This window comes from Lycium barbarum, chromosome 10, assembly GCF_019175385.1.
Source record: "Lycium barbarum isolate Lr01 chromosome 10, ASM1917538v2, whole genome shotgun sequence".
NCBI lineage: Eukaryota > Viridiplantae > Streptophyta > Magnoliopsida > Solanales > Solanaceae > Lycium > Lycium barbarum.
This window is the reverse complement of record NC_083346.1, coordinates 118,720,534-118,792,622: the sequence shown is the minus strand read 5'-3', so window position 1 is coordinate 118,792,622 and position 72,089 is coordinate 118,720,534. Positions and strand designations below refer to the sequence as shown.

General features: G+C 34.6%; 1 protein-coding gene and 2 long non-coding RNA genes across 3 annotated transcripts; 2 read left to right on the top strand and 1 right to left on the bottom strand.

The window, feature by feature from the left end:
- Positions 1-49: 49 nt before the first annotated feature.
- Positions 50-2,826, bottom strand: LOC132614949 (uncharacterized). Its single transcript, XR_009572514.1, has 2 exons — positions 2,377-2,826; positions 50-312 (listed from the first exon to the last, which is right to left on the bottom strand). It is a non-coding gene; the product is annotated as an uncharacterized LOC132614949 (long non-coding RNA).
- Positions 2,827-26,742: 23,916 nt separating this feature from the next.
- On the top strand, positions 26,743-28,461 carry LOC132615446 (uncharacterized). Its single transcript, XR_009572693.1, has 3 exons — positions 26,743-26,909; positions 27,359-27,414; positions 28,168-28,461. It is a non-coding gene; the product is annotated as an uncharacterized LOC132615446 (long non-coding RNA).
- Positions 28,462-37,007: 8,546 nt separating this feature from the next.
- On the top strand, positions 37,008-37,716 carry LOC132616033 (pEARLI1-like lipid transfer protein 1). Its single transcript, XM_060330644.1, has one exon. It carries the CDS (start codon positions 37,064-37,066, stop codon positions 37,580-37,582), a length of 519 nt encoding a protein of 172 aa, XP_060186627.1. The 5' UTR covers positions 37,008-37,063; the 3' UTR covers positions 37,583-37,716.
- The last annotated feature ends 34,373 nt before the right edge of the window (positions 37,717-72,089 follow it).

Here is a 72,089-nt window from a genome sequence, read left to right as displayed (position 1 = left end):
ATTACTGATAACCAGTTAAATAAGAGAAAAATTAAATAAGAATAAGTTATCAAGTCTTAAATACTTATCATAACTAGAAATTTCACAACAACCCCAAAAATCTGATCAAGGGTACAAGAGCACTAACATAGTACGGAATAGAAGTCTGAAAAATACCCGAAGGCTACATATTGTCTGTCGAACACAAAAACAGAAAGAAATAGAGGAGGTCCTTCAGGGGCCACGGATGACAAGTAGCTCACCCTGAATGACTGAAAGATGTCACCCTCGCGTATCATCCACGGGGTGTAGAACTGGAGCCTGGATCGTACTCTGCACTCAACAAAAGTGCAGCAAGAGTAGTATCAGTACAACACTTGTACCGGTAAGTATCATAGGCCGACAATGATTAGATAACGCATGAAGAAGTTGAAACCAATAAGTAGCATATAGAGCAAACAGGTATGGTCATTTATCATGTACGAGTAAAGTATAAAGGAATCATGAAATCAACCAAGACAGATATATCTCATCAAATGATCAGTCACATATTTGAGTGGATGAATGCAATGCAATGCAATAGTCACCTCTCCCACTTCACTCTCGTACACGCATGCTAAGGGCAGAGCCTCAAAGCCATGACCCATGGGGGACCCGCGAAGTCCATGTACCACTCGCGCTCTCCGGCAGAAATATCGGAAGCTTTCAATCACTCTCAATCTCCGACAAAGACCTCAGAGTCTCTTTGTCACTCTCAATCTCCGGCAAAAACCTCAGAGTCTGTTAATCACTTAACTCACCAACATCACAAGAATAATATGCAAGGCATGTCATGCATGATATCAATATCACTAACATACAAGTCATATTAATGTTACCATTCCTTTTCATATGATGAGGGAGCTAGTATGTGACAGAGATACAAACAGGTGATAATCATAGAAAATAACACATATGGCGACAAGCCCACATAACCGCTGACAGAGCCAATCTAATTGGAATCCACCTCCACTTCATGCCCGAAGGCCTATATTCTTTCCCCGTCACTTTCTACAACTACATACGATTCTCTAATCAGAGTCTAACTAAAGTAGACCGTAACCTACCTCAATGTCGAGCGGGTGCCACGAACAATCAAACTAATGTCTTCCCTTTGCGTAAAGCCTCTAAACGATCAAAATCTATAAAATTGCGGTCTACGTTAGAATACACATCTAAGGACACCCATATTGCTATATTTATATTCGAAACCCAAAAACGCACCCCAAAAAGTGGCCTTGGGCCCACAAGGGCAAGATAGGAATTTTATTTAAAAAATAATTTCGCCCATTATCTAAGGATCATATATTATTAAAATTGGTCAACTTCATCCATAGATAGACTATCCAATCATTAATTCTCATTTCTTAGGACTATGACTCGAAACCTTTAATTACTCCAATATCTTTAACTTCGGACAAAAATCTGACTTTTCACAATTCAAATGTCATGATTCTGAAGGTATTCATATAATTCACTACCAAAATATTCAATTACATATACCTTATGTATTAAAATTAAATTGCAATCATGATAATATAACGAAAGGAAATTCCTATAACTCTAGCCTAAGTTACAAAATTGAGACTTCAATTCCATAGCAAATTTGCAGAAATCATTTAACCATTAGTATTATCATGACAACCTAGTGATAGCCCCACATTAAATTGTCCTTTCTTTGACTAAAATCAAATCATGGCTGCCATCTTTCTACAACAAAAGATGAAATAAAAACAAGAAACTATTCATGGACAATAACTTCTCCCCCAAGTGGATGTCCTTATTTGACTAACAAAATAATTCCTCGCCTTTGTTTTACCTATACAAATACACGAACACAATCTAACTTTTCACAATTTAAATACCCTGGATTTGGAAATACACATATAATCCAATACACTTAATATTAAAAATACATAGACCATATATATAAGAATTGAAATTGAAACACGAAAAAACATAAAAAGAAGTTTTAGATTAGCAAATTACAATTTGTGCAGTGTCCTTGTAAAAGAAAGAAAAACGTATGAATCAATTCCTATGTAAATTTTCACACCTTTCTGCCAACTAGAAAAATATAGGAATTATCCATACACCCATTTATCATAACTTCTCAATGACTATCTCAAATAGAAGTTCAATTAATTAATCATCATTTGCCATAATGATCCACTAGTCTTGTCCCATTTCTCAAAATAGCCAAATGCCACTGTTCGTGCAACAGACCATAGGACTTGATTTCATTCTACCACAATAATATAATATAAATTAATGTGTAGGTATATAACTAACTACCCCATCTACTAAAACTTGAGAAATCAAAATATCCAAATACAGAGCTTTTAATTAAGCTCTTACCTGAAGCCTTCAATTGTTTGTTGTTGACGCCGTCCAGTCACTTTTGCTCTAATTTGTTTTTAATGTTATATTTTGGCATGTCAAACCCTACTTATATATATGGGAATGGGACAATAGGAAAGCATTGAAACAAATGTATACTGCAAGAACACATCCTAATTTGGAATAGAAATCTCACAATTCCTCTCGCCTATATCCTTCTCTTTTCTATCTTTTGCCTTCTTTCCGTGTAAACCAAAAAAAAAAAAACTTCCACTAACTATTTGTCTTTCACTCATTCCTGGCAACATCAACCTTCCACTTAATTCCTTAAATTGATTGAACCACTAACTTTGTATCCTAGTATTATACGGCTAACCACCAACAGAAGTGGAAAATAAATTACTAATTAAATGCATTTCCACCCAATACTAATACCATAATTAATGTTAAGGGACATGTTTCCTAGAAATTAATGAATCCAAAAATTACCTATCAATTATATAACCGTGCCCCTTTCCCTACAAGTTAAGAATACCATTTAAGGCTACGGAAAGGGTATTTTAACGAAAAAGAGTCCAAAGTGTTGAACGACCAAACGAGTCGTTACATCAGATACCAATCAAACAATCGCTCGTCCTCGAGCGACAAGGGAAAGATGGAGAAAAGGGTACCTGATCTGTCTAACAACTGAGGTTATCTACTTCGCATATCTCTCTCGGTCTCCCAAGTGGCCTCCTCAATCGGACGGTGCTTCCGCTGTACCTTGGCCAAAGCAATATCCTTGGACCTTAACTTTCTCACTTGCCTATCTAGGATTGCTATCGGCTCTTCCTCGAAGGATAGATTCTGATCTAATAGTACTGAATCCCACTGAATGATATAAGACCCGTCTGAATGGTACTTCTTTAGCATGGAAACATGAAATACCGGATGAACACCTGCCAAACCTGGTGACAAATCTAACTCATATGCCACCTCTCCAATACGACAAAGTGTCTCAAACGGGCCAATAAACCTGGGGATCAACTTACCCCTCTTCCCGAACCGCATCACACCCTTCATGGATGAAACCTTCAATAGGAACTGCTCACTAACCATGAACTCCATATAACGAACCTTCCGGTCAGCATACTCTTTCTGCCTATTCTGAGTCTCCAGAAGCTTTTCCTGAATAAGCTTGACCTTGTCCAAAGACTCCCTCAGCAAATCTGTACCCGAAGGTCGAGCCTCGAAAGCATCAAACCACCCAATAGGAGAACGACACCTCCTACCATATAAAGCCTCGAATGACGCCACATCAATACTGGAATGGTAGCTATTATTATACGCGAACTCTGCCAAGGGTAAGAATTTGTCCCAATGACCACCAAAATCAATAATACACGCCCTCAACATATCCTCAAGCACCTAAATAGTCCTCTCGGACTGAACATCTGTCTGCAGGTGGAACGCGGTGCTAAGATCTAACTGAGTTACCAATTATTTTTGCAAATTCCTCCAGAAATGGGAAGTAAAATGAATGCCTCTGTCAGAAATGATGGAAATAGGAACCCCGTGCAATCGCACTATCTCTCGGATGTAGATCCTAGCCAACTTCTCCGCGTTATAAGTAGTCTGAACCGGAATAAAGTGCGCGGACTTATTCAACCTATCCACGATAACCCAAATCAAATCAAACATACCCAGAGTCTTCGGAAGACCAACCACGAAATCCATGGCGATCCTTTCCCATTTCCACTCGGGAATGGGCATTCTCCGAAGCACACCACCTGGTCTCTGGTGCTCATACTTAACTTTCTGGCAATTTGAACACTGTGCAACAAACTTCACAATGTCTCTCTTCATTCTACCCAACCAATAGTGTTGCCTCAAGTCACGATACATCTTTGTTGCTCTCGGATGAATGGAGTATCTGGAACTATGAGCCTCCTTCAAGATTAACGGAATCAAATCACCAACTCTAGGAATGCAAATACGCCCCTTAATTATCAAAACACCCTCATCATTAAGAATATCCTCTTTGGATTCTCCACTTATCACTTTATCCCGAATCTTGCACAATTTCACATCCTCAAACTGCTGGGCCCTAATATGCTCTAAAAGAGACGACCTCGCCTCCACACAAGATAAAACCTTACCAGGTTCTGAAATATCGAGCCTCACCATACTATTAGCCAAACTATGCACCTCCATGTCTAAAGGACGCTCTCCCACAATTAAACGCGCCAAGCTGCCCATACTCACTGCCTTTCGTCTCAACGCATTAGCTTTTCCTGGATGATAAAGGATAGTAATATCATAATCCTTGAGAAAATCCATCCATCTACGCTACCGAGAATTTAGGTCCCGCTGATTAAACATATGCTGAAGGCTATGATGATCTGTGAATATCTCACAATGAACTCCATACAAGTAATGCCTCAAAATCTTCAAAGCGAAGACTACTGCGGCCGACTCCAAGTCATGAGTGGGGTAGTTCTTCTTGTGAACCTTCAACTGTATCGAAGCATAAGATATCACTTTACCTTCTTGCATCAACACACATCCCAAGCCAATGCGTGAAGCATCACAATAAACAGTAAAGTTCTTTCCCTTCACTGGTAAGGTCAAAATCGGGGCTGAAGTCAATAAAGCCTTAAGCTTTTGAAAGCTCTCCTCACACTCATTAGTCCACTGAAAAGGCACATTCTTCTGAGTTAACCTATTCAAATGGGAAGCAATAGATGAAAATCGCTTCACGAATCGGCGATAATAACTCGCAAGGCCTACGAACTCCGAATCTCAGTCACCGAAGTAGGTCTGGCCCAATCTCTAACCTCCTCAATATTCTTGGGATCAACTATAATCCCATATTTGGAAACAACATGTCCCAAAAATGCTACGGAACTGAGCTAGAACTCATACTTTGAAAACTTGGCATACAATTTTTTCTCTTTCAACAGGCCAAGCACGATCCTCAGATGCTTTTCATGATCTTCCTTACTCCGAGAGTACACCAGGATGTCATCAATAAACATGGTCATAAATGAATCCAATTAAGGCTTGAAGATCCCATTTATCAACTCCATGAAGGCTGTATGGGCATTAGTAAGCCCAAAAGACATCACCAAGAACTCATAATGACCATAACGGGTTCTGAAAGCGGTCTTCGGAATATCCTCCGCTTTAATATTCAACTGATGATAACCTGACCTTAAATCAATCTTAGAAAAGATCGAAGCACCCTGAAGGTGGTCAAATAAGTCACCAATGTGGGGTATTGGATACTTATTTCTGATTGTAACTTTGTTTAATTGCCGATAATCGATGCACATTCGCATGGTACCATCGTTATTCTTCACGAACAGAACGGGAGCACCCCAAGGGGAAATAATGGGTCTAATAAATCCTTTGCTCAACAAGTCTTGCAACTTATCCTTCAACTCTTTCAACTCTGCCGGAGCCATCCGATAGGGTGGAATAGAAATAGGTTGGGTGCCTGGCTCCAAGTTAATGCAAAAGTCAATATCTCGATCAGGCGGTATACCAGGCAAATTTATAGGGAAAACCTCTGAGAAGTCACGAACAACTGGAACTGACTCTAGGGAAGAAGTATCCACACTAGTATCCCGAATATGAGCCAAATATGCTAAACATCCTTTATCCACTAACTTCTTTGCCCGAAGAAATGATATGATCTTATTAGGTGATGGACTAGGAGTACCCTTCCACTCTAACCGCAGAATACCTGGCATGGCCAACGTGACTGTCTTGGTGTGACAATCTAAAATAGCATGATAGGGAGATAACCAGTCCATGCCCAAAATAATATCAAAGTCCACCATATCCAAAATAACCAAGTCTACCCAAGTATCATACCCTATAAATATGACCACACAAGACCTATAGACCCGATATACTATCACAGAATCTCCGAAAGGAGTAGAGACGCGAATAGGTACATCAAGCATATCACAAAGCATATCTAGAACCGTAGAGAAATAAGTAGAACCCGGATCAAATAAAAACAGAAGCTAGTCGGTGACAAACCGAAATAATACCTGTGATAACCGCATCAGAGGCCTCAGCCTCTGGTCTACTCAAAAAATCATAGAAATGGGCACGTCCACCCTCGGATTGTGTGCCTTCACGACTACTATGGCTTTCCTGAGATCCTCTTCTCACTGACTGAGTGCTGCCCCTACCCGACTGATGACCACCTTTACTAGGTTGATGGCCACCCCTGCCAGACTGTGAACCTCCTCTACCAGAATATCCTCCTCTTCTAGTTGGCGGTGCTCGAGGTCTAAATGTCTGAACTCTAGAACCCTGCCTGGATCTAGGACACTCTCTCTCGTAATGTCCTATACCACCACACTCAAAACATGCTCCTATGGCTATAGGCTGCTGAACTATCATAGAAGAACCAGAATACCCTCCGCGGTCTGAAGGTCGAGAGTAAGAACCTCGGGAAGTCTGCTCAGAACCGTGCCCACTATAACCTGAAGAACTACCTGCTAAAGCCTGTAGTGATGACTGGATGGGGTGGCTGTAGGGATGATGATGAACCTTGTCATGGTGTTCCCCACCTCTAATAGGACCTCTAGAACTGTCAACTCTACGAGGTTTCTTGTCGCCACCCCCACTATGTGCCCGACCCATATCTGACTCAACCCTCTTGAAATGCTCTCCTACTGACTGAAATGAGGCCCCAGAGGCCTCCAACTGTAAGGTAGCCAGCTGAAACGGAAGGTCCAATCCCTTCACAAATCTCCTCACTCTCTCAGCCTCTGTGGGAAGTAATGTCGTCGCATAACTGGACAAAGTGAGAAATCTGGTCTCATACTCCGCAACTGAACTACCCCGCGGTTCCAATGTCGAAAACTCATCCTTTATGTTGTCTCTCAGAGTACGAGGGACATACTTCTACAGGAAGACCTGGTAGAACTGGGTCCAGGTCAAAGGTGGCGATCCAACTGGTCGAAACTCCATGTACGATCTCCACCATTGTTTAGCATTTCTAACTAACTGGAAAGAAACATAATCGACCCTGTGAGACTCCACTACACCCAACTTATGAAGCACCTCATGGCAGTTAACAATAAACTCATACGCATCCTCCTCGGGAGTACCATAGAACCAAGGAGGAGATATTTTGGTAAATCCCTCGAATAATTTTCGCTCCTCACTCGTCAAAATTGGACCATCCATAGGCCTTAGAGTGAAATCAGGTGCTGGAGTAGCATTAATACGGGGGGCCACTGCTGCTGCCGGCAATACCCTCGATGTTTGAAACCTGAGAGCAAGCGTAGCATCGGGAGTATGACCTGCCACTTTAGTCTGCGAGCCATCTGGAGCAACTAGAATAATACCCGCCTAAGCCAAACTGTCAAAGTACCCCAACACTCGAAACACAGCCTCCTGAAAATCAAGAGTAGCAGTAACCCCAGGCTGTGTCTCAGCAGCCCTAATCTCCTCCTCCGGAATGTCGTCGAGCTCCGGAGTCAACTCTGTTACACCTCAGAAAATTTTTCGTTTATACACAGTGAATTGACTGACGAAGGGCATGATTCATACGATGTTTGATAAGTAATAAATAATGTTTAGTGATTCTAAATGATATTTCAAAGACATTTGAGGTAGGAGACGAAAGTTGTTAAGGAAAGCAAGGTATATGTTGTGTGTCGGGCAAGAATTACGAGTATCAAATTAATGATGGCTTATTGACATTTTGGAGAAGATTTATAATGTCCCTTATATTGGTAATGAAGTGCTAATTAAGTTTTGAGAAGGATCCATAAGCCAAATATGGGCATAAGCCATCCCAAAAGGGCGATTTAAGGAAACATTTTCGGATGATCTGATTTGGAGGGGACAAAACGTTATTATAAATTTGGAATTTGGGAAAAACACCACAGGATGAAAGTTGTATATAATTGAAATATCTTTCCAACCATAGGTATTGGGCCCCCAAATTATATCGGGATCAAAGGTTATAGCCATTTTACGACAGACAGTTCGAGGCGAAATATCACATTCTGGCGCACATTGCGGCGCGACATGCGGCTCCGCAGTTCAACCGCAAAGTGTGCCAGTGAGATTTGGTTAGATAGCAAGATTTGCGACCCAAGATGCGTTTCGTATGGCATGATTTGCATTTCGTAAAGCGTGCCACATGTTCTGGACCACTTTAAATATGCCCAACTCGTCCAAAATCATATTTTTTCTTCATTTTTGACATAGAAACCTCTAGAACCCTCTCTAACATTCATCCACAATCAATAACACCAAATCCATGAACTCAAGTGTATGAAACCTAGCCAAAGTTCATCTAATTCAAGATAACCCAAGGGAAGTGCAGTAGGGTTTTTGGTGCTAAAGAAGTAACTCCATTCAAGACTTGTTCATCCATCATCTAAGGTAAGTTTTATGACTTTCTCATGATGATTGAAGTATTTATACATTGAAACACTTGGATTATAGAAGAGTGTAGTAAATGGGTTATAAAATGTGAATAGTGCCATAGTTGAATGATAGTTGGATTGAATCATGAATGTTGATGAGTTGGGAATATAATTATGTTATAAATGACGTGTAGACCATGAAATAGGTGTGATGTATGAGAAAATGTGATGATGAGCTAAAACCCATAAATGTGGAGAGATTGGAGAAAAATGGTGGAATGTGGTAAATGTAAATAAATGACGATTGTTGATACGATGTTATGAGTGTTGTTATGAATGTTTGGTAGTTGAAATGAATCATGGGAAAAGTAGTAGAAACAAAGGAAACATTGCCCAATTTTCCCTAGAAATAGTAGAACGTTCTTCTTGTCGATTGACTAACGATGGTACGAATTATCTCTTGAAGGTAGAGACGTGACATCAAAGAATCAAGCGAACGATAGCATAGTTAATGACAAAGGTATGTTAAGGCTCACTCCTTTCTTCAAAGGCATGATTCCCAGGTTACGACTTCATAAATGCTTCCATAACTTCCTTGTTTTCAAAAGTTAGAAGTTTATGATTCCAAGGCATGATTCCTTTCTTGATAACCCATAAATGTTTCCAAATGCCTGCATCGTTCAAAAACAAAGGTTTACGATTTTGTAAGCTCTTATGACGAAAATGATGGACATATTTTTATCATGATTACAACGATGACAAAGATAAGAATATTTTTATATGATGAGAACGATTTCATGTTTAAATGTTCCAAGTTATGATTTTAATGATGATATAAGAATGTTGAGCTATTTTTTGATTTCTCAATTTTATTCACGGATGATGACTATTTTTAAAGATTCCAAAGTATATGAATTGACGCCTTATGAGATTTATGACTTTATTCTATATTCTCCTAATTCCATCCTTCATTGACAGTCTCACCTTATAATAGTTGTTCTTTCAAGGTTAGGCAAAGTTATGACAATTATTCCATAATATAATCGGAGGTTACCGACCTTACGTCACTCCAATAGAAACATAGCATTCCTTGGTCTCTCATGCATGCTGCGTATATTATATATGTCTATGATATGTATATGTACATAGGGGACATGGGGAAAGGTGAGGCGTTATAGACGCATAGCCACCTGATCAGCTGGTATCTTATGATATCATCACGGACGCGGGATGCCCGGATGCAAGATATATGGGTGATGGATCGGGTCGTACGTTTCTCGGAACTAACATACTATATTATATATGGATCGGGTCGTATGTTCAGCGGAAATATATTAAAATATGATGACATATGGATTGGGTCGTTCGCTCCACGGCAATATATTTATATATGATGATACATGGATCGGGATTCACGTTCCGCAGCAATATATGATATGATGATGGATATGACGTAAGTCAGCATGTGCTATTTCTTCTATACGTGACAGTCATATACATTTGCTCCTTATTGATGTTTCTCATTGACGTATTTTCATGGTTATGCCTTACATACTCAGTACAATATTCGTACTGACATCCATTTTCTTTGGACGTTGTGTTCATGCCCACAGGTAGACAGAGAGACGACGCACACCTATAGGAGATATCAGCAGATTTTCTGGGCACTCCATTATTCCGGAGGTGATAATCGGGTTTATACTTTTGTGTATATATATGTATATGTATTTTGTGCATGACGGGGTCTTGTCCCGTCCTTATGTCTAGCGCTCCAGTAGAGGCTCGTAGATATGCAGTGTGGGTTATGTGGTCTCCCGAGGTTGCCATTATGTAGATATATATATATATATATATATATATATATATATACGTTCATATTATTTTGATATCCTAAAGGCTTATGTTTATAAAAGTATATATGTTTCAAATGAAAGATTATTTCTTTATGAATTGAATATAAATTGATTAAAAGAGCATTAAATTAGTAGGATAAGTCATAGAACGAGCGGTGCTCGGTAGTTAGCCTCGGGTACCCGTCGCGGCCCTTAGCTGGGTCATGATAAACTCTATGTCATGGTCCTGAGCAGGTGTTGGTGCTTGGTTCCTATCTGGATTAGCTACATGGCCTCTGCCCCTGCCACGTCCCCTACATCGCCTACGGATAGCTAGTCGGGCAACGAGTATGGATACGGGTGCAGGTGCAGGTGCAGGCTCCTGGCCTCCAGTAGCGGTCGATCGCGTCCTCACCATCTGTGAGCAAACATAGAAATGAGGTTAAGATACCAATCTGAACAATCTCGCACGAAAAGAATGAACCAGATACCATTCGGATTGAACTAGCATGAAACGAGAAAAAGAAGTAGAGTGTTTTCTAAATGTCCTATAGCCTCTCGAGAATGGGTACGGACGTCTACGTACCAATCCGTAAGACTCTACTAGACATTGCTCTTGTACTCATTAGACGAATTAACCTAGAAGCTCTGATACCAACTTTATCATGACCCGATTCGCGAGTCGTGGTGGCACCTACACTATCCCTCCGAGTAGGCGAACCACATTACTGATAATCAGTTAAATAAGCGAAAAATAAAATAAGAACAAGTTATCAAGTCTTAAATACTTATCATAACTATAAATTTCACGACAACCCCAAAAATCTGGTCAAGGGTACAATAGCACTAACATAGTACGGAATAGAAGTCTGAAAATACCCAAAGGCTACATATTGTCTGTTGAACACAAAAACATAAAGAAATAGAGGAGGTCCTTCAGGGGCCACGGATGACAAGTAGCTCACCCTGAATGACTGAAAGATGTCACCCTCGCGTATCAGCCACGGGGTGTAGAACTGGAGCCTGGATCTTACTCTGCACTTAACAAAAGTGCAGCAAGAGTAGTATCAGTACAACACTTGTACTGGTAAGCATCATAGGACGACAATGAATAGATAACGCATGAAAAAGTTGAAACCAACAAGTAGTATATAGAGCAAACAGGTATGATCATGTATCATATACGAGTAAAGTATAAAGGAATCATGAAATCAACCAAGACAGATATAGCTCACCAAATGATCAGTCACATATTTGAGTGGATGAATGCAATGCAATGCAATAGTCACCTCCCCCACTTTACTCTCGTTCATACATTCTAAAGGTAGAGCGTCAAAGCCATGACCCATATGGGACCCGCGAAGTCCATGTACCACTCGTGCTCTCCAGCAGAAACCTCGGAGGCTTTCAATCACTCTCAATCTCCGGCAAAGACCTCAGAGTCTCTCTGTCACTCTCAATCTCCGGCAAAAACCTCGGAGTCTCTCAATCACTTAACTCACCATCATCACAAGAATAATATGAAAGGCATGTCATGCATGATATCAATATCACTAATATACGATCAATAAATACAGGTCATATTAATGTTACCATTCCTTTTCATATGATGAGTGAGCTAGTATGTGACAGAGATACAAACAGGTGATAATCACAGAAAATAACACATATGGTGACAAGCCCACATAACCACTGACAGAGCCAACCTAATTGGAATCCACCTCCACTTCATGCCCGAAGTCCTATATGCTATCCCCGTCACTTTCTACAACTACATATGATTCTCTAATCAGAGTCTAACTAAAGTAGACCGTAACCTACTTCAATGCCGAGCTGGTGCCACGAACAATCAAACTAATGCCTTCCCTTTGCGTAAAGCCTCTAAACGATCAAAATCTATAAAATATGCGGTCTATGGTAGAATACGCATCTAAGTACACCCATATTGCTATATTTATATTCGAAACCCAAAAATGTACCCCCAAAAAGTGGCCTTGGGCCCACAAGGGCAAGATTGGAATTTTATTTGAAAAATAATTTCGTACATTATCTAAGGATCATATATTATTAAAATTGGTCAACTTCATCCATAGATAGACTATCCAATCATTAATTCTCCTTTCTTAGGACTAGGTCTCGAAACCTTTAATTACTCCAATATCTTTAACTTCGGACAAAAATCTGACTTTTCACAATTCAAATGCCATGATTCTGAAGGTATTCATATTATTCAATACCAAAATATTCAATTACATACACCTTATGTATTAAAATTAAAGTGGAATCATGATAATATGAGGAAAGGAAATTCCTATAACTACAGCCTAAGCTACAAAATTGAGACTTCAATTCCATAGCAAATTTGGAGAGATCATTTAACCATTAGTATTATCATGACAACGTAGTGATAGCCCCATTAATATTACCTAGTGATAGCCCCACATTGAATTGTCCTTTCTTTGACTAAAATCAAATCATGGCTGCCATCTTTCTACAACAAAAGATGAAATAAAAACAAGAAACTATTCATGGACAATAACTTTTCCCCCACGTGGATGTTCTTATTTGACTAAAAAATAATTCCTCACCTTTGTTTTACCTATACAAATACACAAACACAATCTAACTTTCCACAATTTAAATACCCTGGATTTGGAAATACACATATAATCCAATACACTTAATATTAAAAATACATAGACCCTATATATAAGAATTGAAATTGAAACACGAAAACATAAAAAGAAGTTTTAGATTAGCAAATTACAATTTGTGCAGTGTCCTTGTAAAAGAAAGAAAAATGTATGAATCAATTCCTATGCAAATTTTCAAACCTTTATGCCAACTAGAAAAATATAGGAATTAGCCATACACCCATTTATCATAACTGCTCAATGACTAGCTCAAATAGAAGTTCAATTATTTAATCATCATTTGCCATAATGATCCACTAGTCTTGTCACTTTCTCAAAATAACCAAATGCCACTGTTCGTGCAACAGACCATAGGAATTGATTTCATTCTACCACAATAATATAATATAAATTAATGTGTAGGTATATAACCAACTACCCCATCTACTGAAACTTGAGAAATCAAAATATCCAAATACAAAGCTTTTAATTAAGCTCTTACCTGAAACCTTCAATTGTTTGTTGTTGACGCCGTCCATTCACTTTTGCTCTAATTTGTTTTAATGCTATATTTTGGCATGTAGAACCCTACTTATATATATATGGGAATGGGACAATAGGCAAGCACTGAAACAAATGTATACTGCAAGAACACATCCTAATTTGGAATAGAAATCTCACAATTTCTCTCGCTTGTTTCCTTCTCTTTTCTATCTTTTGCCTTCTTTCCGTGTAAACCAAAAAAAAACCTTCCACTAACTATTTGTTTTTCACTCATTCCTAGAAACATCAACCTTCCACTTAATTCCTTAAATTGATTGAACCACTAACTTTGTATCCTAGTATTATACGGCTAACCACCAACAGAAGTGGAAAATAAATTACTAATTAAATGCATTTCCACCCAATACTAATACCATAATTAATGTTAAGGGACATGTTTCCTAGAAATTAATGAATCCAAAAATTACCCATCAATTATATAACCGTGCCCCTTTCCCTTCAAGTTAAGAATACCATTTAAGGCTACAGAAAGGGTATTTTAACGAGAAAGAGTCCAAAGTACTGAACGACCAAACGGGTCGTTACATTTTTGAATTTGAAGTTGGAGATAGAGTTGTGTTTGTAAATGATAACGTGGGGAATGCTATAGTATATGATAACGTCCAAATACACTCCTCAAAGAGAAAGTGTACACGGTCGTATGCAATATATTTACCCAACTATGAGTCGGGGTCGATCCCACAGGGAACAATATGCTAGGCGATTAAGAAAGTAAGGAATTTTCACTTTCACCAACTACGCTAACGCCAAACGATAGATAATATTTTGGTTTTTGTTTAAGAAAATTATAACTAATGCGGAAATGTAAACTAACCTAGAAAGCGAGTAAAATGATCAATGGCCACAAGCATGGATAATAGGAGATTACACTCAAGTAACGATCCAACGTATTTTACGATTTTACAACTAAGAGCAGGTTTGTGTTGATAGATAATGATATCTAAAATCTCATTGAAAGACTTCCAACAAAATCAATGAATTTCACTCTAAGATTTTCCAAGCCTTAGAGTGTGATATTATCAATTCAACCTCAAGTAACTATCCTCTTCCGAGCTCAAGTTATTAGATGAGTTTAATGACCCAAATTCTTGTTAATTAATCTTTCCCAACCTAGATTTCCTCTTCCAAGCTCAATCTAAGTAAATGGGTGAGTCCTAGGGTTAGCTAATCCCTTTGGAAACATTCAAGAACGAGATTAATTAAATCAACAAAGACCCACTTCAATAGCAATAAGAATCATTCAATACATAAGCAAAACAAGAGTTTCAATCCAAACTTTAATCAAGAATATATTCATACACAAGATTCAAGTATAGAAATGAAATACTACACACTAAAATATTCAATACAAAATAAGGAATTGAAGAAAGGTTTAAGAATTATCTCATTAAAGTGCTCCAATCTTCTCCTCCAATGGTGTAGGTGAAAACCCTAGCCTTCAAAACTTGCAAAATGACCAAAGATGATAATGTTTTGCCTCTTATGTTCCTTTTATAGTCCCACAATTTCCCTAATCAAAATTAGAACAAAATAGCCACTGATTTTCGGAATTGCAAATCTGTCCCAATTTTGCAAAACTGTCCACTTTTGACAGTTTTGCAAAACTGTCCCATTTGGCCTCTTTTTGACTTTATTTTCACTTTGTTTCTTTTGATCACTTCTAAATCATATAAAATCAACTTATCTGACTCGCAGGTCACGCTTCTTCTATATTCGTATGTTTTGCTCTATTTTGGTCCATTTTAGTCCATTTTGCTCCGTTATGCTCTCCGGGCATCTTTTCCTACAAAACAACATAAAACACACAAAAAGTAACAACAAAAGTGCTTAAAGAGTCACAAAAAGTTAAGGAATTAGCATCGAATATCGCGTAATTTCACGACTCATCAACACCCCCAACTTAAAGTCTTTGCTTGTCCTCAAGCAAATCAAAACAAAAATCTCAATGAGGAACCACTTTAAGCACAAAAACATGACTTTGGTCGGTACCAACAATTAGGCTACAAGCATATGAAGCTTCAACCAAATAACTGCCTCATTTCAAAATACAATTTCAAGAATGCAATAGAGATTTAAAACTATCAAGCAACAACACTCAAGTCTCAATAAGTGACTCAAAACCACTAGTTTACTAGATATGCTCAATTGACTCAACTTGGAATTTTGAACATCACCACTCTATCGTAATCCATATGCCCTCACAAGAAAGAAAGTCCCAAAATCACTATATTCACAACAATAACGCAAGGGACAAATACACAAAAGTCACTCACACTCAATAAAGAAGTTCTAGTGCTAACAAATATCACACCATAAGCTTACCTTATTTTCATTCATCACTAACTGAAGAACATTCAGTTGGAGATCACATAGGGACTTTTTAAGCTCGTAATGTAGGCTTAGGGAAGGGTAGGATAAGTATGTGGGATACAAGTGACTACGCCCTCCTTGAACACTACACGTACCTTTTGTCCACTTTCCTCTTCATTTCAAAACATCACTCCTTCCTTTGCATCCTAGTTTTCCCAATTATTCAATTTATTATTATTATTTATTTATTTATTTTGCACAAAAAGTTTGCAACCTTTTTGTATTTTTCAAATTTTATTCCTTTCTTTTGACTTTTCCACAACACCAACCTTCACCACTCTCAACCAACACTAACACCCCCAACTTAGGCTTTTGGCCTCAAATTCACAATTTCATGTTCAAGGAGGGAAACGTTCAAAAGAGAGACTTTTCATCAAAAAAGGTAAAAACTTGTAATGTGGCAATCAAAGAAAAGGTCATAAGCTCAAATGGGGTCACTAGTGATATTATTTATGCAATGGTAGGCTAGAGGCTAAAGAGGTTTTTTCAAAAATTACAAAGATAGCCCAAGGTCATCTCTCGAACCAACATAATCAAAATTAGCATTGAACGACTAACCGGACAAGTTCTAGATGATAAATGTAAACACAAGAATTATTCAACAAACACTCACACACATGGCATATGAACTAGTCAAGATGGATCAATTTCACTTCCCAAGCAAGAACAACTAGTAGGTAAAGAGTCACCAAATGAGCCACAAAGTTGTCACAAAGATCATTCTTTCCTATGCACCTTGCTTTTTAACATTCACAAAACAATTTGGAGGATTATTCGCATTTCAATTTCACATGCAAGAGACTAACTCTATTAGTACCAAACAAGCCAAGAGTTTTCATATTTTTCCTCAAAGAAAATAAAATAATAAGAGTGACTAATCCACAACATGTCAAAAGAACAAAATTTTCAAAAACTTTGAGCAAGTTTCAAAATATAATGCGCTACCACGTGTCACCCCCAACTATAAACATTGCAGTGTCCTCGCTGCACATAATCAAAACAAAACATAAAAATAGAAAAGGAAAAAAAATTATTTTTTACTCGCTGTCACCACATGCGACGTGACATGCGATTCGCATGTATGACATGCGAGTCGCATGTGATGTCACCCGTATTATTTTTTTTAACTCTCTGTCACCACATGCGACGCGACATACGATTCACATGTATCACATGCGAATCGCATGTTATGACACCAGAAAATATTTTTTTACAGCTTTTGCTGATTTTGGGGGCTGTCCGGGTATCCAATATGCTTAAAACTACTCCAAAAAATCTGAAACTTTGCAGATTAGTCCAAAACCATAAACTAAACTATTCTAAAAAATAAAATTTCAAAAATGATTTAAAATTTTTAAAACGATGGGTTGCCTCCCACCAAGCGCTTAAGTTAATGTCGCGGCACGACGGTTACCTTTACCAATTTTCCCTCCACTTGGAGGATATGAATTTGCGCCCCAACTTTGAATCAAGATTCCGGTGATGCTCGTGAGGCGGTGGTAGGAAGTCAAAGAGGCCAACTCTCAGGTGTCGCATTTTGCACTTCTTGGCCCGTAAGTTAGGCATGCCATTTTGTCTTCTTGGCATAGCAAACTTCAAAATGAAAACGCTTTGATCTTCATCTCCAAAATTCTCCATAGGCTCGGTTAGTTCAATTTCCATTTCACTAACCAATCATAATGTTGAAAAATAGTTGGAATGCGGTCCAACGCGCTCAAATTTCAAATTTGCATAAATTTTGACTTCCTCACCCAAAAATGAACTAGAGTCTTCAAAAACCATTTTATGAACTTTTTTATGCAACTCTAGTATCATTTCTTCAATCTTGGCATCTTGCATTATTTTTGGATTGGTCGGTTGGCAATTCACCATTAGCTCATCAAAATCAATCTTGACCTCTTCTTCATTGGAAACCAACTCAAAACTACAATCCATGGCCCTTTGATATTGAGCATCACATGCCTCAATCTTTGCATTCAATTCGGCCTCCTATTTTTGTATAGTAACTTCAAGTAGCTCCACTTGTTGACTTTGTTCAACATGTATTTTTAGAAATTCTTCCATCATCTATGAAATGCCTTCACGGTGATTTTCATAGGCTTCAAGTTGTTGAGCTTGATTCATTAGCCAATCTTGGCTCAAAATTTTCATTTTGTCAAGGCTTTCTTCAAGTTGAGGGTCATTCAAAGCTTGTACAAATCCACCCTTGGAGACATTCATGTTTTGGCCCCTTTCTTGTCTACTTTCAACACCCTCAAGTTGTTGAGCATTATGAGTATGAACCAATGATTTCATTTGATCCTCCAAGGTGTGAATAGATTTGTCATTGCAATTAATTTTTTGCCTCAAGTCATCAAGTGGTTGCCTCAAGTCCTTAACCGCTAAGTCCTGTTTTTCAACCTTTTCAAGGATGGTCTCCAACATGAGCATTATCCTCTCATTTTGGGCATTTGAGGCTTCTTCCATTTCCATATCCCTACTATCATCAAAATCAAAACTAGAATAGTCATAGTGGGGGTTCGGGGAAGGGAAGGACAAATAAGCACAATTATCCCAATGACCATTTTGACCACCACACCTATCACAAATACTCCACTCATAGGTTTGGGATTGTGCGCACAATCCGCCCCCGGGAGAATTCAAATAATTTTGCCATGAGTGTGGTCCTCTACAATAAAGACAAGGGTCATCAAATTATGAACAACTACCATCCGACCAATTTTCATTATATGATGCCATTATTTTTTTTTTAATTTATTTTAGCAAAAGCAAAAACTAGGCAGTTTTGCAAAAAAAAAAAAGGACAGTTTTGCAAAAACTGGTCAGTTTTTTTTTTACTGGCATGACATGCGACCCTACATGCGATTCACATGTGATGTCACCCAATTTTCATGGAATGATGCCATATTTTTTTTATATATATAAGAATCAAATAAAACAATGAAACAACAACACAAATATTCACAAGTTTGGACCAAAGCAAGCAAGCTTAAATCCCAAACTAACCTAAATACGCCAAATTGTTCCCCGGAAACGGCGTCATTTTTGATAACGTCCAAATACACTTCTCAAAGAGAAAGTGTACACGGTCGTATGCAATATATTTACCCAACTATGAGTCGGGGTCGATCCCACAGGGAACAATGTGCGAGGCGATTAAGAAAGTAAGGAACTTTCACCAACTACGCTAACGCCAAACGATAGATAATATTTTGGTTTTTGTTTCAGAAAATTATAACTAATGCGGAAATGTAAACTAACCTAGAAATCGAGTAAAATGATCAATGGCCACAAGCATGGATAATAAGAGATTACACTCAAGTAACGATCCAACGTATTTTACGATTTTACAACTAAGAGCAGGTTTGTGTTGATAGATAATGATATCTAAAATCTCATTGAAAGTCTTCCAACCAAATCAATGAATTTCACTCTAAGCTTTTCCAAGCCTTAGAGTGTGATATTAGGCACAATCAATTTAACCTCAAGTAACTATCCTCTTCCGAGCTCAAGTTATTAGATAAGTTTAATGACCCAAATTCTTGTTAATTAATCTTTCCCAACCTAGATTTCCTCTTTCAAGATCAATCTAAGTAAATGGGTGAGTCCTAGGGTTAGCTAATCCCTTTGGAAACATTCAAGAACAAGATTAATTAAATCAACAAAGACCCACTTCAATAGCAATAAGAATCATTCAATACATAAGCAAAACAAAAGTTTCAATCCAAACTTTAATCAAGAATATATTCATACACAAGATTCAAGTATAGAAATGAAATACTACACACTAAAATATTCAATACAAAACAAGGAATTGAAGAAAGGTTTAAGAATTATCTCATTAAAGTGCTCCAATCTTCTTCTCCAATGGTGTAGGTGAAAACCCTAGCCTCCAAAACTTGAAAAATGACCAAAGATGATAATGTTTTGCCTCTTATGTTCCTTTTATAGTCCCACAATTTCCCTAATCAAAATTAGAACAAAATAGCCACTGATTTTCGGAATTGCAAATCTATCCCGTTTTTGCAAAACTGTCCACTTTTGACAGTTTTGCAAAACTGTCCCATTTGGCCTCTTTTTGACTTTATTTTCACTTGGTTTCTTTTGATCACTTCTAAATCATATAAAATCAACTTATCAGACTCGCAGGTCACGCTTCTTCTATATTCGTATGTTTTGCTCTATTTTGGTCCATTTTAGTCCATTTTGCTCTGTTATGCTCTCCGGGCATCTTTTCCTACAAAACAACATAAAACACACAAAAAGTACAACAAAAGTTCTTAAAGAGTCACAAAAACTTAAGAAATTAGTATCGAATATCGCGTAATTTCACGACTCATCAGTATAACCGACAATGGTCTGGTACTTGCGTCCTACCAGCAGAACACTCACAACCTTGTCAGGGATATGACATTTTAGTAATAATAAGCATGTAAGGATCCAAACTGCATAATGAAGGTGTTGCCTCCTTGCTGACAACCCTTATCCTACGGTGGCTACGTAGTTTCAGGCTATTTGAGCATTCTCGGTTAACTAAGAAATTCTCAAAACATGAACATAATATAGTTGGCTAAAAAGCCTATGATTTTCGTGAAATAACTTGTAAATAACTTGTAATCATGATTTCACGAAATAACTTGTAACATGGTTTCATGAAATATCTTGTAATATGATTTCATGAGATAACTTGTCATAGTCTTGTAAACATGTTCTTGATTCATGAGTAATAACAATAGTTCATATATATATATATATATATATATATAATTGACTTGAAAACATGCTTGTAACTTGCTATATAAAATCATAAATTTTCATATAAACATAATGAGAACACATGAAGAAGAATTCATGATACATAGATTAAGCTAGGGCTCCTAATAACCGTAATGGAAGATTAGGAATACAATAACGAATATAGATACAAAATTCATGTACATAAATACATAAATACGGGCTACCAATATGTTAGGTTTAATGCCATAGGGTTTGAACTTCATGGATATCAAGAAACGGAGCATGGGGAAGAATGTAGAGATTCTCACATGTGGATGGAAGTTCTACATACCTTAATTGGTCCAAAACTTGAATTAAAGACTTGAGCTTTGAAGAGGATTTCCAAAATCTTGAATTCTTGAACCTTGAGATGGGTTTTCTTGAAAACCCTAATTTTAGAATGATAATTTCTTATTTAGATTACAAGGATAGGTATTCGAATTGAGTTGAAATAATTAGGGTAGGCTTACCTTGGTGTTCTTGATGATGGAAGAAGGTAGGAAGTCGTTCCAGGGCTTGAAGGAATGAAAAATAATGACTTGAACTGGTATGGATAAATATATATTGTCCTGTGAAACTGCAATTTACGTCCAACACAGTGTTGGCCGTATTTTAGTTTACGGGTCGTAAACTGAAATACGGTCCATATTTTGCAATACGGACTGCACTGCGTCTCTTCAGTAAAATGACCATAAATCTTTTCACATATGTCCGTTTGACCCCCATAATATACCGTTCGAAAGGTATTTCAAAGCTTTACAACTTTTATCAAGGAAGTTTTCTCAAATTCTAAATACATTTTGAAATACATGTCGTAAATCGAAATACGGTCCGTATTTAACCATGTGACGTCAAAATGCCAAATTCCAGAATGTTTAGAAATTTTTGGTTTCAGTTTACGATCACTGTTCATGGGCGTAAACTGAAATACGGTCACTGTTTATGGGCGTAAGCCACCATCTTACAACTGAACAGAGAAATTCTAACTTTCACATTCTTTATCTGATTTTCTAAGTTTAGGATCATGACCAAAGTTCAAGTTAAAAGTACGGGGCGTTACAATTGTGACAAGTGTCAGTGTAGAATAATGCATCATTTTAGCGATTCTTGGGTTATTTTGAGAATTGGTCATTAGAGTTACTTTTTTGATATCTTAGAGTATTTTGTTTTGTTGGGATATAATATAAAGTATAATGTTGTTGCTAATCAATGAAATCTAACAAACAAACAAAAAAAAAAACAGTTATAGTTTTTTTTTTATCTATTATTTACATCAGCTTATTCTCGATATGGTTTTGCTTTGTTGTGTTCCATATTTAATATTGCACTTTGTAATTATTATATTATAGTTGGTAGAGGCGAGATCATGGATTCATTCCTAAAAAAAAAGAAGGAAAAAATGTATTAAGTGAGGCTTGATTCCTAAACCTCTAGCTAAACAATTCAACCTTCAACCAAGTGCATCATTTAACTTTTTTTTTTTTTTGTAGCATGTGTTCTAACAGATAGTATTATATTAATTTTAGGAAATATATACATAAATATCTAGTTTTACGGAGAGACCATGTGTTCATGTGCCCCATTTTTGGCACCTAAAATCGCCCTTGATAGTCGGTATGAAATTATGGGTTGATATTTAGCAATAGGGCCAAAACAAGTTCATCTTAATATGCTTCTAGTTATATCAGAATTGACTCTGATTTTGTTGAAAAAGTGAATAGAGTGTTGTAACCGTTAGAAGAACTTCTAAAAAGGGAAGTCAAAACTTCCGATGTTCTAGGTAAGATATATTTACTGCTCATTTTTTTTATTGACATAGTGAGTTGAATTAAAAACAAAGATAATGTGAGTTCTTTATACTTTGAATTAATTTATAAAAATAAAATAAATAAATAAATAATACTTAAAGATATCATTCCCCATTGAATGTCGTACAAATAGATTGAGTTGAATATATTCATGTAGAAGAAATTAAAGCAAACATGTTCAAGTGCCCTATTACTACTTTAAGTGTAAGTTGCTTCTGTATTCCTCCTTTGCTCATACATGTTTAATTTGTTTACACATATTTAAAAATAGTAAAGGGAATCTTAGATTTCTCTTTATATATGGTAAAGTTTCTCTATGTTTTATTCTTTGATCTTTAACTTTTTCTTACTTGCACCTCGATGCAGATCTATCTATCATCTGCTCCTATTCAAATAGGAATTAAAGCAAGCAAAATCATTCAAAGAGTCACTAAAATTCTATAATTCAAGTTACATATTTTCTACGTCTTCAACTGACTTTGTCCCCTTTAGTTGCATTTAAAAAGTGATAACTAAACTAATATTTTTCGCACATACGATATATGTGTGTTACTATGATTTCACTCCGTTCTTTTTTTCTTTGAAACAATTCGCGCATCGTGCGAGTACGTATACTAGTAATGTGAAAAATTATTATGAAAAAAAAATTAAATGAGTAATTTTTATGACCAAATTAGTTTTAAATTAATAAGTTGGATGTAATCACGTAGTAATTGTTTTTTTGCCAAAACATATTAGGGAGGAAACACCAAATTTTGGTCCCACGTGACATGATTTTTTTAGTTGATTAGTGGGCAACAAAAAATTAATTAATACATCAAAAATCGAAAAACACCGAAAAAGATACTTAGGGCCCGTTGGGCCATGAAATTTTTTCACTTTTTTCCGGAAAATATTTTCACTTTATTTGGAAATCAACATTTGACTATAAAAATTATATTTGAGATTTGAAAACCACCATAACACTTGTTGTCACTTTTAACACATCAAACAACCAAATATTCTTTGAAAAACTATAGCCGAACACAACTCCATCTTCAACTCCAAAATACCAAATAAAGTGAAAAATATTTGATTTTCATTACCAAACACCTATTTATAGAATACTCGCTCCGTCGCATATTACTTAGCTACGTTACTAAAAATATATGTCCCAAATTACTTTTTCATTTACAAAACCAAAATAAATTAATTAAGTCTTTCCCATTTTACCCTTAGTATTAAATGTTCTTGAAAATAGGGGTGTGAAAAAACTGATTTCTCGATAAACTGAACCAATAAAAACGCTATTGGTTTATGATATGAGTTATTGGGTTAATGGTTTTGTAGAATTTTTTATCGGGTTATCGGTTCAGTTTCCAATTTTAAGAATTTAGTTAATGGTTAAACTAATAATCCAATAAATTTATTAAAATTACCTTTTTATCCCTAATTATATATTAGTGGCTTTAAATTTTAATTTTTAAATACAAACCTATTTCTATATTAACCTTATTCTCTCAAAAGTCTCAATTCTCATATGAAGCAAGGGCTTACCCCTGCTTACCACAGACACACTAATCCTCTCAAACTCTCATTCTCATATGAAATTAGGCTTTGCGATGCCTCTTTGTGTCTATTTCTCTCTCTCTCAGTTCTAAAATGAAGAATTTTGATTGGCCTTGTTTATGAACTGTGAACTTTTCTTGTTTTGTTTTTAAAAATAGTGCATTTATAGTTTTTGTCTTATAATTTGTATAGACTTTATGCAAGAAGGAAGTGTATATATTAACATATGAAAACAAGAGAAAATAAAAACAAATATAGCGAGCATTTTCTTATTGGTTACCGCGAAAATCGAATCGTTAAGGACCAAAACCGATAACGAATATGTTGTCGGTTTAGTTTTGATTTAGCATATTTACAAATTGAAAATCAATAAATCGAACCGCTAATTCACAAACCAAACCGACCAATAAGCCCCCTACTTAAAAATAGTCAATATTAATTAAAATATATTTATTTTTAAAAAATAGAGATAAAGTAGTAAAATACATGATTTCTAAGGGCATGGAAATGGAAATGTGACAAGTAATATAGGACGGAGAGATTAACAAATAATTAGCCCGCATGGTTATCGGTTATTACCCATGAAATGGATCTCTCACACCTGGTTGGTGCCAAGTTCTTACCAGGTGTAATACCATCGCCTTCTATGAAGCTTTAATCACATTATTCAACTCTCATATGTTTTATTGAAAAAAAAAACGAATTTTAATTTTCAAGATCTCAACCTTTTTTCAGATTTATTTTTATGTTAGTATTTATATAGCAAACCCAACTAATTTGGGATTGAGGTGTAATTGATTGATTTATCAAACATCTCAGCTTTTGTAGCGCAAGTTGTTCGTTTTTGCTAATTTGGGTTGGTTTCTTTTCTGTTTTTTGTTTGTTGTGGAAGGATGGATGATTTGCTTATTGGATTTTTTTTTTTTTTGATATGTCTGGTCCAGGTGTTATCCTAAAAAATGACATTTGTTTCTAACTTTCAAGAAACCTATATGTTTTATAAAAGCTTATAGCCCGGAGTCTTTAATCTGCTGAAATGTTTTCTATTGTTAATATGGTAAACCCCATCCCCACCAAGCCTCCTTTATGAGGAGCTAGACAACAACTCTTTCTTTTACACACTCGAACACGCAACCTCATTTCACTAAGCTATCACTTTCTTGTCAATGTTCAAAAATCTCTTTTCATATTTGATTGAAGATGGTATTTTTGGCAAAGTAGGGCGTCTCAACTAATGAACCACGCAGCCTGTTCAGTAAAATCCTATAAACAATGCATCAAGCTTGTTAATTTTAGAAATCCACAATTCCTCCATTCTTTCTATGATCAAACAAAAGTAAAAGCTCAGTACACATGAAACACTCATAATCACATATAATTAAATCCAACAATAACTAGGCCCAATCCCAAACAACTTGGGATTTGCTATACCAATCCTAACCGATCACGTAACTCCATTTTAACTACAAATACGAATAAAAATAGAGAAAAATTCATTTAAAAAATTATTAAAGATTTAACACATACCAACTTTTTATTTGTATTGTGCAAATATTTAATATAACAAAGATAAGTAATTTCACAAGTGGGGTCGGAAACCAGACCTTACCCCTATTTTTGTGGGATAGAGAGATTGTTTCTGATAGACCCACCGCTCAAAAGAAATGTACTTTCTCTGTCTCAATTTAAGTGTATTACTTCCCTTTTTGGTATGTCTCAAAAAGAGCGTATATTTCTATATTTTCTATATTTAGTTAGTTTCAATTCCAACACTCTATATGGAAAGTTTAAGAACATGAGATTTGAAAGGATTGCACACATTTATAAATTAAGACCACAAAATTCAAAAATATCTCTATGCCCCTTAAACTTTGTGTTACACCTCGGAAAATCCTCCGTTAGTATGCAAGTGAATGAACTAGTAAGGAGTACGAGTATGCAATATGTTCATGGGTAAACAATGGTATGTGACGATTCTAGATAAGGATTTAAAGATGTTAGAGATGGGGGGAGAGGATTGCCAAGAGAGGGCAAGGTAATTGATAAGTGTCGGAAAGGAAAGACGAGTAACGACTTAATGAGCACTTAACGATGTTTTGGAGAAGTGTTATAACATCCCTTAGATTGGTATTGAAGTGTTGAATAAGTGTTAAGAAGGTCCCATAAAGATTGGAGATCAAACAAATTGACGAAACGAAATTCGGGATCACTGGGGATTATACGGCCAAACATACTGGCCATATAATTTATACGGTCCGTATGTCTGGACCGTATAATTTGTCCAGATTGGCCAACTCTCTGGACCAAACATACGGCCAGGACATACGGTCCGTAGATTTTATACGGACCGTATGTTGGTTCGTATATCTGGTCGGGCAGCTTGTTGCTCAATAAATGTAAGGGACCAAGTTATTTTTCATTTCATTTCCCTTTCACCTCTCTCTCTCTAAAAACATCTCTCCACATTTATGATACAAGTTTTCAAGGATATTAATCCATCAACAACATTAAATAAGTGAATCAAGGGTAAGAACCCATCAAAGATCTCCCAAAGTCAAGAAATCCAAATGGAGGAAAACTAGGGTTTTGATCAAAGTGGAATATCATCAACTAAAGCTCATTACTACAACATCTAAGGTAAGATTCATGATATTTACAAGTTGTTTAAGGTATTTGAGAGTTAAAAATGCTTGGTCATTAGGAGAGAGTAACCAAATGGGTCATGAATGATGAATAATGATGTTTTTGAGGAGTAGTTCAAATTGAATCATGATTATTGTTGTATTGTGATATAAATGTGTTATGAATGATGTTAAGACCATGAAATGTACATTGTATGTGAATGGGCAAAGTTGGATATTATGACCATGAATGTGGATAAATGGAAGTGCATAGGGAATGTGGATAATGTAGATGATTAATGGCCATTGAGGTAATATTATGAATGTATTGTTGACGTTTGGGAGTTGAATTAAGATAGGGACAAATGTTGAATAGACAAAGGAAGTGCTGCCCAATTTTCTTTAGAAATAGCGACGCGTTCTTATAGTCCATTAACGAACGATAATTTGAATTCCCTTATGAAGGTAACGACGCGACATTGAAGAATAGCAAGTGAACGAGATTTAGCTAAGCAACAAAGGTATGTGAGGCTAGTCCCTTTTTTTCTAATGGCATGAATCTTGTGGCACAAATTTCCTATCTTTTTCATGAGTTTCTATAGTCCGAAAAGCTAAGAGTCTCAACCCTTAATGTCTATATAAGATGAGAAATATGATATGATGATGCTAGTAGGATGATGATGTTATTATTGCTTACACTCACCTTATGTACTAGTTCCTTCAAGGTGAGGCAGAATGTCGATAGTTGTTCCATAATGGAATCGGGGAATCACGACCTTACATCGCCCCGATAGAGTAAAGTTGATCTTGAGCCCCGTGCATATACTACGATAAGATAAGTATTTTATGATGATTTTTATGATGAGCATGTCATGAGCATTTCACACCGCGCCTAGTTGGTCGGGCAGTCACCGCCGAGGCGGGCAGCTATACGGATACACCATGACCTTCGGGCATGGGCAGACACCACTAGGGGGCGGCATGAGATGGTACCCCGGATGCGGGAAGGCCTGGACGCGGGCTAATATTATTGATTATCACACCGTTCCAACATGAACGGGCAGCTTGCATATGATGCATATATGTTTTGACGATGAGTATTAGTAAGACAGTATGCATTACTTCTTTTATGATTATCGGTCAGATTCAGATATTTCATGTTGATGCTCTCATTATATCATTGATGTCTTTTCTTCATTATATATGCCTCTCATACTCAATACAACATTCGTACTGACGTCCTCTTTCTTTGGACGCTGTGTTCATGCCCACAGGTAGACAGGTAGGCGAGCTTGGCCCAGATCCTCAGTAGCAGTCAGCTGGTTGAAAGCACTCCATCGTTCGGAGGTGCTTGTGATCATTCTTTTGGTATATACATGTATTTTGGGCATGACGGAGTCTTGTTTCGTCTATGTGTATCGCATGTCAGTAGAGGCTCGTAGATACGCAGTGTGGGTTAGATGGTCTCACAAGATGTCATGTTTATGTATATACTATTTTGATGGCCGAGAGGCGAAGTATAGAAGTACTTATGTTCCTATATAAATGATGTTTTCCAATAATTGTGTATAAAATGGGTAAAGGCGTACTAAATGAGTAGAATGAGCAGTAAAGCGAGCGGTTCTCGGTGGCTAGCTCCGGGTACCCGTCGCGGCCCCTAGTCAGGTGGTGACACTTTGGGCCCATTTGGCTTAGCTTAAAAAAAGCAGCTTAAAAAAAATAAGTTGGGCTACCCCCAATTATTTTTTTGGCCTTATTTTATGCACAAAATGACTTATAAACTGACCAACCAAACACTAAAAAGAACTGAAAACAGCTTCTAACACTCAAAAAAGCTGAAAAGAACTTATAACACTCAAAAAAGCTGAAAACAACTTATAAGCTAAGCCAAACAGACTTGTGTCTTGTGAAGCTAGCACACTTAAATTGGGAGTGAGGGAGTATCCGACAAGAATGCAAATACAATTTAATATTAACATAACAAAAATTACCTCAATGCCATATCTGATAGCTACACCAGGAAGGGTATCAAATTTAGAAACTTGGTGTTCTATATGATTCCCCCCTCCTCCTCCATCGCTGCCACCGCCCGTCGGTGGCAGTGATGATGACGTCATCATTACTAACCAATCAAAATCTCTCCCGCCAAAAACAAATTGAGGAAAAATAAAGAAAAATGAACCCAACCCAATCTACATATTTTGATCAAACTAACAATCTATCAAAAAAAAATTATCTGAATATCAATAAAGATTGTATCTTTAATACCAGCCAGATAAATAAAACCAAAAAAAAAATTAAAAGAACATAACCCAGTTTCAATCTACATAATTTGATCAACTCACAATAAAAAAAAAAAGCAGAATTATCTGTAGATCAAATTATTACCAACCCAAATAAATAAAACACAAAAATAATTAAAAGAACCTAACCGAGTTTCAATCTACATATTTTGATCAACTAACAATCTCCAAAAATTAATATTAACTATAAATATACAATCTTTATTACTAGCCCCGAAAAAAAAATTAATAAAAAAGAACGTAACCCAGTTTCAGTTACACATTTTGATGAATGCACCTCTATAAAAGTAGAAGTACTGTTGTAAAATGCATCCTTTAAGTATCAATAAAGATATTTATTTGAAGCTTGTTAGCTCCTTTTATGTGGGGGAAGAAAAACGTGAGAGACTGAAATGAAAGATGATGGATATGACAATTTGAAGAATCCTTATTTGCGTTAACCACTTTTATATCCTTCTTTTACCTCAAAAAAAAAAAAATCTAATAGTGAAATTGACGTACCAAAAATTGCAATAGACATCTTCTTTTTGTATGTGATGTGAAACTGAAAATGATTGTACTTAATGCAATGTAGGCTCAATTTATCAACGGATTCAATTACTGTTGAAAGAGTTTGATGTGTATGTGTGCTGATTAAATTTAATTCAAGTTTAATTGTATGGTTTGAACTGACTCGATTATTTGGAGGTTTCCAATCTTTCGGTTAGACTGAGTAGTCTTAATTTTTATTTTTTATTTTTCTTCTTTTGTGTGTGTGTCGGTAATGTATCTAATGTGCAGTCGGTAGTTATTTGTTACTTCATTTATAATAAGTTATTAAACACCATAAAGCTATCTAAGATACATCTCCCATAGTGATAAGAATTTGTTATTTAATTATTTACCTAAAAAATAATTTAGATCTTGTTTGAGTTAGCGGATAAAAGTTATTGACAAGCATCAAAGAACAGTTACGTATTTGAATAAAAATATTAAATATTATAATAATCAATTAGGGTGTTTGATAGAATGGTGTTGGTAAGTATATATTTTTTTTTAAATTATTGAAATGTCCTTAAAGATGTTTGTAAAAAACTTATTAACATAAAAATGACTAATAAAATAATTACAATAAAAATATAAATAATATTTTTAGAAAGAGTATTTTGGAGATTTTAAAAGATATTAAAGATAAAATCGTAAAAGGTTTGGTCAAATAAAATTATTTATAAACTGTAAAATCGTAAATTAAGGTTGACTAACTTAACTTTTAAATATTGACTTATAAACACTTGGCTTTTAAGTACATTTATGTTTATCAAGCACGTAAATAACCCAAAAATGTTTATTAGCTAGTATAACTAATTTATAGGTTTAATCAAACACTAAAGTCTAGTTGAGTAAGAAAGAAATAAAATTTCAAATTTACTTTAACAAAAAATGACACTCCTATTAATTATACTCAATTTTCATGCCAATTGTTGCAAGATTTTCCATGAACGGATGTCAAAATAAAATCTAGAAATATGTGAACTCTATACTAGGTTGGTAGGTTATGGTTATCCTAATCCTACTCTTGAAAATGAGGTCTATACACTCGAGGCCGTAGTGAAATGGTCCTTAGACTTTTATCATATGAAATATTTTCCCTTCAAGGTCGAGAAAATTTAACCTCTAAATAGTTTCTCTCATATGCTAATTAATTGGTAGCAAAAATAATCACATAGTTTCATGTATGTGTAATCTGATACAAAGTTCTACATTATTGGATAATAAGGAATTCACCACACCAAAAACTACGATGCAACGGATGGGATTGTTCCTCCGAGATCTTGATTCCAATTCTGGTATAAAAAAATTCTTTGCAGAAAGCATTTCCCGAATGGACCCTATGCGGCGTGAATTCAAAATAATCGGACTCCAAAATAGTTACCGCGCCCCACATGGAAAACAAAAAAATTTAAAAAAGATAACAAGAAATTTTGTATATCGAAAAATATAACAAGCAATTCAAATGATTCTCAGAGCTAATTTAGTTCTTTTTTTTTAATCAAATGCTAGTAGCACCGCTTGTTGACACCCAATTTTGTCCCACCTTTCCTCCGAAATACCTATTTTACGCTTCCAATATTTTGTCAACTTTAAAATAATTATTCATATTTTACTATAATTATTAGCTTGTATTAATACCGGCATTTCATTATTCTGCCATTATCTTTTATTACTGTTATTACTACCATTATTGCTATTATTATTATTATTATTATTATTATTATTATTATTATTATTATTATCATCATCATTTTGTTATTATTATTATTACCAGTATTATAGTAATTTGCGTTACGACATTTTACCACCTTATGCATACGCATCGCATTTATTTCACACAATTAAATGATAGCATTTATTTATTTTCAAAATATTATTGCACGGCTATTACAATGTCATATAATTTTATTACCTGAGCACTAATAATTACATATTTTATATTAGGTAATATTTTATCACACTTAGTAGACAATTAATTAAAATGGGTCCTTTATTTCAAATTTATAAAGCCCCATATTTTAAATCCATCAGCCAAATTGTGGACTCATCCGTTCCAATTAATCCACAAACCTTCTTGGACCAGTCCATTAATGACCAGCCATATTTAAATTCATCAACCCAATTTTCAGATCAGTTCACATTTTAATACCCAACCCAAAATAAAATCGACCCAGTCCATTAAATCATTTGACCCGACCCAATTCCATTTGAACAAAAAGGAACCACTAGGGTTCCTTTCATTTTCTCGTCAGCCGCACACCCCCACGTTCCTCTTCTCTTCTCCCTTCTCCTCTCCTTCGAAAACCCTAGCTGCCTCTCTCTCGCTCTTCTTTCCCCCTAATTCTCGTTGTCCCCCGCTCTTCTCTCTCTCTCGCTCCTCCCTCTTTCTTCAACGCCAAAATAGCAAAAACCCTATAAATAGTGGTTAGTTTAATCGTAAATGGGAGGTTTTTGAAGTCGCAAAAATCCCCCTAAAATTAAAGTTCTGAAAGACAAGTTTTCCAGTGGACAAAATCCCCTAAGCAAGATTAATACATCAGCTTTATTTCCGAATATCGAGTCAAAATCCTAAGTCGTGTTTTTTTTTTGTTTTTGTTTATCTTGGCGTCGCTTCGAATCCGAGCATCGCAAGCTCGGATTTGGTAGTCTTCGAGTGTAGATCGGAGACCCGAACCCCACTTCGCTGCACTTGAAGAAGCAAGTTCATGCAAAACATTATGGGCCGAGGCCCATATAGCAGCAGCAACCCACAGCAATACAAAAAAAAACTTGGCAAAAGCCCAACAACAGTAGATCAGCGGCCCAAATGGGCTGAGTCCCATTTAACTTATTTATTCCTCTATTTTATTCTTTTATGCATCGCATGACTAACATTTTGTCTTGTTAATTTAGATAAACCTTAGTGAAATTGGTAGGCTTAGTTTTAGTAGTGGGTGGTTAGTTTAAGGAAGACTAGCAATTAATTCTATAAGTTTATTTCTCCTTTTTTTCATGTTAAAATTATTCATAATATTCAATATTTTTGTTGGGAATAATTGATTTGCAAAATGACATGACTATATATTTCAAGTAAAGGGAATCATATTTTACTATCATAGACATTTCAAAGCATCATTAACACTCAAATGTGAATTCAAGTATATTTTATAAATAACTCTTTAAGTTTGAATCAATCATATATATGTTTTAGCTAAGCACAGTTAATAGGAAACAATGAAAAGGATAAAGAGAATTATCATTAGCTATTTTTGGTATTTTTGTTTATATTCCTAAACATCAATGAACATCTCACCATTTGAATTATTTTAAGTATTTTGTGAAAAATGTTGCATCAACCCGCATTTTCGTCTACTCATATGCAAATCATCTTTTGCGAGTTTCATTTTAAAAATAGCATTAGCATTTAAAATCATATCAACATTAATAAATTTTATTTTAAATGGTATTTGAAATTTCCTTTATGCAAATTATCACATTTTTCTACAAATTTCATTCTAAATAGCATTTTATTTAAAGCCTTAGCAATATTTTTAAATTTTATACCATTTGAAGTATCCTTTGATACAAATTATTATATTGTTCTATAAGTTTTATTTGCATGTTTATTTAAATCCTTAGCAATATTTATAAACTTTTATTTCAAATAGCATTCTAAAATCTCCTCTTATGCAAATTATTAGTCTTATTTTTTAATAGCATTATATTTGAAGTCCTTTATAAGTCTTATTATAAATAGCATTTAAAATATTCTTTTACACAAATTATTATATTTTTGTTTCTACAAGTCTTATTTTTAAAATAACACTATTATTCTCATTCAAAGTTTTAACACCATTTATAAGTCTCAGCGTTTCCTTTATGAAAATTACTATACTTCTCTACAAGTTAGTTCAAATGACATTATTATATTTTCCTTTGAAACCTTAGTAATATGTACAAGCTATTTTCTTAAAATTCAAACACTATATTCAATCTGGATTAATTAACCTAAGTTTGGCCGGATAACCGTAGTTAACGGATTCTAAAGGATGCCTAACCCCTTCCCTTTATGATAATATATAACCCTTACCTAGAATCACACTGATTAAGCAGGCTATTAACGGAGGTTTAGTTAGCTTTACCTTAGTTAATAATTAGGTGCCCTAATTCACTGTAAAATCAATTAGGTGGCGACTCCTTAAAACAAAGCAATTTAGGAATCACCAATATGTTGTACTCTAATTTAACCCGATTTAAAATGGGGTATAACACCGCTCCATAAATCTAAAATGGATTATAACAAAGATAAAAACATAAAGAACTGTTTGATAGAATATGTAAATATTAATTAGAAGATTTTGTAGTCTACTATTTTAGATTAGCATATTTTGTATATTGTGTAATCTCCTATTTTAGGTTAGAATATTATTCTGCTATTTTGTATATAAACCAATTCAAGTAATGAAAGGATTCAAGGAAAATATTTCTTACATGGTATCAGAATAGGGTTTATTTCTTCTTCCTCCTTCCGCTACACCCTAAATCCCTATTTTTTTGTTTTCCTCCCTAAGCCATCGCCCCCTTCCTTTTCTTTTCCCATGGCCGACGCACCAACCACCCCGGCTAAGCCCACGTTCCACCCGTCCCTCGCGGTCTCCAATATCAAGAATCACATCTCTGTTACTCTTGAGATGGAAAACTCACAATATGGTACATGGGCCGAGCTTTTCAAAATTCATGCTCGTTCTCACAAGGTCCTTCATCACATCATTCCTCCACCTAAGGGTAAGGAGAAGCCAACTCCCAAAACTGATACAGAAATTGAATTATGGACCACCATTGACGCCACCGTGCTTCAATGGATTTATTCGACGATTTAGAATGATCTGTTAAACACTATCATCGAACCGGATGCTACTACCATGGAGGCTTGGGACCGCTTACGTGATATCTTCCAAGATCATCAAACTTCTTGTGCGGTGACTCTTGAAAAATAATTCACGACGACTCGTATGGAGGATTTTTCCAATGCCTCCGCCTATTGTCAACGTCTCAAGAGACTTGCCGATCAACTGAAAAACGTTGGGTATCCCGTGACGAATAGCCGCCTTGTCCTTCAACTGGTCTCGGGTCTCACTGACGCATACAAAGGGATTGGGACACAAATTCGCCATGCAAAGCCGCTCCCACCATTTACTGAGGCTCGGTCTTCTCTTGTTTTGGAGGAACATGAACTTGCGGATATGGTGTCTCACGGGTATGGTTCGGCTATGGTGGCTTCAGTCGACGACGCGCCACTCCCCTCGAATAACTCAAGCTCACGCCGAGGAAAATCAAAAAAATCCTACGGCCGTAAGGGGGGCTCGGGCTGCGGCTCAGGCAGGAGCAAAATCACCGGTGGCCGCGGTAATTCTGCCTGAAGCAGCGGCGGTCAGCAGCAGTTCGGCCACTGGAAATAGGTCCCCCAGCCCCGCTGGGCATCCCCTCCTCCCTACCCGTACCCGACAACCTCTTGGGCTCGTCCGCCGCCAGTCCCGCCACGACAGCAGGGTATTTTGGGACCTTCTCCAACTCAACAGCTCTACACGGCGGCGGTAGCTTCTCCCGTTAATCGACTTGAAGTCATGGCTAGGGCTCCTCAGGAAGCCCGAAATAGACCTCGTTGGGAAGCCCCGCCTATAATTCAAGCTGATGTCACTCAAGAGGAACCTACTTATCAACACAATTACCCTGACATGAGTACCTATGAAAGCATCTTGACTAGCCAAATGCCTTTGGATAGTTTAAGTCAGCAATTTGACAGGCTGTGGTAAATATTCATTTTGTACAATATGTGTAATGGCACTTGAATTCTACTATTGATATCCACAATATTATTTAGGGGTTATACACCTAATATAGATCATATCGGACGGTCTCCTCAACCGAGATAGAGGAATGAGGTTGGAACATCCTCAGCCTATCCAACAACTCAAAGCGATGGTCCTTCCTCAAGTTTCGATGCAGTTGATTATATTCGGTACGTCTATTTTTTTAACATTAATAGTGTTATTTGATGTGTAGTAGTTAAAACACCCTAATTTCTTATGTAGGGAGAATGTGGTGGTTGCACCAAATTATAGGCAAAGGCCTGCTATGGATGGTCCGGATTATCCGAATTATATAGTGACATCATCCAGCGATAGTGAGAAAATACCTAATGCGGAGCAAAGTGACGATGAGTTTGAGGTTGGAATTAATCCTCAACATCAAGTAGAACTGTTGCAAGACATGATGGACAATCTGACACACGAAGAGGAACTGAATTCACAGCAACCATTTGAATAGCAAGAATCGACTCGATTCATCCGCAAAGCCAATTTCAACAGCAAGAGTCGATGCCGATTCAGTGGCATTCTGATGAGATCCCCTATCTTGGTCATCTTCAAGATTTCCCAGATGCCATTGTCTTTACTAGGGATGATGATCATATTCGACGAAGTTCGTGGAAAGAGCTAGTAGATCTTTTAAAACAAAAGGCTCATATTGAAAAAGGGATGATTTTCAGCTCGAAAAAATCATTGCAAAGGGCTATTAAGATTTATTGCATCTAGGGGATAAGGACGTTTAATGTTGATGATTCCACATGAAAAGTTTGGTGATTGGTCTGCAAGCGAAAATATCAAGGCTGCGAATGGATGCTCTGTGGTAAGAAAACTGCTGAAAAGATGTGGACTATTTCAAAGTTCTACACAAAGCACACTAGTGATATAGGTGACCTCCCAGATGATCACTGAATTCTAGATACCAATATGATTGCTCGTGTATTAGTTGACGACATTGGAAAACCCCCAAGGAATCCCCTTAGGCCACCGAATTTGTTGAGCCGCCCCTGACACATAATTTCTGCAACTTAATTTATATTAGGAGGCTGTTTGGAAAGTCACCTAAGGAATGGATTTGTGTGTAGCTGGGTGTATTTATACAGTTTTGTATGTTTGTCTAAACAAGTCAGCATGAAGTTGTGCATTATTCAAAGGGTGTAAGTATACTCTTCAATTTTCATGGGGAGGTGAGAACTGATAGTAATTACATTACGTCATTACAACCTAATGTAAATTTTCTAATTTTATTTTATCTTTCTGAAATATATTTGTAATAATCCTTTTACACTATTTCTCGTATTCTCATTTTCAACCTTCCAACGTTCTCTCTCTCCCTATTTCTCTCTCTCTCTCTCTCTCTCTCTCTATATATATATATATATATATATATATATATATATATTGACTATGATGCTTAATTTTTCATTCTATAAATACTCACCTCCTATAATCTTTTCAATATCAACCAAACCCAAAATCCTACTTAGTAGAAAATGTCTTCTATGAAAACCACATGCCTTGCCCTCTTTCTTCTTGTAAACATTCTTTTTTTCTCTCTTGTGAGTGCATCGCCTAAACCAACGCCAAAGCCGACGCCAACTCCAACGCTAAAGCCGCCAACACCAATGCCGATGCAGACGCCAACGCCAACACCAACGCCAATGCCGATGCCGAAGCCGATGCCGACGCCAACGCCAACGCCTATGCCAACGCCGAATCTAACGCCAACCCCGAGTCTCAGCTCCCAAGACAAGTGCTCTATTGATACTCTCAAATTAGGTGTTTGTGCTAATGTTCTTGACAATTTACTGGGAGTTAGAATTGGAAATCCATCAAAGAAACCTTGTTGTTCTCTCATTCAAGGACTTGTTGATCTTGATGCTGCTCTTTGTTTATGCATTGCCATTAACGCAGATGTTCTTGGAATCAACCTTAATGTCCCTATTTCTCTAAGCCTTCTTCTCAATGCTTGTGATAAAAAAGTTCCATCTGGCTTCCAGTGTCCTAATTGAACAACCTAGCTATGCATTTCTCATGTAAGGATAATATATTCGAGTGTGTGGTAATTAGCTCTTTGTTGTTATGGTTGTGTAATAAGTGGAATTGATCGAGTATCTTGAAATAAGTTCCTCTTTGAATCTCATAAGCTTGATTTTGTACTTTACCATATAGAAGTCTATTTGTCGTAAGGTTGTCATTTTTCTTTTATCCTTATCTATGGAATCCGCGACTTTTATAGGATAAAAAAATGTTGAATCAAACTAATACAAAAGAAAAAAAAACATAAATAGGTTTCACACACTAATTTAGTGCGTGAAAGGTCAAACTTTTGTTTTTGCAGTTTCGTCCTTTCACGCAATAAATTAGTGTGTGAAACCTATTTATATTTTTTTTTTTGTATTAGTTTGGTTCAACTTTTTTTTGTGGTCCTACAAAAGTCGCATATTCTTATCTATGTTAAGAGAAACATGTATTGTTTTTCATTATGTGTATATGTTTATGAATATGCTCTGTTCGTAGTTGAATTTGAGTTATTAACAGCATTGTTATGACCTCGATTAACGGAAGTAGTGAGATAATTGAGAATCCCAAATATTAAGAGCTTAGGTATTTAAAACAACCGGACGTGGTAGTGATTAAATAATTGAAAATAAGCTGAAGATACATTTAACAAGCGTACATGCCCAAGTTCCAACTTCAGTGAGTATAGCTAGCTAGGAGATCAGTGGCGTATTTATATCATTAATTATGGATTGGCAGAAGTTAATAGTTTTAACTCAAATCCGATATGGGGTCCACTTTTTTTTCATGAATTTGGAGAGGATGGGGTCCACTTTTTTCCGTGAGTTTGGAAAGAGTGGGGTCCACCTTTTTTTAAGAGTGAGTGTCGTCGAAGCACGGGTAAACGGATGCTTCTATATAGTAAAAAAATAGAAATATAATAAAGTATTTCTATTTACTTTTTAGAAGAGTTGGTAATATAAAGTATAAAACGTGATTTTTTTGCCCTTAAATAAAAAAGTGGGTGGGACCACAATGGATTTTTTACCCTTAAATAAAAAAGTAGAAATGAACACGGACGCAGATCTTGCCTATATAAACCGGCTCTCCTATATAGTAGCAATAATAAAGTAATACATAATTTCTTTTTATCAAATTTGATTTGGATAATTTTAATTCAAATTATTATATTAATTTTACATGTTTAAAATGAAACAAAGTAGAAATTTAATTTTCTATTTAAATGAAGAACTTCTATTTTTTAATTCTCAGTAAATAGTTTTTGTTTAACTCATTTTACTTGTCATGTTTTTTTACACGATGTTTTAAGGAAACATCAATTAGAATTAGAATTTTTGATCTCCATTTAATATTTTTTTTTCTCTTATGACATTAATCTCTTTTCACATTTATTAGAGTAAGTAAAAAATGAAAAAGTAATTAAATTCTATCTTATTTTAATATATAAGTATTTTAAGTTTGTTGTTGTACAATAATTTCATTTGCTCCCACTAATGGGTTGATACGCATGTGGAAATGAATCCATCATTATTGATTTAATTGTTTGATTTTCTAATCAATTTTTAACATTGTTTGTTTTTTTAATATGGTATTCACTTTTTTTCACTAAAAGACTGAAATTTACGAAACAACCTACTATTGTAAAATTATTATGTCAAACTTGAAATATTTAAATTCTTAATTAATTTTTAATGCATATGTTCCTTAAATTTTAATTCTTTATCTGTATAATATAACTAGCTATGAATTTATTAGTCTTTTCAATAATTAATTAATGAGATATGAAAATCAAATAGAATTTTGAAATTGACAAGTATATTGTTTTTGCGTTTATAACATGAAAAGTACAAAAAAATAATTTCTTGTGCGCTTTTGTTTATAATAGCTAAATGATATCTAAACATCAAATGTCAGTATACATACATAACAACACCTCACTATAATGACCATGAAATTTCAGGACAAATGCTGCCATTATAGAGGTTTGACTATATATATTTCAAATGTAGAAAAAATAAAAAGGAAGTAATAATTTAAAAGAAAATTTGATTGTAAATTTGCCATATTTTCTGGATCAGAATTATTACGCCATGGATATAAATATTATATGTCAAGAAATCCTCCCAACATAGCGCTCCCAATATTTCTACCTTCGTGAGCTGTGATTTTATCTTCTTTAACGAGTAGATTTTACAAATTTCATGTAGATATACTTACACCAATTTTAAATCAAACTATATCAACTTAGCATGGTTAAGTGATTTAATAGGGTGAAGGGTGAGCATATACAAGTAACCGCTATCTTGGGTGATAATTAGAGGCGAATCAAGGATTTCAAGAGGATGAGTTCACCATTAGCTATGGAATTTTTTGATTTCTTGTGCTTTTGGTTCGTTACAGCTTAGCGTCTATGGTATTTATTTCTTTTGCCTTTGGGACTTGGGGTAATTAGAAGTAAAGGGGGGGGGGGGGGGGAAGTCATTACATGCAATATAAAAAAACACGTTTTTTACTTTTGAGTAATTAGAATTATAGAAGAAAAAAGATTTAGAATAATATAAAAATGAAAGTTAAAAGGCTGCTTTAGAAAATAAAAGCAAAAAACAAAAACTCGCAAGAGCTAGTGTATATTTTCAAAATTATACACATAATATATCGAGTTTAGTCAATTGACCATGTGTTCACATGACCCAAATTTTAAGCATAAATTCACCTCTGGTGATAGTAGTCTATTAGCAAACACATGCTATACACTGATTGGTGCGTTGTAAATATTGGGTGCGAGCAAATTTTTACTATTAGAGTGTTAAATGGATTGAAGTAAATACAGTATTAAAAACGAGTGGGGTCATAAATGCCCAAAGTCTGCTTGGGCCAAAATGGACGAGTCTACTTGAACAGCTGAACTACACACAATTGATCATAACTTAACTCAGACAATTCATAATGATTTTCATTTGTTTGTTTGTCCATTTATTTGTTTAATTACAAAATTAAAATAATAAAAAAATTGTTTATTTATTATGACTATATCAAACAAAACAAACTAAAAATGATATCTTCTTATGCATCGATGAGTTCTTTTATGGGTTACATGTGCAATTTAAATTAGCCAAAACTTTTTGATGTGCTATGTCCAATATGACCCATCAATAAATATATGTTCAAAAATAAATAAATGTGTGTGTGTCCAGCTTAACTCATTCAAGTCTGGGCAGGTTGGACAAGTTATGCATCGGTTAAATTTGAAAATGCTCGCGATCTTATGTCCATTAATCAAGAAGTCATTTAATTATTTTTCAGAGTGAAGAGAGGACTGGCCTTAAGAGAGCAAGCGAGATCTTGGTAGCTCAGTTGGATGGCTACCTAAACTTTCACCTTATTGGTGAGGGTTCGATTCCCCATGATGTAATTCCCTTCATGTGAAAAAAAATAGAAGATCGACTTGAGAGAGCTATTTGTCTCTGATATTTCCATAAATGGGGCCAAGCTGCTTTGGAAGAACTCTAATTAACCACAAGCATGAATAGACAACCCATGATTCAGATTCTTATAACTAAGAGCAAATTTAACGTTTATTGATGATGTATTATTCCTATTCCTACTACAAATTTAGACATATTGATCTTGACATACAACTTTCCATAATTTCAATGGCATTCATTTTTTTCATATTTTGGTGTACTTTATTTTTACACAGTTCGCCAATTTGGCCGCTTGGAGACTAAAATTGCGTACTGTATATAATAATCAAATTTAGTCGACATATTGGGGTTTGTTTGGAAAAGTGATTTCAACTTTTGCAACTTTGTTTGTTTGCAATTTTGTCAAAAAAAGGTAAATCTCTATTCATATTTTGAAGAAAAAAACATTCAGCTTCTTCAAAAAAAAAAAAAAAAACTAGAAAAAAAGATTCAAACAATTGTTCTTTAATAGAACAATATCATGTATAAGTACTTCACTAAGAAAGAATATAAATGTGCAGCTTAGTAAGTACTATAGTTCGTTTTATCAAAAGAGACTTAAGTAGACGATTTAAATATGCTAAACGGAGACCTGACAAGAGTTACATGGAATTTTTTGGTATCCCATGGGAACCAGGCTCCGTCAAAACCCAAATGATGAAATGGTGCCCTCAAGCCCAAAAACAGCTTACACAAAGATCTACTCAAAATTATTCCTATATTTATTTTATGGGATATATGGAAGGCTAGATGTTCCTACAGATATGGGGGAAAAAGTTTCAAAAGCCAAAATTGTTTACCAGATTTCCTACTATATAAAATGGATTGTATCAAAGACCAACTCTACTATTCAATGGACATGGATATGGCAAGATCTCACCAAACAAGCTATGATCAGCTCACAAAAAATTAATTGCATCACAATGAAGTGGATCTGACCTCCGATGAGTTGGATAAAACTCAACACAGATGGCAGTCACAATGCAACTGATTATATTGGAGTAGGAGGAATAGTTAGAGATAACAATGGAGAATGATCATGTCCTTGGCTAAATACATGTGAATGGGTAGCAGTAATTTCACTCAAGCAAAGACTATAATCTATGGCTTACAATGGTGTATTTCACACAATTTTCAAAATATTGTACTGGAAAGTGATGTCCTTATCATTGTTATCGTGATAAAGGGCACAAGCAACACAATAGTTGATATTAGTCAAATTCTCTCTCAGACATCCAATAGAGTTTAACACTGTTATATATGAGGCAAATCAAATTGCGGATGCATTAGATAAATGGAGAATCAAGAAAAACAATTTTATTATGCTAATCCAAAGCAGGCTGGTAGTGCATACTATCTGGATTTTCAAGAAATTAGCCTCCAGAAGGCATAAACAATGAAGGAACATTCTTATTTAAATAGTCTTTTGGGAGTTTTTTTTTTTAGTCTTAATTTTTCTCCCTGTAATACTAGACTGATGAATGCTTCAGGGTTTAGTCATATCTAACCTGTGTTATTTTGTAACCTCTGTTTGTTGATAAAATAAAAGGCAACACCTCCTTATGGTGCAAATTACATAAAAAAAAAAACAGGAAATATAGTAAGGGGTAGAGTGGCCTTGCTACTATAATATACTAAATTCAGGCCTTTCTCATTTTGATTCGTTAAGTTGGATTTTTTTATGTGATTTAGTTTACGACAAAGATACCAGTTGAAGTTACACAAAGATGAGAGGAACTTCATGCAGATGAACATAAAAACCAATACATTATTATCAAGTTACACAAACAAAATTTGTGGTAGTTAAATTAAAAATACCAAACATAACAAAAACACACAAACTCTTATGATCATATCATTTACACCTCGAGAAAAAACAAGACAAAAGAAATCATAATTATTTGCATTTTTATCTCTGACCTTGCACAATACTACAATAAAAGAACAACATAACAAAAACCCTAGTTCAAACAAGTGGAAGACACAAAATCAGGAGGAGTTAAACCACATGTTGCAAGAACTGAAAGTGCCAGCAGAAGGAAGATATTAAGGTTAAGAAGTTTAAGCCTTATGGTTGTGCATAGACAAATAGCAGCTTCGCTTTAGTAGTCCTTGCAACACTGGGCAGCATATATGTTCCACTGGATTCCCTATTCCTATTAGCAAAATAATCTGTATGAGTTTTAAATAAACTTACAACACAATCCGTAAAAACTTAGTAAAACCAGATTACACTGAAATAAGAAAATGAACGGAAACAGTGTTGGAAATATAAATAATATTTTCAGAATATAATCGAACCCACTTAGTTCAAAGTGTGTCCTTAAGGAAATTATTCTCCTCACAGTACTCGAGGTTGATGGAATATCCCCTCCCGAGATAGAACGATTATCTTACCAGAATAGTGGTACTCCAAATTCCGGTAGCGGCGAACCACTCAACGGCAGTATATCACACAGAAGAAAAAACTTTTAAGAAGAGTAGAAGAATAAAGAATATCAGAAAATTCGTAATAAATAATCTGAATATTAACTGGAATTTATATCCATTAATCCACTGGTTGGGAAAAGGTTTGCAGCTTTTCATAAAGGTTTGCAACCTTTCAGAAAAATATACGTTTTAAAAATAAAACGGAGGGAAATTTGAATTAATCGGGGAAGAAACGGGTCGCGGGTTAGACACGTGGATCTGGAAATAATTAATTAAGTAAGTAAGTAAATCATAATTAATTAAATTAAAATTAAAAGAATTTTGGTCCAAAAAGATTATCAATCAGTCAGATATTTTGACCAAACTCAAACCCAAACCCAAAGCCGAGCGAGTGAGCGACGACGACGCGAGGGGTCCTTGCCCCTTCAACCCTTTTAGCAACTAGAGAAGGTGTAATGTAATATATACACCTCTCTTTTCGTCTTTTTTTCCTATGTGGGACAAATGGTTTAACCAAAGAAAGAGGGACCTTTTACATTCCCTTCACTTTTCATCCCATCATTTTCCATTCACCAATATCAAAACCCAACAATTCCTACATGCACTAATCCTCCAAGTACATCAAGACAAAGCCCATGTTTGAATGATTCTATAGGACAAACGGCGGGTGGCTGGATAATACCAGGAATGCCTCTGCCCCCATCACCACCTGGTCTGCCTCCACCACCAGGAGGCCGGTAGGGTGGACATCCACCAGCAGATGGCCTTCTCCGGGAGGATTTGTTATTGGTGGAATAGTTCCGGGAGGGTTTGTAATTGGTGGAATAATTTCAGGAGGGTTTATTATAGGTAGAAGAATACCAGGTAGCCTAGTGACAGGTGGCAGGATGCCAGTGGCTTGGTGACTGGAGGAGATATGCCAGGCAGGCTGGTGATTGGAGGCATTACGATTGGAGGATTGACTATAGGTGGTAAAATGCTAGATGGTGGCTTGGTGACGAGAGGCGGAACGCCAAGTGGCATCGTGAGTGGAAGCAAAACGCCAGGTGGCCGAGTGACTGGAGGTGGAAAAACGATAGGCGACAAAACCCTAGGAGGCGCTCTGCCATAATTAGGTGGCGGTTTGGTGGTTGGTATATGTGGTAGCTAGTAATATGCTTCGCAGCTTTAAAGATACTTAGCTTCTGCTTGGCCATAGATTTTGGGAATATTTTTTCAAATTTGTGTTTGGTTAGTTAACAGATTTTGAAAAAAAAAAACTTCTGGTTCAAACCTGTTTTTAGGCCAAGATTTATCTATTGGTCTTTCTATTTTTTTTAAAAATTTGGTCAGTGACTAATGTTTTAATCCCAAAAATTGTCACTGATTGTAATGTCCAATAACTAATTATTGAGTCTGCATATCCAAAGACGTCTCAAATTTTCACAAATTGAATGTAGAAAATAGTGCGATTCAATAAAAAAAATCACAAATTGAGATTTATTCAACAAGAAAATTACAAAATTAGTAAGATAAGAGTACTGAAACCAAATTCATCAACAAACTTAAAACACAGATATATTTTGGGATTAACAAGTATGTTTGTTATGATTGGGCATTCTTGATCATTTTTAGAATTTATCGGTATAAGACATGTTTCGAGTTTGTTATATATATATTTTTTAAAATGTGAAATATGTTTGGATAACCATGGCCAAACATTTTTAAAATTTGAAAAAATTCACCCAAATTAAATTTTTCAATTTTTTTGGGGGAATCTATCGCCAAACGCTAACTTAGCCATCAAGATCTGGGATAAACTAGTTAGGGGCTTTATAACTTGCATTTACTAGGTAGGTCACACTTTGGTCCTCGATTAACTTAATTACTTATTAGTAAAGCGCGGTCCTAAAAGACCTCTTATATATATATATATATATATATATATATATAAAGTTAATAAAAATAATAATAAAGGTATTTTAAAATTATTCTTAATATAAAAATTCATATAGATTATACTTCAAATTTTAATGTGTTTTATTATTAACACTTCATTTTACATTTCTATCTACTTTTCATCACCTGAAATTTTTCATTTCTAAAAATACTTGAGTTTTGTATAAGCCATATAGGTATAACTATATCTTGTTCTTTTTCTTAACGTGTAAAAAAGGAAAATAATTTTAACAAATTGGTCTGTTTATGTGAATATGTATAATAAAATTTAAAACATGATTTCCTTGTACATTTAATATATGTAAATAAGTATTTAACTTTCTTTCTTTGAATAGAGAGTTCATGAATAGTGTCATATTTTTATTAAAAAGATGGATATCTTTTAATAGGGGTACAAATTAAACCGACAAACCGCACCAAACCGAATGAAACTGAGAAGAAAACCCTACTAGTGGTTTGATTTGGTGTGAAAAAAAAAATCGACCATAATTGTTTGGTTTGGTTTTAGATAAAAAAAGTCAAACCGAACCAAACCAACCCGATACTATATGTATTCAGTTTTAAAAATATTTTATACATAAAAATATTTATTTGTAATGTAATTTATAAATATTTCTTAAATTTTTTTCATAGTTTTTTGTCTTTTATCATATTATATTTCGAGCTTGAACTTACAATTTTGAATGTCAATAAGTTTTATATCATACGAATGTTAGTAACTCAAATAAAGTCCACACCGAGACCAGCTCAACACTAATACTAACAAAGAAATTCAATTCTACCACTAGGAATGACAATAATGTTGGATATTTATTCTTTAGTTTTGCATAATTAGTTTAGATAGTGAAAATACATAACTTAATTTTTTTCTTCGTCATGTAATTAATACTTATTAGCGATACTTATTTTAGCATGACTTAATACTTTTAGATTATGGTCATTTTCTTTATGGCTTATTGTTTAGCAATCATTTTTACTGAATTTATTATTTTTTTTTGTTTAATATTTTAATATAATGTCGTCACTCATCTCACATTTTGTTTTATTTTTTTAAGAAACACCTTAATTTTTAATTATATAGTTGTATCTTACTAGGACTAAAGAAATATTTGAAGTAAAAGTTATATGTTTTGTATGAAGACTTCTCCCCAAAATAACCCGAAAACCCGAGAAAATCCTAGGTTGAAAAACCCGAATTTTATTAGTTTGGTTTTGTATATAAATTTAAAAACCCAAAGCACTTGATTTTGTGTGGTATTTAAAAAATTTGAACCAACCCGGTCCATATACTCTCCTATCTTTTAACAATTGAGTGTGCTAGTGATAACGTCCAAATACACTCCTCAAAGAGAAAGTGTACACGGTCGTATGCAATATATTTACCCAACTATGAGTTGGGGTCGATTCCACACGGAACAATATGCTAAGCGATTAAGAAAGTAAGGAACTTTCACCAACTAAGCTAAAGCCCAACGATAGATAATATTTTGGGGTTTTGAGAGAATTATAACTAATGTGGAAATATAAACTAACCTAGAAAGCGAGTAAAATGATCAATGGTCACAAGCATGGATAATAGGATATTACACTCAAGTAACGATCCAACGTATTTTATGATTTTACAACTAAGAGCGGGTTTGTCTATCGTGAAATTGTTGCTTGCTGGTTTTAAATCTCTATTGCATTCGTGAAATTGTATTTTGAAATGAGGGAGTTATTTGGTTGAAGCTTCACATGCTTGTAGCCTAATTGTTGGTACCAACCAAAGTCATATTTTTGTGCATAAAGTGGATCCTCATTGAGATTTTTGTTTTGATTTGCTTGAGGACAAGCAAAGGCTTTAAGTTAAAAGTGTTGATGAGTCGTGAAATTACGGGATATTCGATGCTAATTCCTTAAGATTTTGTGACTCTTAAAGCACTTTTGTTGTTACCTTTTTGTGTATTTATGTTGTTTTGTAGGATAAGATGCCCGGAGAGCAAAACGGACCAAAATAGAGCAAAAATAGAACAATCTACACTTTCTGGTAGCATCTGCTAATAGCACTTGGTGCAGCATGTTGAACCTGCGAGTAGCACTTGGTGCAGCACAGGTGACAGAGAAATTGGCACAACCTGGTACCATTTTGGCACAACATGCGACTAGCATGTTGCACCTGCGACACAATATGCGAGTAGCATGTTGTGCATGAGGGTATTATTGTCCAGATTTTGTTCCCGTTTTTGGAATGATATAAATACTCTTTTAGGATTTGTAATAGACATCTTTGGCAGTTTTTCATCAAGTTTGGAGACTAAGTTTCTACACCACACTTTGGGGTTGAAGATTAGAAGATTTGGTTAGGCATTTCTTAAACCTTTAATTCATTTCTTCAATTCCTTGCTTTGTATTGATTATCTAAGTGTGTAGCTTTCTATTTCATTACTTGAATCTTGTTTATGAAAATATTCTTGATTAAAGTTTGGTCTGAAACTCTTGTTATACTTATGTATTGAATGATTTTTATTGCTATTGAAGTGAGTCTTTGTTGATTTAATTAATCTCGTTCTTGAATGTTTCCAAAAGGATTAGCTAACCCTAGGACTCACCCATTTACTTTGATTGAGCTCGGAAGAGGAAATCTAGATTGGGAAAGATTAATTAACAAGAATTTGGGTCATTAAACTCATCTAATAACTTGAGCTAGGAATAGGATAAGTTACTTGAGATTAGATTGATTGTGCTTGATATTCACAGCTCTAAGACTTGGAAAAGCTTAGAGTGAAATTCATTGATTTGGTTGGAAGACTTTCAATGAGATTTTAGAAATCATTATCTATTAACATAAATCTTCTATTAGTTGTAAAATTGGGAAATACATTGGGTCGTTACTTGAGAGCTCCTTGTATCCAAGCTTGTGGCCATTGATCATTTTACTCGCTTTCTAGGTTAGTTTACATTTCCGCATTAGTTATAACTTTCTCATAAAACCAAAATATTATCTATCGTTTGGCTCTAGCATAGTTGGTGAAAGTTCCTTACTCTCTTAATCGCCTAGTATATTGTTCTCTGTGGGATCGAACCCCGACTCATAGTTGGGTAAATTATATTGCATACGACCGTGTACACTTTCTTTTTGAGGAGTGGATCTGGACGTTATCAAAAATGGCACCGTTGCCGGGGAACAATTTGGCCTATTTAGGTTAGTTTGGGATCTTAAGCTTGATTGCTTTGGTCCAAACTTGTGAATATTTGTGTTGTTGTTTTATTGTTTAATTTAATCTAATATATATATATATATATATATATATATATATATATATATATATATATATATATATTAAAAATAAATGGCATCATTCCATGAAAATAGGTCGGATGAAAGTTGTTCATACTTTGATGACCCTTGTCCCTAATGTGGAGGACCCCACTATTGGCAAAATTGTCTAAAATCTCCTGAGGGAGGATTGTGCGCACAATCTCGAACCCATGTGTTGAGCATATGTGATAGATGTGGTGGTCAAAATGGCCATTAGGCTAACTGTTCTTATGTGTTCTTCCCTTCCCCGAACCCCCTCTATGACGATTCTACTTTTTGTTGTGACAATGATAGGGAAATGGACGTGGAAGAAGTTTAGAACGGACAAAATGGAGAGTTCAAGCTCATGATGAAATGCCTACTTGAAGGAGGAAATGAAAAGCAAAAAGCCTTGGAGGAGTACTTGGAAACTAGTCTTCAAAATGGATTGATGAATGAATACAAAAATATTCCGTGGGCATTTGAACAAAATCAAGAAGAATTCTCAAATGCTAAATATGAGGAGAGAATGCCCATGTTGGAGGCCAATCATGAAAAGGAGGAATCAAGAATTTAAAATCCTCTGAACGAATCCATTTTCATTAGAGATTCCAAAGAAGAAAAGAAATTAGAGCCAACAGTTGTCTTGAGAAAAATTAAGGAAGTTGACTCTAGTTTGGGGGAAAATGAGAATGTCAAAATCCAGAAAAATTTGCAAATTGGGAGGTTGAAGTCTCACTCCAAGCATTTTTCAACATTGGATTTGTATGGTGATATGGGAATTGAGCCACATACATCCATGTTGGATGGTGAAGAAGAAATACAAGTGCCTTACATCTTGCAATTTGAAAGTGTAAGAAGGAAAAATGACCTTCCTCATTTGAAATCCAAGAAGTGCAAAATGAAGAAATTAACGTTTGGTTTGTTCATCTACTTACCACCCCCCACCGCTCGTGGTCACAAACTTGAATCCAAGTTGGGTGCCCAATTCATAAGCTCCACATGGTGAGAAAAGCGGTAAAGTTGGTAACTGTCGTGCCGCGACGTTAACTTAAGCGCTTGGTGGGAGGCAACCCATCGTTTTTAAAAGCTTAAATCTTTTTTGAAATTTTCGTTTTTAGAATAACTTAGTAGATTATTTTTTACTAATCCACAAAGTTTTAGAATTTTTGGAGTTTTTTTGAGCAGGTTGAGTTTTCAGAGCATCTAGGTCATGCCTGTGAGTTGCAGGTACTGACAAAAAAAATACTCAGGTGACATCACCTGCGAACCGCAGGTCATGCCTGCGAGTCGCAAGTCATGCCTGCAAGTCGCAATTGCAAAAAAAAAAAAAACATTTTCCTTTTATGTTTTGTTTTGATTATGTGCAGTGAGGACACTGTAATGTTTGTAGTTGGGGTGGGATTTGGTAGCACATTATATTTTGGTTATGCATAAACTGTGCCCTTACCGAGCTTTTGTCTTATATATGTATATTGTGTGCCCTTGCCGGGTTTGTTTTGTGACTGTTGGTGTGGTTGTGGATAGACGTTGTTGCAAATGGAACTTGCTAAAACTTTTGAAGATTTGTTTTTGTTGGTGTGTTGTGGATTTGTAACTTTTATTATTTAATTTCTTTCTTAGCTTCTTTCATTAGTCTTGTAGTTTAGGTGTAGGTGCTTCTTTGAGGAAAAATGTGAAAACTCTTGGCTTGTTTGGTACTAATAGAGTTAGTCGCTTGCATGTGAAATTTAAATACGAATACCCCTCCAAATTGTTTTGTGGAAGTTAATAAACAAGGTGAATAGGAACGAATGATCTTTGTGACAACTTTTTGGCTCATTTGGTGACTCTTTACCTACTAGTTGTGTTTACTTTGAATTATGAGATATTGCACTAGTTGTTCTTGATTAGGAAGTGAAATTGATCCATCTTAACTAGTTCATACGCCATGTGTGGTGAGTGTTTGTTGAATAATTCTTGTGTTTACTTTTATCATCTAGAACTTGCACGGTTAGTCGTTCAATACTAATTTTGATTATGTTGGTTGGAGAGATGACCTTGGGCTATCTTTGTGATTTTTAAAAAAACCACTTTAGCCTTTGTAGCCTACCATTGCATAAATAATATCACTAGTAACCCCATTTGAGCCTACGACCTTTTCGTTTATTGCCACATTACAAGCCTTTACCCTTTTTGATGAAAAGTCTCTCTTTTAACCTTTCCCTCCTTGAACATAAAATTGTGAATTTGAGGCCAAAATCCTAAGTTGGGGGTGTTAGAGTTGGTTGAGAGTGGTGAAGGTTGATGTTGTGGAAAAGTCAAAAGAAAGGAGGAAAATTTGAAAAATACAAAAAAGGTTGCAAACTTTTTGTGCAAAAAAAAAAAAAGAAGTTTGAATAATTGGGGAAACTAATATTCAAAGGAAGGAGTGATGTTTTGAAATGAAGAGGAAAGTGGACAAAAAGTATGTGTAGTGTTCAAGGAGGACGTAGCCACTTGTATCTCAAATACTTATCCTACCCTTTCCTAAGCCTACATTACAAGCTTTAAAAAGTGCCTATGTGATCTCCAACCGAATGTTTTTTAGTTAGTGATGAACGAAAATAAAGGCAAGCTTATGGTGTGATATTTGTTAGCACTAGAACTTCTTTGTTGAGTGTGAGCGAATTTTGTGTATTTGTCCCTTGCGTCGTTATTGTGAATATAGTGATTTTGGGACTTTCTTTCTTGTGAGGGCATATGGATTATGATAGATTGGTGATGTTTAAAAATTCAAAGTTGATTCAATTGAGCATATCTAGTAAGCTAGTGGTTTTGAGTCACTTATTGAGGCTTGAGTGTTGTTGCTTGCTGGTTTTAAATCTCTATTGCATTCGTGAAATTGTATTTTGAAATGAGGGAGTTATTTGGTTGAAGCTTCACATGCTTGTATCCTAATTGTTGGTACCAACCAAAGTCATATTTTTGTGCATAAAGTGGATCCTCATTGAGATTTTTGTTTTGATTTGCTTAAGGACAAGCAAAGGCTTTAAGTTGGAAGTGTTGATGAGTCGTGAAATTACGGGATATTCGATGCTAATTCCTTAAGATTTTGTGACTCTTAAAGCACTTTTGTTGTTACCTTTTTGTGTATTTATGTTGTTTTGTAGGATAAGATGCCCGGAGAGCAAAACGGACCAAAATAGAGCAAAAATAGAACAATCTACACTTTCTGGTAGCATCTGCTAATAGCACTTGGTGCAGCATGTTGAACCTGCGAGTAGCACTTGGTGCAGCACAGGTGACAGAGAAATTGGCACAACCTGGTACAATTTTGGCACAACATGCGACTAGCATGTTGCACCTGCGACACAATATGCGAGTAACATGTTGTGCATGAGGGTATTATTGTCCAGATTTTGTTCCCGTTTTTGGAATGATATAAATACTCTTTTAGGATTTGTAATAGACATCTTTGGCAGTTTTTCATCAAGTTTGGAGACTAAGTTTCTACACCACACTTTGGGGTTGAAGATTAGAAGATTTGGTTAGGCATTTCTTAAACATTTAATTCATTTCTTCAATTCCTTGCTTTGTATTGATTATCTAAGTGTGTAGCTTTCTATTCCATTACTTGAATCTTGTTTATGAAAATATTCTTGATTAAAGTTTGGTCTGAAACTCTTGTTATACTTATGTATTGAATGATTTTTATTGCTATTGAAGTGAGTCTTTGTTGATTTAATTAATCTCGTTCTTGAATGTTTCCAAAAGGATTAGCTAACCCTAGGACTCACCCATTTACTTTGATTGAGCTCGGAAGAGGAAATCTAGGTTGGGAAAGATTAATTAACAAAAATTTGGGTAATTAAACCCATCTAATAACTTGAGCTAGGAATAGGAAAGTTACTTGAGATTCGATTGGTTGTGCTTGATATCACAGTCAAAGACTTGGAAAAGCTTAGAGTGAAATTCATTGATTTGGTTGGAATACTTTCAATGAGATTTTAGAAATCATTAACTATTAACATAAACCCGCTCTTAGTTGTAATATCATAAAATATATTGGATCATTACTTGAGAGCTCCTTGTATCCAAGCTTGTGGCCATTGATCATTTTACTCGCTTTCTAGGTTAGTTTGCATTTCCGCATTAGTTATAACTTTATCAAAAAACCAAAATATTATCTATCGTTTGGCTCTAGCATAGTTGATGAAAGTTCCTTACTTTCTTAATCGCCTAGTATATTGTTCTCTGTGGGATCGGCCCTGACTCATAGTTGGGTAAATTATATTGCATACGACCGTGCACACTTTCTCTTTGAGGAGTGAATTTCGATGTTATCAATAACCCCATTGTCATCAACGTACTGACATGTAATAGCAAAAAAATCTAACTTGTTAAGATTAAGACCCAAATCAGCGGTAAGAGAAACACTACAATTTAAAGAATTAAATACATGGTGCAAATAAAATCTATATTTTTTTATACAAATATATAAAAATGGTAAACAATCATAAGCTACTATTTTAGTTATTTCTACACGCTCTTTATTCTTGTCATACTTAATATTTTTACTGGTTCGTGGGTCTATCGTCATTTGAATACCCCCACATTTGAACCCGTTTGCTCTCCCCAAAAATCCATATGTTTCTCTCATATGAGCATTTACTGTACCCGTTCCACCATCCTTACTAGTTTGTTGTCTAAAAGCAAATACTTGTCCACATAGGGTACATTTAGCTGTTTGGATTTCCCTATCCTTAGTCATAAATTTATAAATTTTAGCGGTTGGCTTACGAGTTTTAGGCAGTTTGTCTTTTGTATGTGATTGTGCATGACATGTATCTCCTATGGAATTTTCGGGGGCTTGTGTTTCATCATCATCATCATCAATTTCATTAAAAGTGTCGGTATAATATTGTTGCATTGCCTCATGACCTAAAAGTGAATTATTTCCACCAACATGACTACCTAAATTAGGTGTTTCGTCCATAAATATTTCCTCATTAAGCCCACACCAAACAATACCACTACTATTAAATAGAATTAATTTAAATCACAAGAAAATAAATTGCAACAAATTAAATTGATTGAATTAAATTGCAAAAAATAAAGATAGAGTTGGAACGAAGGTACCAAATTGCCGGACTAATTTCGAACAAATTGAAGACGGCTAGAATTGGAAATCCACCAAATCTACTTCGGATTGTTGCAAAATAACCAACTTCACCAACAATATTAGAATTGAAAAATTAATAATTGAAACTATAATAAGACTTTATAATATTTATTTCAGAGAAATTTAAAGGTGGCTAATTGTTGCAAAGTAACTATAATTGAGAGATTGAGATTTGAGAGAAAGAGAAGAGTGAATTGGTGTGGATTAAAATGAAAATGGAGAGGGGTTTATATAGGGATGGGGGATAGGTTAAAGTGTTAAAAAAAAGTCTGTGGGGTTTGGGGGGAGGGGGGGATGGGTTTGGGACTGTTTGGCAACGACCATTTTTGGAAATGGACCGTTGGCTAGCCCAACGACCATTTTTGGAAATGGACCGTTGGCCAGCCCAACGGCTCTATTTTAAAAAAAATAACTCCACCGGTTTTACCGGTCCGATTCTGATTTTATCGTTTTAATTGGTTCTAGTTCCAAAAAAAAATTGAAACCAGATCGGTATATAATAAACGGTTAATCAGAACCGGTTAACCGGTTCAACCAGTTCCGGTTCTGATTTCGATTCCTGTTCCGGTTTTACTGGTCCGGTTACCGATTTGAACCGGCTAACCCGAACCAGTTGACAGGTTTACGATATGCTACGAAATAATTATTGCAGCGAAAGTGTTTTTGAACAGGATTTTTTTTTAACACGATTGTAGCTAAAGTGTTGAGCCACAAAAGTTTTCATATTTAGCTACGATAAATAATGATGTAGTGGATCGCTTGAGAAAACCAGTACTTGTAAGCTAAATGAGAAAATCCCGCTTCTTGTTTACTTTCATGGAGTTTTTTTCCCACTCAAATACCTTATTCTCCAACTTATCAGCAATTCTGGATTCATTTTGTATCCAAGAGAAATGTTGTATTGGCCTCAATTGTTTGTATAAAAGCCCTTGAACAACCTTCTACCTATTGGGAGTGTTTCTTGTTTGGAGATAGTTCTGGTGCAAATATTTCTCTTTAGGTAATCAGGAAACCCGATTATTAAATTTGTTTCGGGATTTGGATAGTTGATCCGATGATTTGACTTGTAAAGCTGACTTTTTATTTTTACTTTTAACTTAGGAGCGTCCTAAAAATATGGGAAATTTGGATGGTAGGATTTTTTGTGGGTTAATTATAGTGCGTCCATTTATTTTAGGGAAATTAGGCAATTGGCGTTTAAGCAAAAGATAGAAAAAAGATTGATATATTGTGGCTTTTCACGCTTCCTTCAACTAGTGGATGTGATGATCCTTTGATGAATCCATCTAAAAATCTAATTTTGGGAAGCTTAAGTTGCAAAAAAGTTTTAGTTTTTGCTTCAGAAACAGGATTTGAAGGGAGAGCGCATTTGTTTGCGGGTCAAATAGAAACAAATTTATTCAACCAAGTATATCAAATAATATGTACTACTAGCTTAAAAATTAAAAGTGAAGAGCACAACTTCCAGTTTGATATATTAGAGTTGTGTTTGAGAATACCAATGATATGATAAACAGAGTGATATCTTTTATTAATCAGGAAAAGTCAAACTCCAAAGTGAGTGCCGGACATTGGGTGGGAAAGAAAAGAAATTGTATGTGTGAGTTAAAGTTTTGTTCTAGCCTTTCTTACTTGTTAATGATGTTAACCTCTTCATTTTTTACGTTAAGCGAGATTCATACTCCCTTTACACCTAAAGGATTAAATAAAGGAAAATGTATCGAATGAAACACAGGGTATGAGTTAAACAAAAACAAACTATAAAAGGACATGTTAATACACTAAGTTGGCACTATGTGCTAGGTCGGGGAGGATCTAACTATACTGTGTCTTATGTGCACAAACTTACCTTATATTTTTGCAAGAGGTTGTTTCGACGTCTTGAAGCTAACATCATAGTCACATAGCAAACATATTACTATTACGTCAAGATTCCCTTTCTTAGATCAAAACGAACAGTATGAAAAACACAACAACAAACAAATAGACAATAAAGAAAAACTAACTAATTATAGACATTGTCACCTGATGAGTCGTGAAATTATGCGATATTCGATGCTAATTCCTTAAGTTTTTGTGACTCTTTAAGCACTTTTGTTGTTACTTTTTGTATTTTTATGTTGTTTTGTAGGAAAAGATGCCCGGAGAGAATAACGGAGCAAAACGGACCAAAATAGAGCAAAAATAAAACAAATTCATGTTTTCTGGCACCATATGCTAATAGCACATGCTGCATCACTTTGTGCATGCAGTATGTGCGAGCAGCACATTGTGTAGCACTTTGTGTATGCACAATGTGCGAGCAGCACATGGTGCAGCACTTGCTGATAGAGAAATTGGCACCATGTGCTACGGTTTTGGAACAACATGCGATTGGCATGTTGAACATGCGAATAAAACGAAGTAAAATGGACCAAAATAGAGCAAAAATAGAACAAATTCATGTTTTCTGACAGCATATGCTAATAGCACATGCTGCAGCACTTTGTGCATGCAACATGTGCGAGCAGCACATGGTGCAACATTTTGTGCATGCAGCATGTGCGAGCTGCACATGGTGCAACACTTTGTGCATGCACCATGTGTGAGTAGCACTTTGTGCATGCACCATGTGCGAGTAGCACATGGTGCAGCACTTGCTGACAGAGAAATTGGCACCATGTGCTACGGTTTTGGCACAACATGCGATTAGCATGTTGAACATGCGAATAGCACATGGTGCAGCATGTTGTGCAAGAGGGTATTATGGTCCAAATTTTGTTCCCGTTTTTTGGTATAATATAAATACTCTTTTAGGGTTTGTACTACAGATCTTTGGCAGTTTTTCATCAAGTTTGGAGACTAGTTTTTACACCACATTTTGGGGTTAAAGATTTGAAGATTTGGTTGAGTATTTTTTAAACCTTTAATTCATTTCTTCAATTCCTTGCTTTGTATTGTATATCTAAGTGTGTAGATTTCTATTCCATAACTTGAATCTCGTTTATGAAAGTATTTTTGATTAAAGTTTGGTTTGAAACTCTTGTTATGCTTATGTATTGAATGATTCTTATTGCTATTGAAGTGGGTCTTTGTTGGTTTAATTAATATCGTTCTTGAATGTTTCCAAAGGGATTAGCTAACCCTAGGACTCACCCATTTACTTAGATTGAGCTCGGAAGAGGAAATCTAGATTGGGAAAGATTAATTAACAAGAATTTGGGTCATTAAACTCATCTAATAACTTGAGCTCGGAAGAGGATAGTTACTTGAGGTTAAATTGATTGTGCTTAATTTCACACTCTAAGGCTTGGAAAAGCTTAGAGTGAAATTCATTGATTTGGTTGTAAGACTTTCAATGAGATTTAGAAATCATTATCTATTAACATAAATCTTCTATTAGTTGTAAAATTGGGAAATACATTGGGTCGTTACTTGAGTGTAATCTCCCATTATCCATGCTTGTGGCCATTGATCATTTTACTAGCTTTCTAGGTTAGTTTACATTTTCCGCATTATTCATTATTTTCTCAAAAACCCAAAATATTATCCATCGTTTGGCTTTATCGTAGTTGGTGAAAGTTCCTTACTTTCTTAATCGCCTAGCATATTGTTCCCTGTGGGATTGACCCCGACTCATAGTTGGGTAAATATATTGCATACGACCGTGTACATTTCTCTTTGAGGAGTGTATTTTGGACGTTATCATCACCTTAATTTTATCATTGATACATTTGAAATTTTTAAAGTTGAAGTTGGAGATAGAGTTGTGCTTGGTTATACTTTTTGCAAAGGAGAGAAAAAAACATTTTGTTGGAATTATAAAAATCAAGTTGGAAAACAAGTTATAAGTTCTTTTTTTAAATTTGAAATGCAAATTCAAGTTGAATATGCAACTTTCAAGACCAAACACTAATTTTCAAATCAATTACAAAGAGGATAGTTTTCCATAGGATTGTGGCAAGTGTCAGTGTACAATAATGTCACATGTTAGCGATTCTTGGGTTATTTTGAGAATTGGTCATTAGAGTTACATTTTTGATATCTTAGAGTATTTTGTTTTGTTGGGATATAATGTAAAGTATAATGTTGTTGCTAATCAATGAAATCTAACAAACAAACAAAAAAATAGTTTTAGTTCTTTTTTTTTTTGTCTCTATTATTTACATCAGCTTATTCTCCATATGGTTTTCCTTTGTTGTGTTCCATATTTAATATCGCACTTTGTAATTATTGTAATATAGTTGGTAGAGGCAAATTTAGGATTTCTAGATCATGGATTAACTACTAAAAAAAAGGAAAAAATGTATTAAGTGAGGCTTGTTTCCTAAACCTCTAGCTAAACAATTCAGCATTCAACCAAGTGCATCATTTAACGTTTTTTGTAGCATGTGTTCTAACAGATAGTATTATACTAATTTTAGAAAATATATACATAAATATCTAATTTTACGGAGAGACTATGTGTTCACGTGCCCCATTTTTGGCGCCTAAAATCGCCCCTGATAGTCGATATGAAATTATGGGTTGATATTTAGCAATTGGGCCAACACAAGTTCATCTTGATATGCTTTTAGTTACACCATAATTGACTCTGATTTTGTTGAAAAAGTGAATAGAGTGTTGTAGCCATTAGAAGAACTTCTAAAAAGGGAAGTCAAAACTTCCGATGTTCTAGGTAAGATATACTTACCGCTCATTTTTTTATTGACATAGTGAGTTGAATTAAAAACAAAGATAATGTGAGTTCTTTATACTTTGAATTAATTTATAAAAATAAAATAAACAAATAAATAAATAATACTTAAAGATATCATTCTCCATTGCATGTCGTACAAATAGATTGAGTTGAATATATTCATGTAGAAGAAATTAAAGCAAACATGTTCAAGTGCCCTATTACTACTTTAAGTGTAAGTTGCTTCTGCATTCCTCCTCTACTCATACATGTTTAATCTATTTATACATATTTAAAAACAGTAAAGGGAATCTTAGATTTCTCTTTATAAATGATAAAGTTTCTCTATGTTTTATCCTTTGATCTTTAACTTTTTCTTACTTGCTCCTCGATGCAGATCTCTCTATCATCTGCTCCTATTCAAATAGGAATTAAAGCAAGTAGAATCATTCAAAGAATCACTAAAATTCCATAATTCAAGTTACATATTTTCTACGTTTTCGGCTTGACTTTGTCCCCTTTAGTTGCATTAAAAAAATGATAACTAAACTAATATTTTTCGCACATACCATATATGTGTGTTACTATTATTTCTCTCTGTTCTTTTTTTTTTCATTGAAATAATTCGCGCATCGTGCGAGTACGTATACTAGTAATGTGAAAAACTATTATGAAAAAAAAAGTAAATGAGTAATTTTTATGACCAAATTATTTTTAAATTAATAAGTTGGACGTAATCATGTAGTAAATGTTTTTTTGCCAAAACATATTAGGGAGGAAACACCAAATTTTGGTCCCACGTGACATGATTTTTTGAGTTGATTAGTGAGCAACAAAAAATTAATTAATCCATCGAAAACCGAAAAAACAAAGAAAGAAAAACACCGAAAAAGATACTTAGGGCCTGTTGGGCCATGAAAATTTTCACTTTTTTCCGAAAAATATTTTTGTTTTATTTGAAAACCACCAAAACACTTGTTGTCACTTTTAACACATTCAAACAATCAAATATTTTTTGAAAAAACTATATCCGAACACAACTCCATCTTCAACTCCAAAATACCAAATCAAGTGAAAAATATTTGATTTTCATGACCAAACACCTATTTAAAGAATACTTGCTTCATCGCATATTACTTAGCCACGTTATTAATAATATATGTCCCAAATTACTTTTTCATTTACAAAATCAAAATAAAATTAATTAAGTTTTTCCCATTTTAATCTTAGTTTTAAATGTTCTTGAAAATAGGGGTGTGCAAAAACCGGTTTCTCGATAAACTGAACCAATATAAACGCTATTGGTTTATGTCTTTGAATGTATTGAAAGTGAAAAAAGTGTGGGAAAAGGTGAAAATAAGGTTTTAGGTATTTTTCAGAAATTGTATTTGAAAAATTTATGGTCAAACGTTGATTTTCAAGTAAAGTGAGATAATATTTTGAAAAAGGTGAAAACATTCTCATTTCCAGATGGGTCCTATGTGTTCACGCAAAAATATACGTATTAATTATAAACTCACCAAGGTTAAATAGTCATTTTATTTTTTGATACTTTCACCCACTGTGGGGTGCCTATATTGAGGCCAATTAAATTCGGATTTTGAAAGCCCCACATTGGAGCATCCCCTAATAGAACGACTCGAACCCGAGATCTATGATGATTACTTACCACTCTATACAAACCTTTGTTGGTTAAGATTAAATGATCTAATGAAGTTAGAATAAATGAGCCGCGGGTTTATCGAAAACAACCTCTCTGCCTTTATAAGCTAGAAGTAAGGTCTGCGGACATTTTACCCTTTCCAGACCCCATTTGTTGAGATTATATTGGATATGTTATTGCTATTGTTATTGAATAAGATTAGAAGTAGTTAGTTAGAGCTAAGTGAGATAATTTTTTGCAACCACGTGTCTAGGTATATATTGGATCTCTTTTTTTTTTGTATTTCACATGGTGTCCACTGTCGGCATTAGAGGTTGCCTAAATTTGAATTCGCACCAAGAAATTGTGCTCTCTAACAAAAGCTACATAGATTCAGGACTCGAATTCGAGATCTCTAATCGAGGATGAAGGAGTATTTGGTACTTATCACTCCACTATAATTGTTGTTGGTATTGATTCAATGTAAATTGATGCAGATATGAGACATGTTATTATGAAATTGACACATTTAATTTTAAAAATTGATGCGAATTTAGATACCAAAAATTGCAATAGACATCTTCTTTTGGTATATGATGTGAAACTGAAAATGATTGTACTTACTTAATGCAATGTAGGATCAATTTATCAACAGGTTCAATTACTGTTGAAAGAGTTTGATGTGTATGTGTGCTGATTAAATTTAATTCAAGTTGAATTGTATGGTTCGAAGAGACTCGATTATTTGAAGGTTTCCAATCTTTTGGTAGATTGAGTAGTCTTAATCTTTCTTTTTTATTTTTCTTCTTTTGTGTGTGTCGGTAATGTATCTAATGTGCAATGTGTCGGTAGTTATTTGTTACTTCATCTATAATAAGTTATTAAACACCATAAAACTATCTAAGATACATCTCCCATAGTGATAAGAATTTGTTATTTAATTCTTTCCCATAAAAATAATTTAGAGCTTGTTTGAGTTAGCGGATAAAAGTTTTTGACAAGCATCAAAGAACAGTTACATATTTAAATAAAATATTGAATATTATAATAATCAATTATGGTGTTTGATAGAAAGGTGTTGGTAAGTATATTTTTGTTAAAATTATTGAAATGTACTTAAAGATGTTTGTAAAAAACTTATTAACATAAAAAGGACTAATAAAATAAATAGAATAAACATATAAATAATTTTTTTAGAAAGAGTATTTTGGAGATTTTAAAAGATATTAAAGATAAAATCATAAAAGGTTTGGTCAAATAGAAGTATTTATAAACTATAAAATCATAAATTAAGGTTGACTAACTTAACTTTTAACTATTGACTTGTAAACACTTGGCTTTTAAGTACATTTATGTTTATCAAGCATGTAAATAACCCAAAAATGTTTATTAGCTAGTACAACTAATTTATAGGTTTAGTCAAACACTCTAAAGTCTAGTTGAGTAAGAAAGAAATAAAATTTCAAATTTACTTTAACAAAAAATGGAACTCCTATTAATTATACTCAATTTTCATGCCAATTGTTGCAAGATTTTCCATGGACGAATGTCAAAATAAAATCTACAAATATGTGAACTCTATACTAGTTTGGTAGGTTATGGTTATCCTAATCCTAATCCTAATCTTGAAAATGAGGTCTATACACTCGAGGCCGTAGTGAAATGGTCCTTAGACTTTTATCATATGAAATATTTTTCTTTCGGGGTCGAGAAAATTTAACCTCTAAATAGTTTCTCTCATCTGCTAATTAATTGGTAATAAAAATAATCACATAGTTTCATGTATGTGTAATCTGATACAAAGTTCTACATTATTGGATAAGGAATTCACCACACCAAAAACTATGATGCAACGGATGGGATTGTTCCTCTGAGATCTTGATTTCGATTCTGGTATAAAAAAATTCTTTGCAGAAATCATTTCCCGGATGGACCCTATGCGGCGTGAATTCGAAATAATCGGACTCCAATATAGTTACCGCACCCCAGATGGAAAACAAAAATAAAAATAAAAAGATAATAAGAAATTTTGTATCCCGAAAAATATAACAAGCAATTCAAATGATTCTCAGAGCTATTTTTTTTTGTTTTAATCAAATGCTAGTAGCACCGCTCCATAAATCTAAAATGGATTATAACAAAGATAAAAACATAAAGAACTGTTCAATATGAAAAAAATGTGAAGAAGCTGGGTATCGATCCTCGTACCTCTCGCATGCTAACCGAGCGCTTTACCATTTGAGTTAGCGGATAAAAGTTTTTGACAAGCATCAAAGAACAATTACGTATTTAAATAAAATATTGAATATTATAATAATCAATTATGGTGTTTGATAAAAAGGTGTTGGTAAGTATATTTTTGTTAAAATTATTGAAATGTACTTAAAGATGTTTGTAAAAAACTTATTAACATAAAAAGGACTAATAAAATAAATAGAATAAAAATATAAATAATTTTTTTAGAAAGAGTATTTTGGAGATTTTAAAAGATATTAAAGATAAAATCGTAAAAGGTTTGGTCAAATATAAGTATTTATAAACTATAAAATCATAAATTAAGGTTGACTAACTTAACTTTTAACTATTGACTTGTAAACACTTGGCTTTTAAGTACATTTACGTTTATCAAGCATGTAAATAACCCAAAAGTGTTTATTGCCACATTACAAGCCTTTACCCTTTTTGATGAAAAGTCTCTCTTTTGAACCTTTCCCTCCTTGAACATAAAATTTTGAATTTGAGGCCAAAATCCTAAGTTGGGGGTGTTAGAGTTGGTTGAGAGTGGTGAAGGTTGATGTTGTGGAAAAGTCAAAAGAAAGGAGGAAAATTTGAAAAATACAAAAAAGGTTGCAAACTTTTTGTGCCAAAAAAAAAGAAAGAAGTTTGAATAATTGGGGAAACTAATATTCAAAGGAAGGAGTGATGTTTTGAAATGAAGAGGAAAGTGGACAAAAGGTATGTGTAGTGTTCAAGGAGGGCGTAGTCACTTGTATCCCAAATACTTATCCTACCCTTTCCTAAGACTACATTACAAGCTTTAAAAAGTGCCTATGTGATCTCCAACCGAATGTTTTTTAGTTAGTGATGAACGGAAATAAAGGCAAACTTATGGTGTGATATTTGTTAGCACTAGAATTTCTTTGTTGAGTGTGAGCGACTTTTGTGTATTTGTCCGTTGCGTCGTTGTTATGAATATAGTGATTTTGGGACTTTCTTTCTTGTGAGGGCATATGGATTATGATAGATTGGTGATGTTTAAAAATTCAAAGTTGATTCAATTGAGCATATCTAGTAAGCTAGTGGTTTTGAGTCACTTATTGAGGCTTGAGTGTTGTTGCTTGATGGTTTTAAATCTCTATTGCATTCGTGAAATTGTATTTTGAAATGAGGGAGTTATTTGGTTGAAGCTTCACATGCTTGTAGCCTAATTGTTGGTACCAACCAAAGTCATATTTTTGTGCATAAAGTGGATCCTCATTGAGATTTTTGTTTTGATTTGCTTGAGGACAAGCAAAGGCTTTAAGTTGGAAGTGTTGATGAGTCGTGAAATTACGGGATATTCGATGCTAATTCCTTAAGATTTTGTGACTCTTAAAGCACTTTTGTTGTTACCTTTTTGTGTATTTATGTTGTTTTGTAGGATAAGATGCCCGGAGAGCAAAACAGACCAAAATAGAGCAAAAATAGAACAATCTACACTTTCTGGTAGCATCTGCTAATAGAACTTGGTGCAGCATGTTGAACCTGCGAGTAGCACTTGGTGCAGCACAGGTGACAGAGAAATTGGCACAACCTGGTACAATTTTGGCACAACATGCGACTAGCATGTTGCACCTGCGACACAATATGCGAGTAGCATGTTGTGCATGACGGTATTATTGTCCAGATTTTTTTCCCATTTTTCGATTGATATAAATACTCTTTTAGGGTTTGTAATAGACATCTTTGGCAGTTTTTCATCAAGTTTGGAGACTAAGTTTCTACACCACACTTTGGGGTTGAAGATTAGAAGATTTGGTTAGGCATTTCTTAAACCTTTAATTCATTTCTTCAATTCCTTGCTTTGTATTGATTATCTAAGTGTGTAGCTTTCTATTCCATTAATTGAATCTTGTTTATGAAAATATTCTTGATTAAAGTTTGGTCTGAAACTCTTGTTATGCTTATGTATTGAATGATTTTTATTGCTATTGAAGTGAGTCTTTGTTGATTTAATTAATCTCGTTCTTGAATGTTTCCAAAAGGATTAGCTAACCCTAGGACTCACCCATTTACTTTGATTGAGCTCGGAAGAGAAAATCTAGGTTGGGAAAGATTAATTAACAAAAATTTGGGTCATTAAACCCATCTAATAACTTGAGCTAGGAATAGGAAAGTTACTTGAGATTCGATTGGTTGTGCTTGATATCACACTCAAAGACTTGGAAAAGCTTAGAGTGAAATTCATTGATTTGGTTGGAAGACTTTCAATGAGATTTTAGAAATCATTATCTATTAACATAAACTCACTCTTAGTTGTAATATCATAAAATATATTGGATCATTACTTGAGAGCTCCTTGTATCCAAGCTTGTGGCCATTGATCATTTTACTCGCTTTCTAGGTTAGTTTACATTTCCGCATTAGTTATAACTTTCTCAAAAAACCAAAATATTATCTATCGTTTGGCTCTAGCATAGTTGGTGAAAGTTCCTTACTTTCTTAATCGCCTAGTATATTGTTCTCTGTGGGATCGACCCCGACTCATAGTTGGGTAAATTATATTGCATACGACCGTGTACACTTTCTCTTTGAGGAGTGAATTTGGATGTTATCAATAACCCCATTGTCATCAACCTACTGACATGTAATAGCAAAAAAATCTAACTTGTTAAGATTAAGACTCAAATCAGCGGTAAGAGAAACACTACAATTTAAAGAATTAAATACATGGCGCAAATAAAATCTATATTTTTTTATACAAATATATAAAAATGGTAAACAATCATAAGCTACTATTTTAGTTATTTCTACACGCTCTTTATTCTTGTCATACTTAATATTTTTACTGGTTCGTGGGTCTATCGTCATTTGAATACCCCCCACATTTGAACCCGTTTGCTCTCCCCAAAAATCCATATGTTTCTTTCTCATATGAGCATTTACTGTACCCGTTCCACCATCCTTACTAGTTTGTTGTCTAAAAGCAAATACTTGTCCACATAGGGTACATTTAGCTGTTTGGATTTTCCTATCCTTAGTCATAAATTTATAAATTTTAGCGGTTGGCTTACGAGTTTTAGGCAGTTTGTCTTTTGTATGTGATTGTGCATGACATGTATCTCCTATGGAATTTTCGGGGGCTTGTGTTTCATCATCATCATCATCAATTTCATTAAAAGTGTCGGTATAATATTGTTGCATTGCCTCATGACCTAAAAGTGAATTATTTCCTCCAACATCAATACCTAAATTAGGTATTTCGTCCATAAATATTTCCTCATTAAGCCCACACCAAACAATACCACTACTATTAAATAGAATTAATTTGAAATCACAAGAAAATAAATTGCAACAAATTAAATTGATAGAATTAAATTGCAAAAAATAAAGATAGAGTTGGAACGAAGGTACCAAATTGCCGGACTAATTTCGAACAAATTGAAGACGGCTAGAATTGGAAATCCACCAAATCCACTTCGGATTGTTGCAAAATAACCAACTGCACCAACAATATTAGAATTGAAAAATTAATAATTGAAACTATAATAAGACTTTATAATATTTATTTCTGAGAAATTTAAAGGTGGCTAATTGTTGCAAAGTAACTATAATTGAGAGATTGAGATTTGAGAGAAAGAGAAGAGTGAATTGGTGTGGATTAAAATGAAAATGGAGAGGGGTTTATATAGGGGTGGGGAATAGGTTAAAGTGTTAAAAAAAAGTCTGTAGGGTTTCGGGAGAGGGGGGATGGGTTTGGGACTGTTTGGCAACGACCATTTTTGGAAATGGACCGTTGGCCAGCCCAACGACTCTATTTAAAAAAAAAAAATTAACTCCACCAGTTTTACCGATCCGATTCTGATTTTATCGTTTTAACTGGTTCTAGTTCCAAAAAAATTGAAACCAGACCAGTATATAATAAACGGTTAATCAGAACCGGTTAACCGGTTCAACCAGTTCCGGTTCTGGTTTCGATTCCTGTTCCGGTTTTACTGGTCCGGTTACTAATTTGAACCGGCTAACCCGAACCAGTTGACAGGTTTACGATATGCTACGAAATAATTATTGCCGCGAAAGTGTTTTTGAACAGGATTTTTTTTTTGAACACGATTGTAGCTAAAGTGTTGAGCCACAAAAGTTTTCATATTTAGCTACGATAAATAATAATGTAGTGGATCGCTTGAGAAAACCAGTACTTGTAAGCTAAATGAGAAAATCCCTCTTCTTGTTTACTTTCATGGAGTTTTTTTCCCACTCAAATACCTTATTCTCCAACTTATCAGCAATTCTGGATTCATTTTGTATCCAAGAGAAATGTTGTATTAGCCTCAATTGTTTGTATAAAAGCCCTTGAACAACCTTCTACCTATTGGGAGTGTTTCTTGTTTGGAGATAGTTCTGGTGCAAATATTTCTCTTTAGGTAATCAGGAAACCCGATTATTAAATTTGTTTCGGGATTTGGATAGTTGATCCGATGATTTGACTTGTAAAGTTGACTTTTTATTTTTACTTTTAACTTAGGAGCGTCCTAAAAATATGGGAAATTTGGATGGTAGGATTTTTTGTGGGTTAATTATAGTGCGTCCATTTATTTTAGGGAAATTAGGCAATTGGCGTTTAAGCAAAAGATAGAAAAAAGATTGATATATTGTGGCTTTTCACGCTTCCTTCAACTAGTGGATCTAAAAATCTAATTTTGGCAAGCTTAAGTTGCAAAAAAGTTTTAGTTTTTGCTTTAGAAACAGGATTTGAAGGGAAAGCGCATTTTTTTGGGGGTCAAATAGAAACAAATTTATTCAACCAAGTATATCAAATAATATGTACTACTAGCTTAAAAATTAAAAGTGAAGAGCACAACTTCCAGTTTGATATATTAGAGTTGTGTTTGAGAATACCAATGATATGATAAACAGAGTGATATCTTTTATTAATCAGGAAAATCAAACTCCAAAGTGAGTGCCGGACATTGGGTGGGAAAGAAAAGAAATTGTATGTGTGAGTTAAAGTTTTGTTCTAGCCTTTCTTACTTGTTAATGATGTTAACCTCTTCATTTTTTACGTTAAGCGAGATTCATACTCCCTTTACACCTAAAGGATTAAATAAAGGAAAATGTATCGAATGAAAGACAGGGTATGAGTTAAACAAAAACAAACTATAAAAGGACATGTTAATACACTAAGTTGGCACTATGTGCTAGGTCGGGGAGGATCTAACTATACTGTGTCTTATGTGCACAAACTTACCTTATATTTTTGCAAGAGGTTGTTTCAACGTCTTGAAGCTAACATCATAGTCACATAGCAAACATATTACTATTACGTCAAGATTCCCTTTCTTAGATCAAAACGAACAGTATGAAAAATACAACAACAAACAAATAGACAATAAAGAAAAACTAACTAATTATAGACATTGTCACCTGAAGATTCCCTTTCTTAGATCAAAACGAACAGTATGAAAAACACAACAACAAACAAATAGACAATAAAGAAAAACTAACTAATTATAGACATTGTCACCTGATGAGTCGTGAAATTATGCGATATTCGATGCTAATTCCTTAAGTTTTTGTGACTCTTTAAGCACTTTTGTTGTTACTTTTTGTATTTTTATGTTGTTTTATAGGAAAAGATGCCCGGAGAGAATAACGGAGCAAAACGGACCAAAATAGAGCAAAAATAAAACAAATTCATGTTTTCTGGCACCATATGCTAATAGCACATGCTGCATCACTTTGTGCATGCAGTATGTGCGAGCAGCACATTGTGTAGCACTTTGTGTATGCACAATGTGCGAGCAGCACATGGTGCAGCACTTGCTGATAGAGAAATTGGCACCATGTGCTACGGTTTTGGAACAACATGCGATTAGCATGTTGAACATGCGAATAAAACGAAGTAAAACGGACCAAAATAGAGCAAAAATAGAACAAATTCATGTTTTCTGACAGCATATGCTAATAGCACATGCTGCAGCACTTTGTGCATGCAACATGTGCGAGCAGCGCATGGTGCAGCATTTTGTGCATGCAGCATGTGCGAGCTGCACATGGTGCAACACTTTGTGCATGCACCATGTGCGAGTAGCACATGGTGCAACACTTGCTGACAGAGAAATTGGCACCATGTGCTATGGTTTTGGCACAACATGCGATTAGCATGTTGAACATGTGAATAGCACATGGTGCAGCATGTTGTGCAAGAGGGTATTATGGTCCAAATTTTGTTCCCGTTTTTTGGTATAATATAAATACTCTTTAGGGTTTGTACTACAGATCTTTGGCAGTTTTTCATCAAGTTTGGAGACTAGTTTTTACACCACACTTTGGGGTTAAAGATTTGAAGATTTGGTTGAGTATTTTTTAAACCTTTAATTCATTTCTTGAATTCCTTGCTTTGTATTGTATATCTAAATGTTTAGATTTCTATTCCATAACTTGAATCTCGTTTATGAAAGTATTTTTGATTAAAGTTTGGTTTGAAACTCTTGTTATGCTTATGTATTGAATGATTCTTATTGCTATTGAAGTGGGTCTTTGTTCGTTTAATTAATATCGTTCTTGAATGTTTCCAAAGGGATTAGCTAACCCTAGGACTCACCCATTTACTTATATTGAGCTCGGAAGAGGAAATCTAGATTGGGAAAGATTAATTAACAAGAATTTGGGTCATTAAACTCATCTAATAACTTGAGCTCGGAAGAGGATAGTTACTTGAGGTTAAATTGATTGTGCTTAATTTCACACTCTAAGGCTTGGAAAAGCTTAGAGTGAAATTCATTGATTTGGTTGTAAGACTTTCAATGAGATTTTAGAAATCATTATCTATTAACATAAATCTTCTATTAGTTGTAAAATCGGGAAATACATTGGGTCGTTACTTGAGTGTAATCTCCCATTATCCATGCTTGTGGCCATTGATCATTTTATTCGCTTTCTAGGTTAGTTTACATTTTCCGCATTAGTCATAATTTTCTCAAAAACCCAAAATATTATCCATCGTTTGGCTTTATCGTAGTTGGTGAAAGTTCCTTACTTTCTTAATCGCCTAGCATATTGTTCCCTGTGGGATTGACCCCGACTCATAGTTGGGTAAATATATTGCATACGACCGTTTACATTTCTCTTTGAGGAGTGTATTTTGGACGTTATCATCACCTTAATTTTATCATTGATACATTTAAAATTTTTAAAGTTGAAGTTGGAGATAGAGTTGTGCTTGGTTATACTTTTTGCAAAGGAGAGAAAAAAACATTTTGTTGGAATTATAAAAATCAAGTTGGAAAACAAGTTATAAGTTCTTTTTTTAAATTTGAAATGCAAATTCAAGTTGAATATGCAACTTTCAAGACCAAACACTAATTTTCAAATGTATTACAAAGAGGATAGTTTTCCATAGGATTGTGGCAAGTGTCAGTGTACAATAATGCCACATGTTAGCGATTCTTGGGTTATTTTGAGAATTGGTCATTAGAGTTACATTTTTGATATCTTAGAGTATTTTGTTTTGTTGGGATATAATGTAAAGTATAATGTTGTTGCTAATCAATGAAATCTAACAAACAAACAAAAAAATAGTTTTAGTTCTTTTTTTTTTCTCTCTATTATTTACATCAGCTTATTCTCCATATGGTTTTGCTTTGTTGTGTTCCATATTTAATATCGCACTTTGTAATTATTGTAATATAGTTGGTAGAGGCGAATTTAGGATTTCTAGATCATGGATTAACTACTAAAAAAAAGGAAAAAATGTATTAAGTGAGGCTTGATTCCTAAACCTCTAGCTAAACAATTCAGCATTCAACCAAGTGCATCATTTAACTTTTTTTGTAGCATGTGTTCTAACAGATAGTATTATACTAATTTTAGAAAATATATACATAAATATCTAATTTTACGGAGAGACTATGTGTTCACGTGCCCCATTTTTGGCGCCTAAAATCGCCCCTGATAGACGATATGAAATTATGGGTTGATATTTAGCAATTGGGCCAACACAAGTTCATCTTGATATGCTTTTAGTTACACTATAATTGACTCTGATTTTGTTGAAAAAGTGAATAGAGTGTTGTAGCCATTAGAAGAACTTCTAAAAAGGGAAGTCAAAACTTCCGATGTTCTAGGTAAGATATACTTACCGCTCATTTTTTTTATTGACATAGTGAGTTGAATTAAAAACAAAGATAATGTGAGTTCTTTATACTTTGAATTAATTTATAAAAATAAAATAAACAAATAAATAAATAATACTTAAAGATATCATTCTCCATTGCATGTCGTACAAATAGATTGAGTTGAATATATTCCTGTAGAAGAAATTAAAGCAAACATGTTCAAGTGCCCTATTACTACTTTAAGTGTAAGTTGCTTCTGTATTCCTCCTCTACTCATACATGTTTAATCTATTTATACATATTTAAAAACAGTAAAGGGAATCTTAGATTTCTCTTTATAAATGATAAAGTTTCTCTATGTTTTATTCTTTGATCTTTAACTTTTTCTTACTTGTACCTCGATGCAGATCTATCTATCGTCTGCTCCTATTCAAATAGGAATTAAAGCAAGTAGAATCATTCAAAGAATGACTAAAATTCCATAATTCAAGTTACATATTTTCTACGTCTTCGGCTTGACTTTGTCCCCTTTAGTTGCATTAAAAAAATGATAACTAAACTAATATTTTTCGCACATACCATATATGTGTGTTACTATTATTTCTCTCTATTCTTTTTTTTTTCATTGAAATAATTCGCGCATCGTGCGAGTACGTATACTAGTAATGTGAAAAACTATTATGAAAAAAAAAGTAAATGAGTAATTTTTATGACCAAATTATTTTTAAATTAATAAGTTGGACGTAATCATGTAGTAAATTTTTTTTTTGCCAAAACATATTAGGGAGGAAACACCAAATTTTGGTCCCACGTGACATGATTTTTTGAGTTGATTAGTGAGAAACAAAAAATTAATTAATCCATCAAAAACCGAAAAAACAAAGAAAGAAAAACCCCGAAAAAGATACTTAGGGCCTGTTGGGCCATGAAAATTTTCACTTTTTTCCGAAAAATATTTTCGTTTTATTTGAAAACCACCAAAACACTTGTTGTCACTTTTAACACATTCAAACAACCAAATATTTCTTTTAAAAACTATATCCGAACACAACTCCATCTTCAACTCCAAAATACCAAATCAAGTGAAACATATTTGATTTTCATGAACAAACACCTATTTAAAGAATACTTGCTCCATCGCATATTACTTAGCCATGTTATTAATAATATATGTCCCAAATTACTTTTTCATTTACAAAATCAAAATAAAATTAATTAAGTTTTTCCCATCTTAATCTTAGTTTTAAATGTTCTTGAAAATAGGGGTGTGCAAAAAACGATTTCTCGATAAACTAAACCAATAAAAACGCTATTGGTTTATGTCTTTGAATGTATTGAAAGTGAAAAAAGTGTGGAAAAAGGTGAAAATAATGTTTTAGGTATTTTTCAGAAATTGTATTTGAAAAGTTTATGGCCAAACGTTAATTTTCAAGTAAAGTGAAATAAGATTAGAAGTAGTTAGTTAGAGCTAAGTGAGATAATTTTTTGCAACCACGTGTCTAGGTATATATTGGATCTCTTTTTTTTTGTATTTCACCTGGTCTCCACTGTCGGCATTAGAGGTTGCCTAAATTTGAATTCGCACCAAGAAATTGTGCTCTCTAACAAAAGCTACATAGATTCAGGACTC

Excerpts from the sequence above, each read along its gene's own strand:
- LOC132616033 (XM_060330644.1), top strand. The coding sequence starts at position 37,064 with ATGTCTTCTATGAAAACCACATGCCTTGCCCTCTTTCTTCTTGTAAAC.